A 72,089-nucleotide genomic window follows, 5' to 3' on the forward strand; every position below is an offset into this window, starting at 1 on the left:
GGTTCCGACACACAAAGTATATATACATAAACAGTTGAGAGAATCAATTCAGAAAAATGCTGTTTTCTACCTAGGTGTGATCGATTACTCTCCCCAAATGGCCCGTGTACACTAGCTGTGTGTGTATGATTGCTAAACAATCATTGTATTTATGAAGTTATTTCTGGAAAACAGTCAATCTGGTTTATTGGTGGTGGTCCTGGATGGCTTGTTTTCCATCAAAGAAACAAACTTAATTTCCTGCAATAGTTGCCTACTGCTCGGGCACATTTCTGTACTTAGATCTCCCTGATATTTTAATTAATGATTAAAAAAGCACATGGCCATGTCGGAATATACTTAATGGCACTTAACTGTACACCTAAAATGCTGAAATGTAAATTTATGTATATTTTGCCACCACCCCCGCAGCAAATCTTCCTATGGAATAGTTGACAAATTAATAGAAGTTTAGAGCTGGAAATTCTTCAGTACATATCTCAATGTCAACCCTACAGGTGTTGAGGTTGACTAGGAGAAATATGACATTCTAGCACCAGCCAATCTCTTTCTGGTCTTTTCTGTCTTGCAGATAACGATCTAGGGGTCAGGAGAAAAGTCTTCTCTATCTCTTGCCCACTGTAGTGCAGGAGTGTGTGTGTATGTGTGTGTGTGTGTGCGCACGCGCGCGCGCACACGCACTCTTGTGTGATTGGAGACCACTGAACCCCTAGCCACTCTCTTCATCTTGGGACCTCTCAAGAGAGAGCCGTTTAAAGGTTCTGTCACAGCACTTTAAAGGATCCTGGACAATTTGGCAGGACCTTAGGTGGCAACCAGCGGACTGAGGGCGCGGCTGGAGTGAAAAAGGTTTGGATCTCAATGACAGGAGATGAAAAGTTGCAAAAGCTCTGTCTAAGCGTCTACTCTGGATCAACTTTCCAGGGTGTACGTGACGAACAGCTAGCTCTTAGGACCTGTTCGCTGGGTGGTGCACCCACCTTCTGCCTCGCGCTTCTTTCCCATCCCCGCCCCAGCGTCCCTGTGCTCGCGGTGCCCGCACCTGTCCGGCGCGCCCTCGGCCTGTGAACTCGGCCAGTGAGGGGTGCTGCAGCAGCCGTGCGGCCCCCGCCGCCGCCACTGTTACTGTTGCTGCCGCCGCTGCCTCTGCCGCCTTCGTCGTCGCCGCCGCCGCCGCCGCCGCCGGGCCGGCCCTGCCTGGCACATGCGCAGTGGTGACGCCGGGCCGGCGCCTTCAGTCTCCTCCTTCGCCGCCTCCCGGTTCCGCAGTCACTTCCTGCAGCTGTTTCCCTGTGGGTCCGGCTGGACTGACTTTTGACAGTCAGCCTTCAGCTGCGGCGGGGGCTTGGCCGGGGCCGGCCGGGAAAGTTGCGCGGAGGGAGACAGAGTTGAGTCTGGCAGAGCCGAGCGCGAGGGGCAGACGGCGGCGGGCGCGCCGGGTGGACGCGGCGCCCAGACTCCTGGCGCGGCCGGAGGGTTCCGGTAAGTGAGGGCGATCGTGAGTCTCGGGGCATTTAGGACAAGCCCGGGATCGAAGGCGACTAGCGGTTCCTATCGGGTGCGGACTTTCCACCTGCCCTCCACGTGACAGGCTTGCGCTGCTTTTATTTATCTGTTTGTTTTTGAGCTTTTCACGTGTACCCTTCGGATCGTCTAGCGGGGCTGCTGCCTTGGCCCTCGCGTTCCCCCCGCCCGGTGGGAGACGGGGGATTCCATCTTTCGTGATGGCATCCTTGCGGGATCGAGGTGCGTGTGTGCCTGTGTGTGTGCGCGCGCTTGTGTGGATGCGGGCACATATTAGGAATGTAAGGTATATGTGGGCGATGCTGAAGTGTCTGTAGCTTAGACTCAGATGTGTAAACGATTCCCCTGGATAGGAACCGTCGTAGCTGAGAATGGAAAACATTCGCCAGTTCACCAAGGCCTTTTCTTCCTCAGATCCCTACGTTCTTTTCAGTCTTCCTTACAGGACATACCTTGCTTCAGCTGATTATTTTTCTATTTTTCTGTCTCTCATTCCTTCCCCATGCGTTCTGATGACCTCTGAATAATGCTCACCGTTTTCGCCTCGTTTCCAGAATTCCCAGTTACTGTACAGACTTCCCTAGTTCGCTGAGGTGTCAGTAACCTGTTCCTTTACCCTGTTGTCTTTCCTCTGTAGATTTCTCCAAATGAGAAAGTGGTTGTCTTTAATACTGTATGTGAAGAGTAGGCCCCAGTCCAATCGTGAAAACTATGCTATGGTCATCCGTTTTCTTTAAACAGGGTACACTATGAAGCTTTGACTTTCTTTATTATCTCCTCAAAACCCCTTACAAACCAGGACCTTAACCACCATAAAGTCGAATGGTTTTTAAGATCTGAGGAATATTTTATTTACATCAGCCATGGAGTTAGTTTCTTTTCATCTACTGCAGTAGTTGAATGGATCTGAGTCTCCTTTGCTTTGAGTATCTCTATTCCATCATCCATGCTTTCTCTAAAGGCTTGGTTTTATATCTTTTAGATTTATGCCAGTTTTTGTTTGCTAGCATAGTGAACGGATGTAGTTGTCATGCACAGAGCCTTTTTGGGAGTTATCATTTCGATTGTTGAATATTACAGGAAATAATTTTAGAATATCTAGCTATTTTTAAAAAATTATGAAGGTGAAATATGATAATGGGTATGTCTGTACTTGGTAAGCATTTTTTTTTTTTTTAGGAATGCAGGGGATTTTATCACTTCTGGAGGGGGTCTTTTGTACCTCTGGGCTTTGAGACTGTCCTTTGTTTTGATGGAAACCTGTAGGCAACATTGGGGGAGATGCGTGCTGGAATTTCCTCAAGTGGGAGTGAGCTTTCATAAAACAAGTCCAGACATGTCTAGGCAATTGGTAGTATTTGATTTTGTTTATATTGTTGATTTCCTTTATCCCAATATTTCAACACCCTCCTCCATTTTCCGTTCTGAACTGGCAGCTTGTCTGTGGCAGTTTGATAGCAGTATGTCTCTGTACAGGTGGTTTGTGTAGTCTTTTAATATTGTGAATTATTATAATTAGGTAGTTAAGTTTTTGAATCCGTGGTTTTTGTTTCCTTAGTTTTCCTTTCTAAAATGTCCATGCCTGTCTTTGCATGATTTAATTGAGAGGAATAATATGATTACAGAGAATCTTTTTAAAGGTCCTAAATCTGTATGGCTTTTCTTTATGTTCCCAGAGATATGGACAGCATACTTCTGATTAAGAATAAAAAATATTGTTCTTTTAAGTATTATGATGAATGAGAAGTACTGTTGAATATTATGACTACTTTTTGTACTTTGTCTTTAACTACATTATTTTCCCATTGCACTGATACCTCCGCTGCTCCCAGACCCTGAATTTAGTATAAAAGTTGTTACTTGATTGCAATTTCCATGTGTATACTTATTAAATGTAGTAAAAGAGACTTTTAACCTTTTAAAATTTTGGTAATGTATTATTTTGTAATTTTAGTAAATGTATTATTGTCAGAAAATGTACACATTTCTCTTGCGGATGGAAAATTTCAGTCATTTAAAATAGCCATATTTTATTCACCAAGGAAAGAGGTTTTAATAGTACTGAGAGAGTGGAAGGAATTGTATATTTTGGAATAGGGATTTTAATTTGAGTTAATTAGAATCGTGGAAACTCAGAACATGTACTGTGGTTCATTTTGAGATACTCAGGTCTAGAAAGCACCATCTGGGTGGGAGGCAGGAGAAATCATGTATAAAATCAAAGAGGTATTGGAACATATTGGATCTTTTCTGAGCAAAACAGAATAATCAGTTACTTAATAAGAAGGTAAAGGAAATTGCTGAAAGACTGAGGAACTAGAATTAAATGGGGGCTTCTGACAGTGTGAACCATTATCCCAGAGGACATTTACTTGATACATTGTTTTATGCAGGTAATTTATGGCTAAAGGGAGAGAAGATATTCTGATTTTATAGGGGACTCATGAATATAGTTTAAGGCCATCTGAGGTGGGGTCCTAAGCTCAATGGCCTACAGGGAGCAGTTAAGTAGCACAAATACAGATAGTATGCTAAGTGGGATGGAGATGGCCTGGAGAAGACAGAACTGGCTACTGGGGACAGTGCCTCCCCATCCTAACTAATTGTCCATGTAGGACCATGTGTCAGATGTAGGACCATGTGTCAGATGTAGGACCATGTGTCAGATCATCCTTTTATCAGGAGAAGCCATGAATCTCTTGATTTTAAAATGTTGGTGACTAGTTCAATTTAAAAAGTGAAAGCAAAACACAATAGTGTATGTTCCAAATAGCACATGTGAAGCTGCCTGCGGCCTCTGCTATGAAGAATCATTCATTGGTTTACCTATTTAAATATTACTGGTTGATGGGAAGGAACTCTTTTATTTATTTATTTTTTACACAGTAACTGAGTTATTCCTAGACTTCCTTGATATTTTAGCTAGTTCTAGAAGTGTTTAAGGGTTCTGAGACATGGAAGTCTCTATTTTGCTGCTTTTGATTCCTCTAGATGCAAAGACCCGTTTGGGTGAAAAAGGAGACATTTGCTGAGGTTCTTTGCCAGTGGTGTTTTTGTCTGTGCATAGTAATCATCGAGAGTAGTTAAGTGTCAGTGCGCCTGAGGGAAGGGGTCTGGACTAGGTGACCTTTGATGTCCATTTCAGCTGTGTGACTTTTAGATTTAATTAGCCATGGATGCAATGCTATTAATGTCCGTGGGCCAGAGGGACCGCAGTTGGAGCTGGGCCAAGCAAAATAAAGCAAAATGTATAAGGCTGTTCTCCGTGGAAGAGCATAGTGTCAGTGTGGATTAACAGATAGGGAGAGTCTGCTAGATAAAGCAAAAAGAAATCCCAAAGGTGGTTCAGAGAAGTGGAGGAAGGGGTCAGATGGTGTGGTCATTTACATGTTGTATTGCCGAGGTTGCATTGCTAAGTGGGCTTTTTTTTTTTTTTTTTTTTTTTTTTGCTGTTGATAAAGATTTGAAGATTTGAGTTCTCATCGCCCATCGGATTATGCCCAAGACTTTCCTACCCAATGATCCTCTTGCAACACGCTGGCCTTCCTCTGCCTAAGCGGCCCTCATCCTCTCCTCCTATGTCAGTGGCCGCCCGGTCTGCAGGAACTTTGCAGCTTCCACCACAGAAGCCTTTTGGGCAGGAGGCTTCCTTGCCTCTGGCCGGGGAAGTTGAGTTACCAAAGGGAGGGGAGCAAGACTCTGCCCTGGAGGAGCTATGTAAGCCCCTGTACTGCAAACTCTGCAATGTCACCTTGAACTCTGCGCAGCAAGCCCAGGCTCATTATCAGGTAAGGGGAGAAAAGAAGGCCAGGCATTTGGTGAGAGAACCTTTTAGGGCTTTGCCCATTTCAGAGTCTTTTCTCCAGATATGACCAGTTGTGCCTGGAATAATCACGATGGCTTAGAGAACGACTAGACATTAGTTTGTTTAATTACAAGCATAATGTTCCCTATATTTAAAAGAACACATTACTTTTCACAGAATGAGACGTTAACCTGTGTGGCTTTTGATATCTTGCTAGTCATTGCATGCTAAGGTATATCATCTATGCTTGTGTACAAACCTGTGATCCCAAGGTGAGTAGTTTTTGAGACATGATGTGCCAAACTCAATTCAGACTGTTTAGGAGAATTAGTCTAATGAATATTATCTTCCTGCTAATACAGTTTACATCAGTTCGAGGTAATCTATGAATGTTATGCTTATTCTCTTTGACCTCTGACTCTTCTTACATAACCTGTCACTGCTAAAGAAAACAGGTATTTTTCTGTGGCTGGAATAAAATGACATTGGAATATTGAACCTTACCCTTCATAGGAAACATGCTCTGAACTGATGATAGTTTCTGAGATTTAAAGCTCTCACCTCCATGTAGAGTATCTAGTGGAAAGCACAATTTTAAAGGAGTTATTACCTAAAACAAAGAGAAAGCTAACCTTTGTCTAGAAAGAGAGAGTGCAGTATTTCTTTTTATTCTAGATTGCTATCTGTATACAATTATATAATTTCCTTTTTTTGGAGAAAGGAGACCCGTGAAGCAATTGAGGCCAAATACCACTGAATGAAAGGATGTCTTCTGGGTCAGCACTGATTTGACTCCTTATTCTCTGCATGAATAGCCGCAATCATAAGACATGGTAGAGAGATGACTTAGACAGGCATTTCTTCTATCGCGACGCTCTGTCTGTAACGTAAAGTTGTTATTTACTCTAGGTGAAAATCTTTTTCTGTTTTGTTTGGATCCTAAAGACTGATGATTGTGTCGCTTTGTGATTATACCTCAGAAATATTTTGAGGGTGTATTGTTTTCCCTGGGATTGAGGGGAAGACATAATGTGTCGCTTCCCTGGAGTTGCCTTTGTTTGGGTTTGTTTTGCCCTCAGGTGTAGCGCATTGAGTTAATTATATCTCAGATCCTGGCATTTGTCCTCAGTGGTGCATAAAGGCATCTTCTGGTTTTATTTTTACATTTCCCCCCTCCTTCAGCCTCACTCTCATTCCCTCTGTGTATCACTCTCCAAACCATAGTGGTTTGATATGGGTCTTCCTTTGCCTATTTTGCCATTGGAGGGGAGTCTATTAGGATGCTGCTTCTCAAACCCAAGACACAGTGCTGGCTTTCCTCTTCATTTGTTCCTGTGACATATTCAGTGTGAAAGCCTAAGACTCGCTTTGAAAAAAATCAAGCTTGAGATCTAAAGTTTTGGTTTTTAGCTGTATAAAGCCCCTTGTAAGTCATTAACTTGAGAGAAAACCCACCTTTGTGCCCTTTAAAGAAGAGTTGTTTACTTTTATGAGGTAAAACTCTTGGGCAATATGTAATTTTAATATATGTGTATGGGTTATATCTGTATCTCCTGCCTTTTTTTTCCTCCTAATATCACTTTGTGTCTCCATAGACAGTGATGGATGCTTCTGGTTATGCATAGAGAGGATTCAGTTTGAGCAGGGTCATTGGATTATAAAGCTTAAACTAGATAAGAAACAGGATGTGCATTTGTTTTTTTTTTCCCTTTGATTCCGTGTTTTCATGCGTGTGTGTGTGTGTGTGTCTCAGTAATCAGATTTTTAAGTGGAAAAGTTGGAGGAGAAGGGCAGCCCGTCATAGTGGATAATGTAAGCAGCCAAAAGCTAGGGTAAAGATAAAGAAGAAGATAGTTGGTATTAAGAAAGTAGAACCTGATGGAAAATTAAAAGTTTCAGTTTTTTTTTTTCCTAAGAGTTTGTTTCTAAGAGCTTAGAAGCAAAGATTTGAATGAAGTCAATGTTATTCTTAAAGAGGGAGGGTTTTTTTTTTTTTAAGTTTTTATTTATTTATTTGACAGAGAGAAATCAGAAGTAGGCAGAGAGGCAGGCAGAGAGAGAGGGGGAAGCAGGCTTCCAGTGAGTGGAGAGCCCAATGTGGGGCTCCATCCCAGGACCCTGAGATCATGACCTGAGCCAAAGACAGAGGCTTAAACCACTGAGCCACCCAGGCACCCCTGTTTTTGTTTTTTTCTTTACAGAGAAACAGGCCAAAGGAGTTAGTATATGAAAATATGGAGCACTTTCATTAGGATAGTATAAAAAAATATTAACTCTAGATTTCAGCAAGAATGATATGGTCAAGATGACAGAGTGTGGATCAAAGAGTAGATCAGAATAATAAACAATTAGAGCATGAATATTACTTAGAGGTGGGGGAAACCACTATAGAGGGGAAACATAGAAATATCTACTTGAAAGATGCATCAAAGTCTCCGTACATGGTACAGAAATAGGCGGTGATTTAAAAAGGCTACTGAAGACAAGGGTAGGACCAGCGAGTAAGGCTTACCAAGAACCAGGATTAGGTAGATTGGCAATGATTCTAAGTAGACTAATACAACAAAGTGGTAGACGAGATGATGGAAAGTTTTATTTCTGAAAACCTGCTTTATCATTTTTAATATAGAGTGATACCAAGACTGCAAATTCACTATTTCAGTTATGTGTGAGATAAAAGGGGTCAGTGGTAGACTATTTATAAGCTGGATACACATTTGTGTAAAGTAATAAATCACTGTGATTACATTTCTCCAAACAGTTGAGTCGGTGCCATTGTTGAAATCGCAGTTTCAAATTGCCCATGTGTTGTAACCAACCTTCAGTCTGGTGTGAGTGGTGTTACACTAGAGTGTAACTGTATCATATTCCAGAAATCCAGGACATATAATGGAAGCTGCTTGATAAACACTTCCTTTAAGCTCACTCTGACATCCCACTGTTCCTGAGTTGGGGCTGCTTTAGCAATGAAGCATGTGTATCTGTGATCACCACAAATTTAGTTTTTTTTTTTTTTTAATATTTTATTTATTTGACAGAGAGAAATCACAACTAGGCAGAGAGGCAGGCAGAGAGAGAGAGAGGAGGAAGCAGGCTCCCCCAGAGCAGAGAGTCTGATGCGGGGCTCGATCCTAGGACCCTGGGATCATGACCTGAGCTGAAGGCAGAGGCTTTAACCCACTGAGCCACCCAGGCGCCCCCACAAATTTAGTTTTATTCCCAGGACTTGTCACCCAGTCAGTCTGCTTCACAATACCCTGCATTGTTGTTTTATTTTTAATGATATTGTATATTTTTACAGTCTCAAATTTATGGATTTAGTTATATCTTAAAAGCTTTGAAAGAAAAAAAAACATGACTTCATTTTATTAAAATCTGTCTGCAGGCTTCAGGTTACTTAGGGCAAGCCTGGCATGGAGTAACACAACACTGTGTTAAGAGCATACATGCCCAGAGGAAGAACTACTTTGGGTGTAAGGTTGTTAACAGAAATAAAACAAACAAACAAAAAAAGGATAAATTTTGCTAGGGCATCCACAGTGTAAAATAATGTCAACCCATGTATCTGCTAATTTGCATGTCTGTTTGAAAAATAACTACTCAGATACTCAAAGTGCATTTCTAAAGTTTGTCATAAATACAGGTTTCTGTTTGTAATATTTAGCAGCCGAATAGTAATGTGCCATGTTAATTAGATTAATTTGAAAGTGAGACAGAATGCAGGTTAAAAAAAAGTAGTTCTAGAGTTATGAGAATGCAGTTGATGTTATCCCAAAATTTAGAATACTGATTTTAGCACTTGTATTTTAACATTGGTCACTCAGGTTTGGATGGCATGATTAGCAACTCTAATCTCAGCTAATTTTATGTTTTCAAAATTCTCCCACCTGGTTGTTTTCCAAATGAACTTGCAATGGACTGAGAATAGTCAAATGCACTTCATTAGGGGACAGAAGTGTTCTTTGATACTGCTGAAAGTTGCGTCTCATCAGCTCTCTGCCTTCCCATCCCAGTACTGCTACCTCATTTCTTCTTCTAGAGTCCATATCTCTTCTTCTGACAGGCTGATTCCTCACCCTAGCTCTGGTTTTCATCACCTGTCATCACTTCTGTACCTCGATCAAATTAAAAACCTGCTCAAGTTTTTCTTTGTAAATAAAAATAGCAACAACAGCCTTTTCTTTGCTTTTAATCCTTCTGGTTGGCAACTTTTCTCCTCTCCTTCAAGTTCTGACAGGTATAATTGTCCTCTCCTGGTCTGCATGTCCCATCTGTTCCCTAGCCCACCCCCACATTCTGGTTTCATTCCAATATTCTACTGAAAGGGTCCTCTCCATGGTCACTTGTGACCTTACTGGGCAAATCTAGCTTTTTCTCACTTGACCTTTTGTAACATTTGCCACTGGTAGCAGTTCCTCAAAACATTTAATGAAATTTTAACTCAAAACAATGCCTGGGGAAAAAAGGGCATGTAATGAAAAGCAGTGATCACCTGTGCTCACTTCCGCCTCCATCCCCACCTTTTCTCCATTCTCTCTTCCACTTCTCATCTTGCCTTGGCTGTAGTTTTGCTTTGACACTGTTAAGGTTGATCGGATTTTTGTTTATTCAATAATAAATTAAGTTTACCATGCTCTATTTGTAGGTTGATTCTAATTGTTGGAAATTGACATTCAGCATTTGCATTGCTATAACTAGGGAAATAGTATTCTTTGAAGAGCTGTTTTCTTCTCTGTGTTTCCAAAGTCACGATCCCGTGCTACTCAAGAGGAATGGATGACCCTTTCTTGAGTGCCGCCAGTTACTCAAAATCATGTCCTTTTTGGTTTGTGTCATATGTGGGTTGTAACTTAGAAATAAACTTTTGTTTTTCTTGAGTTTCTGAAACTTTAAAAACAGGGAGAAGAATCTTATGCATTTGTAAAAAACAACTACTAGCTTCTTAATCATTCTTTTAACTGCTTACAATCCTTTTCATTAATCTTCATTAAACCCACTGATTTCCTGTTATATCTTGGACTAGTTTCATAACTGGATCTTGACTTCATTGTGTAGCTTATTGTATATCCTAGAGTTATTTGCTTTTCTTCTTTTTCCTTCTTTCTCTCCCATAATGTATCTTTATCATAACCCCATTTCCCTCTCCAAACTCTCATACTGCTTTATCCTAGATCCCCCTCATCTTCCTGTTCCATATGCAACTGATTGCTCCCTGGGCTTGCTACACAACTGTCAAATTTGGATTTTTCTTCATTGCCCTCTAGCTTGGGCTACAATTTTCTAAATATGCATGCTTTCTATTTTTCAATCTTGTTTTGTTGGAGTACATCTTCACATTATTTGAAGGAAGAAAGAATGAATATAAATGTATGTTATAATAGATCTCTGTCTTTAAAATTAAGTGAGAGAGTAATAAGACATAAATTTTTTTCTGAGCTCTTGTGTGTCTAAAAATGTGTGTATTATGGCTTCATAGGTAACCATTCATTTTCTGGTGGAAAGTTACTTTTCCTAAGAATGTGAAAGGCTGTACTAAATTGTGTGAACATGTGTATGTTCGGTTTTTTGTTTTTATTTATTTATTTATTTATTTATTTATTTATTTATTTTTAATCTAGTATTTCTGAAGAGAAATCTTACTCTGATTCTTATTCTTTTGTGGGTGACCTACTTTAATTTTGGACTTTTTTCCTCCTGGAAGCTCTTAGGCTCTCCTTTTGATCCTTGATATCTGAAATTTTACAATGATGGATGTGTTTAGTTGTGCATCTTTTTTTCATTTGTCTTGTTCAGCACTAGAAGTTCTTTTCGGTTTACATATTCCTGTTTCTCTTGAGCTCTGGGGAATTTTCTTTGATATTGTTTCCTTGATAATGTTCTTCTCTATCTCTTTTCCTGGTAATTCTATTAGCACTAGCCTGGACTAGCTGGATTGATTCTTTATATTGCTTATCTCTCCTTTCTTTTATCTTTACTTTATTCCTTCTTTTATACCATAAGAGGTATTCTTGAATTCTAAACCTATATTGAATTTTTAAAAATTTTGACATTTATTCCTTAATTTTAAAGGGTCTTTTGATCTCTCTCTTTTTTTTTTTTTAAGATTTTATTTATTTATTTGAGAGAAAGCATGAAAGGGGAGAAGGACAGAGGGAGAAGCAGACTCCCTGTGGAGCTGGGAGCCTGATGCGGGACTCGATCCCTGGACTCCAGGGTCATGACCTGAGCTGAAGGCAGTTGCTTAACCAACCGAGCCATCCAGGTGCCCAAGGGCCTTTTGATTTCTTATTGTTCCCTTTACTAAAATCTGTTTTATAGGCTATTAGTTAAGAACATGAAATCATAGACTTTGGGGTCAGTCTAGTCTTCAAATTGTAGTCTTATAACTTACTAGATGTGTATCACTGGAAGAAATATTTCCCAACTTCTCTGTGTCTCATGAAGAAGAATTTGTTGATGATACTAATGATACTGCATCTTAGTGTGTATAAGACATTTAGAACAGTTCCTGGTATCTGAGATGGTGTTTAATACTGTTGAGTTTTCTGAGGGTGCAGTGGAGCATGGTAGTATGGGCTCTGGAATGAGATTGTCCCCAACTCTGCCATTTACTCATGGCTTTGGGCAAGTTGTATTTTATTTTATTAACTTTTCTGTTTGACTAACATTTAACTTACAAACCAGTTCCAAAAGCAGTACAAAAAATTCCTGCATGTACCTCATCCAGATTCCCCAAATGTTAATATTTATGTAACTGTCCTACAATTATACAAATCAGAAAATTAACCCTGATGACAATAATATCTACTACCGACTACATTTCACCAATTATCTAATGCTGTCCTTTTTTTTCTGGTTCCAGGGTCTGATCCAGGATGAAATTTTGCATGTGGTTGTTTTATCTCCTTTAATTTAGACAGGTTTAGTTTTTCTTTGCTTTTTACAGTCTTGCAGTTTTTGAAGAGCTGTTTTGTAGAATATCCCAGTTTGAGTTTGATTGATGTTTTCTTATGATTGCATTCAGGTTATGTGGCTTTGGGGGCAAGAATATCACAGAAGTGATGTTGTGTCTTTCCCAGTGCATCATATTAGGAAAGATGTGAATATTTTGTATCACTGGTACTATTACTTTGGTCACTGTTTAAGATGGTATCTGCCAGGCTTCTTTGTAAAGTTACTGTTTTTCTTCTTGTGTTTAATAAGTATCATGTGGGGAGATACTTTGAGACTCTGAATATTTTATTTCTTATGGTGTTTTCATTCATTAATTTTAGCATTTGTTGATAATCCTTCCCTATAGCGATTATTACCATGGTGTTTGCCAAATGGTAGTTTTCTGTTTTAATTATTCTTTTTACATGTATTGGTTGGAATTTTATTTTAAAGAAGAAATTTCTGCTTTCTTAATTAATTAATTCATTCAGTCACCATGGATTATGGATTCTTATTTATTCTGGGATGTAATCTCTTACAATCATTATGTAGCCTGATGTTTATTTTTTCCAGATTTGACCAGTGTGTGCCCCTTCAGGTTGGTGGTTGTGTTCTTTTTACATGACCCTGTAATATTTGTTGTACTTCCTTAATTCCTGAATACGAAAGATTCCAGGATTTTCTTGTATTTTTCCCATGCCGGCTATTTCTTCAAGGAGCCAGGTTTCTTTTATTGGTAAATGGTATTTAGAAACTAAAATCTGAGTGCAGGGTGTGCTTTTCACTACTGGGATGTTATTGTTTCTAGATCTTCTCAGTGACAGAGCTAGTAATATTTACCTATGTATATACATTTATATTTATCTACATGTACATAATGTTGAAAACTGAATTCAGACTGATACTTCCAATTTCAGTACAACACAACAGTGTACATTCTAACCTTCCATCTTTTCTTAATTTTTCACTCCTTTCTTCGATGGGGAAAAACCTAGGCTTTCATTAACCACAAAACACACACACACACACACACACACACACACATACACACACACACACACACACACACACACTTTCTCTTTCTCAGTATATATAGTTTGGAGGTTGATAAGCTATATCCCTATGAAAAACAAACCTACTAACCAGGGGATAACATATGTGAATTGTTCTTTTTGTCTTTAGGATGATATATTGTCAAAATACTGTTTTACAAAGTTACTTAGGTTACAGAGTTGCTGTCTGCTAAGGTTCTTATTTTGTAAAGTTTTTCTTTCCTATTTTTCTTCTAATAAGTATCATGGAGAAGTTACTTAAAGAACATGTGAATAGTTTTTTTCCTCCCCTCCCCATTCAGTATGGTTATGTTATTCATTTTTCTATATAGTTAGATTTACTTGTTTATATTTAATTTTTGATCCTTCCCTATCCTTGTTGACTTTGATTCTTTTCCTAAGTTTATGAAATGTTAATATAATTATAAAAGAACAATATAAAAATGTATATGTAGAAAAGTGTCACACTCTACCATTGCTTGTAGTCCTCATACATTTTTATTTTTTACTTTTATTTTTTGAAAGAGAGAGAGAGTGAGTTAGTGGGAGTGGGAAAGAGTAGAGGGAGAGAGAATCTTAAGCAGGCTCTGTGTTCAGTTCAGAGCCTGATAAGAGGTTCGATCTCATGTCACGATCTCAGTGTCAGATAGTTAATGACTGAGCCACCCAGGGATCCCTTTATACATTTTTAAATAATTTTACCAGTCTGTTCAGTTATTTAATGTGTTATTATCTGGGTTTGTCAGTTTTTAATGATATCCCAGCTAAATTGTGTATTGCAGAATCAATGAACTTATTCTACCTTCTTCTTCCTTTTTCTGTCTCTCTCTCTTTTTTTAAAAGATTTTTATTTATTTATTTGACAGAGAGAGATCACAAGTAGGCAGAGAAGTAGGGGAGGTGGGGGGGTGAGGGGAGGCAGGCCACCCGCTGAGCAGAGAGCCTGATGCAGGGCTTGATCCCAGGACCCTGAGATCATGACCTGAGCCAAAGGCAAGAGGATTAACCCACTAAGCTACCCAGGCACCCCTTTTTCTGTCTCTTTTTTGTTGCATTATTTCCATTGTGTCATAATGTGTAATATTTGAACATTAATCTTTCACCCTCCTCTCCACCTTTAATTCAGTCTTTGATCTACAATCATATCCATGAAAATACTCACCATCAGGCTTTTCGCTGAAGTTTTCACAGTCATTTCTTGGTTGAACGAAGCTCCAAAAGATTCCTCAAGCAGGACTTAGGAGTATAGAATTCGTAGGGTTATGCATTTTTAAAATGCTTTTCTATAGTCTTGACTCTTGATACAGGGATAGTTGCCTGTACATCAAGCCTTAGTTCACACTTTTGTTAAGTTTAAGAAAAAATACTTCTCAACTACTGTCTTGTTTTACATATTATGAATGACGTTCTAATTCTGACACATTTGTAAGTTGTTTAATCCTTTTGCCTGGAGAGCTTGAAATGTCATACCTTTTAAAAGATATTTACTTTAGATCTGATTGTTTTAGATTGATTTTCCCAGATACTTGGTGTACCTTTTCAGTATGTGGATTCAGGTCTTTACTTACCTTTGGACAGTTTTCTTGGATTACAGTTTCAAATATTAGTTCTGTTTTCTTGTTTTGTTTTGGTCTTCAGGGAATCTGGTTTAACATAAAGTATTTCTTCTTTATCTGTTTCCCATTTCCATCGCTTCCTCTCTGACCCTTTAAAATTTTCCTTCATATTGTTTTATTTTTGTGAGGGTGAGCGATTGCTCACTGGGATTTGATGTTTTTCCCTTTTTTACTTATGGTTATTTTGAAGTCTGGGTGTTCTGTAGCTTCTGATTCTGTGGAGAGCATGACTTCTCTGTATTTTGTTTGTTTTTCTTACTATTCTGTATTGTTTGTAGAGGGCAGATGGGGACACACAAATCCAGGCACCTGTTGCTAAGATAGCTGGAAACTCTTGGGCAAGTTTTGAACTATCCGAGTTTAGTTTCCTCATATGTAAATTGGGGATAATAACTCCTACATGAAAGAGATTTCATGAATATTTATTTAGAACACTGCCTGTCATATAAGTGCTCAAAAATTGTTAGTTGCCATTATTATCGTATGTTATAGATGTAATATTGGCTTGAAAACTGTGAATACTGCCTTGGAAATAAAATACTTGATACTCTCTAAAGTTGACTCTTCCTGCAGTAATGTGTACCTGACCTTCTGCCTTTTCAGGGACATGCTTTAGTGTCTGCACCATCTGTTCTTCTGTCATGCAGATGAGCCTAAGTAAAACCCATCGTTAAGACCAATCTTCCATTGACCATTTTCCCCTTCTAACTCTCAACTCTCTCTCTCTGCTTCTTGTCATAGAACTCTTCTGAATAGTTGCCTGTACTGGTTCTTTCTACTTTTTCACATCTCCCATTGTCTCCACAAGCCACTCTGAGTGACATTTTAACCCCTAATAATCTACTGAAATGGTTCTAACAAAGTTACTCCTGACCTCTCATTTTTAAATCCCAGCATTACTTCTCTGTCCTGATGTTACTAACCCCTCAGTAGCATTTGACCTGGTGAACACTCCTTTTTTTTGTTACTTTTAAATTATTATAAAATACTTCAGACAAAAAAGTACAAAGTAATATAATGAACATGTATATTGCCATCTAGCTGAAAGAGTGAAAACTATCCATTCAGCTGAAGCCCCCAAGCATTTCTTCCCAATTGTATCCTCTCCAGTACTCCCAGATGTAGCTACTATACTGAATTGATATTTATTGTTCCATTACTTCTTTTGTACTTTTGCTACATATGTGTTTTCTTACATACTATGTAGTGGTTTTCATGTTTTTAACTCCCATATTAAAAAAAATTATTCTCGCATATCTTCTTTTGCAACTTGTTCTTTTCATTCAGCATTTTGTTAGGAGAATCATTCATGTTGCCATGCATGGCCCTGGAATGTTTATTTTCACTACTGTATAGTGTTCCCTTATATGAATAGACTATAATTTATTCATTATCCTATAGATGGACACTTCAGTTATTTTTTTTTTTTAAGATTTATTTGTTTATTTTTAGAGACAGTGTTGGAGCAGAGGGAGAGCCAGAGGGAGAGGGAGAAAGAGAGAGAGGGAAGCAGACTCCCTACAGAGCATGGAGCCCGATGCAAGGCTTGATCCCATGACCCTGAGATCATGATCTGAGCTGAAATCAAGGGTTGGACTCCTATGTGTACAATGAATATTATGTAGCCATTAGAAAGGATGAATACCCAATTTTTGTATCAACATGGACAGGGCTGGAGATTATGCTGAGTGAAGTAAGTCAAGCAGAGAAAGTCAGTTATCATACATGTTCACTTGCTTGTGGAGCATAAGGAATAATGTGGAGGACATTAGGAAAAGGAAAGGAAAAGTGAATTGGGGTAAACCAGAGGGGGAGACGAAGCATGAGATACTGTGGACTATGAGAAACAAACAGGATTTTGGAGATGAGGGGGGTGGGGGGGATGGGTGAGCCTGGTGGTGGGTATTAAGGAGGGCCCATATTGCATGGAGCACTGAGTGTGGTGCATAAACAATGAATCTTGGAACACTGAAAAAAATAAAAAAAAGAAAGTGTAAACAAAGGCTTTTCTTTATCTTTAATGTAAACTGCCTATGAAACAAAGATTGTGTTTTTATCAGATCTTTGATTACTTAAGGAACTGAGTCTTTGCTATTAAAAGAGCCAAGTGTTTTACCACCATGCAACTTTTTGTATATGTTAAATTTCATGGGAAGCATTGTGAAATAAGAAATGATGCTAAATTTCCTTTAGAGTATATTTGTATGAAATTCCTAAACCTGATGTGCCCTGGTATCATGGTGTCAGTCATTTGAAAATGTCTCTCAAGGAAATAACCAAATTCTCTTGTCAATTGCTGAAATAAAGTCTCATCAGATCCTAAGAAAAACCCCCCAAAAACCAAAAAACAGCTCACCTACTGTGGAAATTTTTTTTCCTTATAACGTTCCTGCTTTTCCTTATAGTTTTACCAATGAAGTGTATATATTAAATACTTCCAGGGCGCCTGGGTGGCTCAGTTGGTTGAGTGACTGCCTTTGGCTCAGGTCATGATCCTGGATTTCCAGGTTCGAGTCCCGCATTGGGCTCCCAGCTCCTTGGGGAGTCTGCTTCTCCCTCTCACCTTCTCCTCTTTCATGCTCTCTCTCACTCATTCTCTCTCAAATAAATAAATCTGAAAAAATTTTTTCCTAAATACTTGCAGGTCATTTTGCCAGTGTTTTTATAACCTTATGTAAAATAAATGACCAGTAAGTTCAAAAAAAAAAAAAAAAAGAGTTGGACTCCTAACTGACTGAGATGCCCCGACACTTCAATTATTTTTCCTTTTCATTATAACTAACTAATAGTCCTCCTACGAACATTCTTACAGATATCTCCTTGTATGTGAGTTTCTGTTTGGTGATGCCTAGAAGTATAGTTTCTGGGTCATAATATATCTAACTAGATTCTTCTTTTTTTAAAATATTTTATTTATTTATTTGACACAGAGAGATCACAATTAGGCAGAGAGACAGGCAGACAGAGAGAGAGAGAGGAGGAAGCAGGCTCCCTGCTGAGCAGAGAGCCTGCTGTGGGACTCAATCCCAGGACCCTGAGACCATGACCCTAGCCGAAGGCAGAGGCCCAACTCACTGAGCCACCCAGGTGCCCCTAGATTGTTCTTTGGAAATACCTTATTCTAGGCTTCCATAATACTCCCCACTTATCTGGTTTTCACGTTGATAGACCAAACATTCTCAGTCTCATTTTCTGGATCTTCATTCTCTATATTATATTATCCTAGGGCTTTGTCCTTAGTTGTCTTCTCTCTACCCAGCTCCAGCTTTGATTTACTCTGATTTATCCCCCATGCTAATCCCAGGTTGATTTTTATCAAATGAAATCCAATCATATAACTACTTTGCTTAAAGTCCTTCAGAGGCTCCTGTCTGCCTAGAAAGTCCAAGATCTGTTTCACCATTAAGCTCCCTAAATATCTCAACTCCTACTCTTCTGCAAAGGATCCAGAAGGTCATCTCTCCTTGTGGCTTCTTAACATTACATGCTGGGCTTTTGATCATAGTATTTTTTCTGTTCACAGTTTTCTTTCCCCATACTCCTTACCTGCCTGGTAAACTTTTGCTCATTTTAAAAGATAACTTGATTTTCTCCTTTTCAGGGAAGCCTTCTCTGACACATTTAAGCAGAAGTAAGACATTCCTTCTTTCTGTTCTCTTGGCAGTTTATTCATTATCTCTTTTATAATACTTGATTCATTTATTCAACAAATCTTACTGTATGCTAGAAACTATTCTAGACATCAGGAATAGAAGAGTAAACAAGACAGGTCCTTATTTTTAGGAGTCTATATTCCAGAGAGTACAGAAGAGAAACAAAGAAGTAAATAGACAATATCATTTTGATTGTTCTAAGTGACAGTAGGATAAACCTGACTGTGTGATGGAGAGCATGTTGTGCAGAGGGTGGGAGGATGGCGGGACACTTCAGATTCAGAGAGATGCCATTTGAGTTAAGATCTGAAAGGAAGAAAGGAGCCAGCCAAGCAGAGATCTGTGAGAAGAACCTTCTAGGCAAAAGGAACAGCAAGTACAAATGACCTGGAGCTAGAATGAGTTTTATTTCTCATAGTTCTGGAGGCCTAAAGTCTGAGATCAGAGCAATGGCATGGTTCCAATGAGATCCTCTTCCACACTGTAGACAGCCAACTTCTCCTTGGATCCTCACATGCCAGAATGAGAGAGAGGGAGCTTTTGGGCTTCTTTTTACAAGGGCACTGATTACCCTCATGACCTAATCACCTCCCAAAGGCCCCACCTCCACATACCATCACATTGGGGTTAGATGTCCACATATGAATTTTGGTGGGACATAGTCATTCAGTCCATAACAGAGGTGAAGACGAGACAGGGGAAAATAATGTAGATGGAGAAGAGGGCCAAGGCTGGAGCTTTGGATGTTGCAGCATTGAGAGAATAAGTGGTGGGTAAGGAGGGCATCCTAGGAGACAACAGAAAGGAGTATTCATGGTGTTGTGCTGGCCAGATTTAGAACATGGTGAATCCACGGATGTACCCCTGGATTTGACTCCCTGGAGGTCGCCATGACCACAGCAAGAGCACCTGTAGGACATTCCAGTGGTCAGAAGGTAGAACTCATCTCCTTACTTTAATTAACTGCTTACATATCTGTCTTCTCCTCTTGAGCGTGTGCTAGCCCTTTTTATTTCTAGGACGTAGCATATAGTGGATGGTGAAAGACTGCCTACAGGTTTGAAGTGCAGTCTGAAGAATAACACATTGTTTCACCCTCATTTGGAATGCTTTCAGACCACTGGCCCTTCCCTCAAATTTCCGTCAGTTCAAGGAATATAATAATGTGAATAACTGCTTAAACAAAACATGCTGGAGAGGTGAATGCATCTTAACAGTGGTTCACATTGCCTCCTGAAGTCATCCTGAAGTAGTCAGAGGGTCTTGCTTTGGATTCAGAGGGCCTGTTGAAGCTCTGGCTCCATTACCTAGCCCAGCTGAAAGAAGGTGCCAGCGCAAGCCCTCCACACTCTGGATCGCAGCTCCTCAGCTGTCATATGTGGATAATATTAACAAATTCCTCTTACAGGAATTTTGTCAGCAGCAAATGAGCTAATGTACACGAGAGCCCTTTGCAAGTAAAAAGATACTCTGTAAGTGCTATTTTTGTAAAAAAAGAATTGGATTATCCATTTCATTACTGACTTATAAAATAGATTAGATCACAGTGTAATAAAATTTGTATTTAGGCAGTGGCATATGAATGACAAGTTGGGGGAGGAAGTAGATCACTGGAAAATGTGATACTTCTCCAGAAATATATAGGAAATTAATTTCTTTGGGGTTTGTTCTCTTATCTTTTCCAGATAAGTCTTTCACTTCTGTTAGAACTGAAGTGTAGACTCTTTTGCTTTAAGATCTAGTGGGCTCTTTGCCCTGGTGTTGCATGTATCTGCAAGAATAAAATGTAGTTAATATTGCTTGGGTTTTTTTATTTTTTCCCATTTTTTCTATTATTATTATTTTTTAAATGAATACCTGAACTCTAGTTGACACATTTTTTCTTGGTGACTACTCATTTCACTTTGGTTCTAGGGTAAAAATCATGGTAAGAAACTCCGAAATTACTATGCAGCCAACAGCTGTCCTCCTCCTGCCAGAATGAGCAATGTGGTGGAACCTGTGGCTACTCCAGCTGTTCCCGTCCCTCCGCAGGTGAGACACATATGTCAGGGTGGGAGTTGTCCTCTGCACACATGCTCATGGATGATGTTTGTCATCCAGAGGCCTGTCAAGGTACAGTTGGGCAAATACTCCTGGAAGGTTCTACTTGGCACTTTTAACTCCTCGAACTGTAGTGCAGTGTTTAAAGCATGCCAACATCCATGACCTTGAGATTTCTCATTGGCTTTGGTTGTGATGCATGAAATGAAGAAAGAAATATTGTTGCATATGCCTTTCTCTTGGCATGTCTTAGAATTCTGGGGTAAATGACCCTGAGTGTCTAGGCTCTGACCTGAACGAAAAGGGAGGTTTTCAATATTTATTTCTTTATTGTAGTTAATCCCATTTACTTCATAATTTGCCTTTCAGCAAGGTCAGTTTTTGGATATTGCCCCTTTCTTCACACTATGGAGAGAGCCTGTATAAACTTTTTCTGGACTTTAATATAATGACACACACTTGAGATTCACGTTCCTTTCACTGGTAGATAAAGCAGATGTTTTAGGCAAGATAATGCTGTACTTTAATAGCCTCTGAAATATGGATTGTATTCCTTAATCTGTTTTTGTCCATAGAACAATACATGGTCATAAATAATAATAACTCTAATCAAGTATTTACTATGCCAGGCACTCTGCTAAGCACTTTTCTTATATTACTTCGTTCAGGGCTGGGACTAGGGTGAGGTGAGGGATGCACTTGACTGAGGCAGAAGTTTGAGAGGGAGCCAAAACAGTAATGAAAATAAATATTTTAATGTACTACTTTAAAACTCCAAATTAATCCAAAAAAATCAGTGGTAAACAAAATGTCAGAAACTTAAAGCTGGTTAAGTATTACTGATTTTCCTTTTGCCTCAGGCTGCAGTATAGCTTGGCATGGCACTGTGATTGGTCCTGTCTTTATTTAAAATTTTGATATTTTGTTTATGATGATTTCTTATATTAGGTTTGATTTGTATAAATGTTCCATTAACATATTATTTTATCTTGATTATTGAGTTTTTTGATGCACCCTTAAATTTCATGCCCATGGAAAATGCTTGCCTTGCCTTAATCTATGCTTCCAAGTACTTCAGAGGTATTGACTTGACTACTCCGAGTATAATTCATGGGCTAGCAGCATTTGTCTCACCTGGAAGTTTATTAGAAACTCAGAGAAGCCAAGTAACTTGTCCATGGTGTTATGTGTTTTGTGAAGTGGTGGAACAAGAATTTCTTTCGACCTTGGACCTCTGCTCCTAACCGCCATGGTGTAATTTTACCTTCCCAAATGTCAGTTTTCCAGTCTTTAAAACATGGATGGCAATACCAGCTGTTCCTCCATCCTCACAAATTTGTGGGGTAAATGAGAGAGGATAAAAACAGAATCAAAGAAGAGAGAAATACCCAGACAGATCTTCAGGCTGAGAAGTTTTCAGGGCCCTGATTCTTGTTCTGGACAGAACAGCTGCTCCTAGCTTGGGACAGTTTTCAGCTTGCTCCCCTCCCTGAGGGAACCTCCAGAGCCTTCTTTCCTAGCATAGCCCTTTGTGATTTTTGGAGACTGCTCTTCTGTTCCCCAGAAAATCTTCCCATCCTGGTGAAACTGTGCAGTTTCCTTCAGCTGGTCCCGATAGGATATGCTTCCAGACTCTTTATTATATATTTTATTCTCCTCTAGCCCAAATCTAGTTTGTCTTTTTTTGTTTACCCAACGGTATTTATTGAGTACATACTATCTTCCAGGCACTGTGTTAGGTTTCTCTGAACTCATTTTTCAGCCTGAATACGGTTGCCTGTATCTGCTGGTTATTTTTCCCTACTTATATTATATCCATAGCTAATTTGTAGACTTCGTGGGGGACAGAGGCTCATTTGTAAACATACGTCTGCTTATCCCTTCTGCATTAGGTAGCAAGCTCTATAAACAGTAGACTTTCATTAAATGCTCGTTGATGGATTCTGGAAGGACTTTACCTTTCTGGTAATGTGATTTTAGGGTTTTCCTATACTGCCCTGAATCTTCTATGCTTCTTTTAAAAAATTTCTCCATGGAGATAGCAACAAGCCATTGGTACAAAGGTGATTGTAATATAAAACCATGATTATCTCCCAGCCTTTTTTCTTTGTTGTTGTTGTTTTTCTGGAATGAATTACATCCTCTCCTTATAAAGCTGAGTGCTTGTGGTCATACCATAATCTTTGGTTATCTTTCAACTCTTAGGAACTTTGAGGGGAAGGAGGGCAGAAGCTCCACATTTTTTTAAAACTTTGTCTCTTGTGTCTTTGATGTCAGATGGGCTCCTTTAAGCCTGGAGGCAGAGTGATCCTGGCCACGGAGAATGATTACTGTAAGCTTTGTGATGCCTCCTTTAGTTCTCCGGCTGTGGCTCAGGCTCACTATCAAGGGAAGAATCATGCCAAGAGGCTGCGGCTGGCGGAAGCTCAGAGTAACTCATTCTCGTAGGTATTGCCATTTTCTCTCAGGCCAAAGTGTTGTGTAAGACTGTCTTTAGAGAAAAAGAGTTGAAAGGGATCCTTGTTTAGAAATCTCACACTTTTCAAATTTCTTTTCTCCAGGGAGTCCTCAGAGGTTGGTCAGCGGCGGACCCGGAAAGAAGGGAATGAGTATAAGATGATGCCGAATAGGAGGAATATGTATACAGTACAGAATAATTCAGGTACCTTGGCTACATTCTGGTAGTGGTCTTCATTATTTTTATTTCCTTTAATGATAATAGCCCTGAGATGGGAGAGGGGGAGGGTGGTTATGGACATTGGGGAGGGTATGTGCTATGGTGAGTGCTGTGAAGTGTGTAAACCTGGCGATTCACAGACCTGTACCCCTGGGGATAAAAATACATTATATGTTTATAAAAAATAAGAAATAAATGACAATAGCCCTGAGAATATGGCGTTAGCTAATTGTTCCATTTGTCTAGTGGCTTTTCAATCTGGTGTTTATTTCAGGTCTTTATTTATTTATTTTCTGTGTAGTTTATTATTTATTTTGATTTTAGATTATAGTTTATGTTTTAAGGCCTTTTTTCCCTCCAAGACTTTATTTTTACTTATTTATTTGACAGACAGAGATCACAAGTAGGCAGAGAGGCAGGTGCAGAGAGAGAGAGAGAGAGAAAGAGAAAGAGAGGGAGGAAGGGAAGCAGGCTCCCTGCTGAGCAGAGATGCGGGGCTGGATCCTAGGACCCCTGAGATCATGACCTGAGCCGAAGGCAGACGCTTTAACCCACTGAACCACCCAGGTGCCCCTGTTTTAAGATCTTTGATCATAGTCCCTTTACACTGCTTCTGGTGTTTGCCAGCTGAGAAATGTAAAATACGTTATAAAAATGGGCGACTTGGTTTAAAGTTGTGTCCTGTTAAATCTCCATTTGTTGGGGAAAATAAAAAAGATTGAGCAATGGCTTTAAACTTGGGGGAGTTTTTACAAAATACACATCCCTGTACCATGACTTAGAGATTTTTAGTCAGTAAATTTGGAGTGGGACCCAGACATATGTGTGTTTTAGAAATGCTTCCTCAGTGATTCTCATATACACCTTCAGTTCAGAACTGCTGCATTATAGGAATGTTTTCTGCATTTTCTGATTATCTCCAGGAGGGAGAGTTGGACTGAATAGTCCTTTATCCTCCCCCTGTCACAGCTTCCAATGCACACATACACCAGGAGAGGTAACTCATGGGAACAGTAGGTCAAATGAAAAACAAAAACGTTCATTGGAAAGGCAAGATAAACATAGAAAAAGGGACATAGAGAAAGCATAATGTAATACGATTAATAAAAGTTGAAACATACATCAGTGATTATAGTAAGTATAAATTTAGTGAAGTCCCAGTTAAAAGACAAAGATTTTAAGATTGGATTAAAAAATTCATCTGAGAGTCACCTGGGTGGCTTAGTTGATTAAGCATCTGCCTTAGGCTCAGATCATGATCCCAGGGTTCATGGGATGGAGTCCCACATTAGGCTCATTGCTCAGCAGGGAGTCTGCTACTCCCTCTGTCTCTGCCCCCCACTGCTTATGCTCTCTCTTTCTCTGTCAAATAAATAAATAAAATCTTTAAGAAAAAAAAGTTCAGCTGAGGTGTAATGAGCACTGGGTGTTACATAAGACTGATGATTCACTGAACTCTACCTCTGAAACTAATAATACTCTATGTGTTAATTGAATTTAAACTAAAAAAATTTAAGAAAGAAAATAAGAAAAAATAAAAAAATAAAGAGAAAATAAATAAAATAAAAATTCAGCTGAACTGAAGGAAGCTGAGATAACTGCATTAATATTAGGTAAAATAAACCTTTGGACAGAGGGCAGTTTGGACTGTTTTCTGGGCAGAGTACAATTAAATGAGGGATAAATAACAAAAAATATATTTAAAAAACCCTACAAAATTTCCATTTGTTTGGAAATTTTTGAAACACTTCTAAATAACTCTGGATCAAAGAAGAAATCATACTGGAAATTAAAAATTCTTTTAAAAAAAGATTTTATATATTCGAGAGTGATCGAGAGAGAGCATTGTGCATGAGCAGTGGGAGAGGGGCAGAGAGAGATGAAGAGGCGGACTCCCTGCTGAGCAGGAAGCGTGAGGCTCTGTGGGACTTGATCTGGAGTCTCTGGGATCTTGACTTGAGCCTGAGCTGAAGGCAGATTCTTACTCTTAACCAACTGAGCACCCAGGTACCTGGAAATTTAAAAAATTCTTAAAATCAAACAGTAATAAAAATATATTAAATTTTGTAGGATAGGATGAAAGTAATATTTTGAGAAAAGTCTTAAATATTTATTATAGTAGAAAAGAAAGCAGAAAACCAATAAGCAACGGTCCAACTTAAGAATTCAGTTATATAACTGGGTATTTACCCAAAGAAAACAAAAACACTGTTTTGAAAAGATATATGCACTCCTGTGTTCATTTCAATGTTATTTACAATAGCCAAGATATGGAAGCAACCCAAGTATCCCTTGATAGATGAATGTCGTGTGTGCGTACGTGTACACACACACACAGACACAGACACATACAGACACACACAGACACACACACACACACACACACACTATGGGATATTATTCAGTCATAAAAATGAATGAGATCTTGCTATATGCAACAACATGGATAGACCTAGAGGGTATTGTGCTAAGTGAATACAGAGAACCCTAGGTGAGGGGCAGGTGGCTTTGGCAAAATAGTGAAGGGGAATGGGAGATACAGGCTTCCAGTTATGGAGTGAATAAGTCAGGGGATAAAAGATACAGCATAGGGAATATAGTTGTGGAACTATAACAGTGTTGCATGGTGACAGCTGGACTACACTTGTGGTGAGCATAGCGTAATGTATAGAGTTGTGCAGTCCCTATGTCATACACTGGAAACTAATGTAACAGTGTGTATCAACTATGCTTCAATAAAAACAAACAATACCCCCCCAAACCTAAAATACATTAGTTATAATTTGATTTGCCTATAAATATGTCACATTGAATATTTTGAATGCTGAAGGAGAATTTATTCAGGTAATTATAGATTAGCTTTTTTTTCGCAATAGGCCAGTAAATTCAGTTTAACATAGTTAAAAAAAAGAAGTCAGTCATGTAAAAAGAAAAAAAATTACCTATAATTCCTCCAACATTTTTGTATATGTTAATATGTCATTCCCATCTCTCTCTATATTCTTTGAAATAGAAATGTGATATTTTGTGATATTCTTGTTTCACTTAATAGCATATTATAATCACGTTTTCATGTAACCAAAGAAAATCAAAGAGTTTTTATTACTTACAGTGAGTGCATGGTTTTCTGTTGCATTCATTACCATAATTTTTCAAATCATCTATTTTTTCTCCTTTTCCCACATCCTCCCATAAAAACTTGTATGCACACTGATGAAATAATGTCCTTGTTGATAAATCTCCATACAAAAATTCTCAGTGTTTTCTTAGGATAATTCTTAGAAGTAGAATTTTTAGATTAAAAAGTTAGTATAATTATAAAACTTTTCATATAATGTTTGGAAGTTAAACAATTTTTAAAATTTTATTTACTTTTTAGAGACATTGTCATTTGGAGCTGGGGTTTGGCTCTATAGTAACCTTCCTGACAGTCGTTGGAATCATTTCACTTCTTAGATTGAACGTGTATAAAATTGTAATTAAAAAAAATCAATTAATTTTGCATTCATTTAAAGCTGAATTTGAGCTTTATAATTTGAGCTTGGCATGACATATTATAGTGATAATCAGACTGTCATCATTTATGTAGTGAATATTTTGAAGTGAATCCATTTTTATCTCTTGCTTTAGCAGGTCCTTACTTCAATCCCCGCTCTCGGCAGAGAATTCCACGTGATCTGGCCATGTGTGTTACTCCAAGTGGCCAGTTTTACTGCTCCATGTGTAATGTTGGGGCTGGTGAGGAGATGGAGTTCCGGCAGCATTTAGAGAGCAAGCAACATAAAAGCAAGGTGTCTGAACAGCGGTACAGAAATGAGATGGAGAATCTGGGATATGTATAGTGGTTGTTGTATTCAGATAGAGCAGCTTTTCCTGCCTGTTGTTTGCCTTCTGTCAACATGCCCTGCTTTTGTGGTCCTTTTGATCTGAGTATATTCCTCTGCTTAATGTTAATACGTGTAACCTGCAGTGGTACCATGAGCTATCGAGACTGGGGAAGGAAAAGAATGTGCTTCTTAGGTCATGATGCATTTTCAGGTTAGTTGTGTTGAGCTACTTTAGAGCATGTGACCTACCTACCCCATGAGAAATAACTTTTTATCTTGACCAAGTTCTGGTCAACTAGTAGCCTGATCACTTAGAGCTTTAACTATTTAAAAATTTCACCTTCTTTTGCAGTTTTAGTTTTACGTACTGTTAAGTAAAGAATTTTATTGAGTTCTTACTTCAGATAATGGTAAAAACAGGTAAGCAGAGATTCTGGTTTCCAAAGAAACCACCTCAACACAATGCCTTGCCAGTAGGATATATGAATATAAACCGGATTAGGGTCTTTCCCAGGACATGTTTTCCCCTTGTCTTCCCATTATTGATTGAATATAGATTTTCTTGGATTTATACACTTCCAGTGTGCTTGTATACTTCCCAACTGTGAAATTTCATTTCTACTTGTGGATTTTACACATTTAAATGCCATCTTCTTCCTTCCCCCCCCTTCCCCCACCCCACCCCAGTTGAATTAGCTTGTTTAATGAGCTCATTTTCATGCCCCAGCTATTCTGTGGGCTTTCCAAGCCCCCTGTCCAATATTCAATGCGTTTAAGATAGATACACTATTTTTTTAAAAAATATTTTTCAGATGGTTTTGAGAAATGTAAAGATATGTTTGATTTTTCAATTTAGAGTTATTCACTGATAATAACCTACTTGTATGACAATCTCGATTGTTAAGTTCAGATCTCTTGATAGTTGTTTTGGGAGACTTCTTCGATAAACTGATCCTTATGGTTTACTTATGTTCTTTCCTGTCTTACCAGTTGGTTGGCTACCCTGAAAAATACTACCTTATTATTTTATAGATAGGATTAAAAAAAAAAAGTTAACCAAATTTTAGTTTCATAATATCCAGTAGTAAAATACATGAGCTTTGGTTCTTTGTAATTCAGCTTCCTTAAAGGTTGTGGAAATACATTATGGATTACTTTGGTATCTGATCATTTTAGCAGTATTATTATTTGGTTTTGATTTTTAAAATAAGAAGCTCTAGTGTATGGCTAGATAAACTAATGGAGTATTCTATGAACTTTAATTAGTTGTATTTTATCTACTTACTGTATTTACATGGATAAGACTGGTGCTCATCCATACTTTTTTTTGAAAGGCCACATTCACCAGGAAGTTTATAATGAGCAATATCTTTGCACTATGGTCAATTCACATTTGATTGCTTTAATTAGTAATTAAAATAAAACTCCTATTTTTCCTTGAGAATTCTATAGGCAAAGAGATGGGGAGAAGGAAATTACAATCATCATTCCTTGCCTTTAATCCTTATGAACAATTTTTGAGCAATCTAGATCCGTATGTAAAATTCAGTTTTGGGATAACCACTGGTACAATTATCAACTTGTTCTTCTGTTGAAGTGGTGGTTTTTTGAAAAATAGAATTGTTTAGTACATTTTTTCCCTCCCAGAAACAGGAGAATGAAATAACATTATTGAGATTCTATCTAGACTTGTGACTCTGAGTATAATAATCCTTTTATACAATTGATTAGTTTAGGCCAATTTAGAACTTATTTTATTGGTCAGTAGGTTACTCATTTTGCTGCTAAGTATAATTTTTGGGTAGAATTTAATATTACAGTGCTGGCCACTTAGTTCTTTAATTATTTAAAAACCTTATTTTCCTCCCTTTCTCTGTATGTCTGTGTACATATAGACATACATACATATATGTATGTGTATATAAGTACATATATACACACATACATATATATTTATGTGATACCATAGAGAAGATTTCATTGGATCCTTATTTCGGGTAATAGTAGAAGATCGTGGATAAGAATTTACAGCTTGTAAAAGTGGCATTTATCCACTTTCAGTTTTTCCTTTGCAAATAAAATTGAAGGATTTTCCCCACTCTCCCCACTTAATAATTTCATTACATATATACAAAAAGCAGTGGACTTAAAGGCCTTGATGTCTTTCCTGGCCTTGCATATTCAGGTTTCCAGTCTCCCAGTGCCCTTAATGGATGTTATGAATGCATAAATGCATTTTCTTTAAAGAAAAAAGTTAGATTTATAGTGTTATTTCTTACTTGCTCTATTTCTTTGCACTAAAGAAGAGCTATGTGTTTGTTTTATATGACACTTTAGATACCATATTGCCTACAATAACTCGGTTTGCTCCTTAATTTCCAAACTGTAGGAAGTTGATAACTTCCATGATCATTTATAGAGGTTACCTACACATCCAAAAAAAAGGAAAATCACAGATCTCTATGACAGTGGATTGTTTTGAGGTTGTTACCTTGCAACATTCTCCTGTGCTCCATAGGTGAAGCGAAGGTGACAGAGGTTGTCAAAAGGAAATACCTAAATAAATATATCTCTGCATGGTACAGTTTCTCATCGTGATGCATTCCTATTAGACAGTGTTTTTTCCCTGTCGAAGAAGGCCGTTGTTACTACCACAGTCAGTGATACGTGATCTCTGTTGGTTTCCTTTTGTGAAGTCCAGTCCTGCTTTGTAATGTGCTCTAGAATCTGCACCCTGTCCTGCCCAAGAGTCATGTTAGTATCTTTGTATATGCTGTGTACAAGGACGGACAGAGGCCTAAACAGCGGAAAATCTTTAGTTGAGTCAGTAGATTTCAGTAATCATCTGCAAGAAGAACTCATAGCATCAAAGTCTCTTTGTGAGTATCTTTCTGTAAGTTGTCATTCGAAGTCAATGTTAGAAGATAACAGAAACTCTTCTTAAGATATCGAGGGCAAGAAGTTGTAAAGGAAAAATTCAATGTTCCAATTAAAAGATTGGACTGTCTATGCCTTTGAAGTGTTTTTTTTTTTTTTTTTTTTTTTCAAAAAGTTAAGCTACAAAACAAAGTGTGCCATGTAAATCCTTTTGGCTCCACACTGAACAGAAAATACTTTGTTGGTCTTGTCTTTGTATATCATGTACTACAACCTGTAAATATGTGCATGTTTTTTATTAAATTTGTCTGCTTGTCTCTTATTGCACTGAATTCTGCAAGACGAATATTTTATACCATTCATTTAGAAAAAGTTCCTTCTCCAACTCTTCTTCATTATTTCCCCTCCTAATGAGTTGGTAAACTTAGAAAACCATTTAGGATTTTTTGAAACTCTGAGATTGAATGAAGAATCATGGCTACCTGAGACCATCCTTATGTTCCTCTGACTTAACACAGCTGAAGGGAAGCATGAGATCTTCCTTCCACCTTATTTTACAGAATTGATATGCCTGTTTTAGCTGCTTGTCTACACTTCAATGAGGGGAATGGGAAAATACCTGTTTCATGTTTATAAATAAACTTGAAACATATATTTGCTTAAATCTTCCTCTGTAGATAGATTTTAAGGATTAGCAGTGGGATTTATGATTCCTTCACTCCTGAATTGGGTAGGACCCTGCAATGACAGTTTGAGGACTGTCCAGTGACCTGTGTAATACAAGTCTTGCTTGTCAGGGGAGACATGTAACTTTTGGGCATGGTATCCCCTACAGAGGGGCCTATGGATGGTGTATTTGGAACTCGTTTTGTTTCGTTAATATTGGAATGTAGACTGAAAGTACTCTCTAAAGAACTTGGTGAGGCATATATAAGACAATAGAATTTCTTTAGAAATAGAAATATTTTGTCAATAGAGACACAAGTTTAATGTAGGCTTTTGAGCAAACGCTTAAATATTCCACCTTAACAACTATTTTTTTTTTTTTTTTAACCAGCCAAATTACTATTCAGGAGTTTCACACATAATAGTGTTTTGTTGTTGCTTTTGTTTTTGGGGGGGGTTTCTTTGTACACCTCTATCATCATAGTTACTAGCAGTCTTTCTGAATGGACAAATAGCTGTGTAAATAGTTTCTCATATGACGTTTCTACTGATAGGTGTTTGACTTTTTCTTCCCAGTGTGAATGGGAGGGTCATTTGTAAACTCCCTTTCTGGGTAGCTACCAAAAAATAAATACTGGCTTATGGTCCCATGTGACCCTGTCTCCATTAAGCCCAGAATATGAGTGCCTTTAGCAAGTTTTAGCATTTCACAGAGAGAAGAGATGATAGAATTATTGCCGTTAATCACAATTCATAAAACAGAAGCTTGGAATAGCGAAGGTCTGTGTGAATTCTGCATTCTGCATTTTATTTATTTATTTATTTTTGGCTTAATGAGATTTCAATTTGATACTGAGTAAAACTGTTAACACTGTTGATAAGGAACCACACACCTTGAAAATAAATCCAGTTGTCCCAGGCTGATAGTAGTCATAGATTATTCTTCACCTTGATATATGTTGCATTTATATTTAATGAATAGTAGTGTGGTGGATTGGGAAGGGCTTGATTTACACTGATGTTTGGAAAAGCTTTATTCCAGTGGTCTTTTCAAAACTTGTCTATTCTGTAGAGAGAAGAGAATTACTTGCAAATGAGGTGTGTGAAGAAGAGACTGTCTTGTTTGCAATCCTTACCAATTGTGTTAGTTCATCTCTGTGTTAAAGAAAGGATCTTCAGAAATTGGGTTTGAGGCCTTAAGCAAAAATTCTCCCTTTAGTTAATTACAATTCTAAATTGCCTGACTCTTTAAAACACACTGCTAAATTAACTTTATTGTAGAAATAGTAAAATTTTCCTCAATATTTTATTATGAAAAATTTTAAACATACATTGAAGTTAAAAAAATTTTACAGTATATCCACCAGTAAATTATACCATTAACACTTTATTAGGCTTGAATTACCATCTGTCTGTCTGTCCCTCCATCCAGCCATCCATGGAGTTTTAAAAAATATATATATTTCAGTATAAATTTCAGACCATATTCTCCCTTAAACACTTCAGCATACGTGTCGTTAACTAGAGTTTATTATCTGTTTGAATATTGCTATCTTTTCAAAAGCAGTGTATGAAGTTGATAACTGGAACCAAATAACATACATTGTTTTCTCTGTGGACTTTAGCCTTCTGGTTTCTGTTTTTATATGTGCTTAGAGTGGAGGAAAACCATTCCTTTCCAACCTCAAGATCTCTGGTGTTGGTCATTTTAAATGCTTAGTTGTCACACCTTTTAAAGTTCCGTAAGAATTTTTTCTTTATCCCTCTTCTATAATGTATTTTTGCTGAACTATGCAGCCTCTTTAAAATAACTGTAAATTACAGATTGGGGTTTATTAAATCACCTTATACCTCATTTCATTCTATTGCTGCTTTTCTCCATGAAACCACATCTCTGTCATTACTTTCACCTGCTCTACCAGAACATAGAGAGGTGGAGAGAGTCAAACCCATAGATGATTAGCTGTTTTAGACAACTCGAGAAGAACAGATTTCACAGTTGCAAAAGTCAAAACCATTAACTTACCTAAAGCCTTTGAATTCCTTGAGTGTTGTCATTGCCCATGCTTCCTCTAGCCATAATTAGCAGGATCAAAAATGATTGTACTGTACAATGAGTTGTTGAAATTGTGAGCCTTAGTAACCATCTTTAGCTTTACTCTAGTGCTGTTTAGAAAAAAAAATTTTTTTTGACATATGCCTTTATTTTTATGCCAATTTTTTGTGGGCAAAATCTGAAGAATTTAAGTGACTTGCTCCAGGTCTTGAAGATTCCAGGGATAAGTCAGAATTGAAACTTCACTGTACCTGATTCATATTCTTGTGCTTGTGTGATAAGCATCATGGCTTCCAAGATAACTGAACATGCCTTTGGGGACCTTAAAATGAAAGTATGTATTTTCTACTAACTAAACTTTTGTTTTTAGGCATTTCATGATTCTTTGAATTTAAGGATTTTTTTTCATGGTCATGCTCCTCATTAATCCAATGTAATTGCTAGAAACCTCACTTCACTGTTAATACCAACTAATAATGCACGTTTTATCAGATTTCTTTTTGCATTTAAATAACCTTCATGATTACTCTTTTTCTAGTTAAGTGCTTAAGTGACCCCCTCACTAGTGAAAATAAATGTTCTATATCACTGATTCAATGTATATTCTCTACATGATATATTTTTTTAAGGAAAAGTAACCCCTTATGTCAGGATGAGTGGTATCCTAGGGCAAAGCACATAAAGTTTATTTCTACTCTGCAAATCTGGCATTTACGGGAACAAAACTCTTTTAGAGTGGCTGGTCATTGTTTTGCCTTCTTTTGGTACTTGAGCACCTTTCTGTGGTTTTGTAAATCAGTGTGTCATTTTGTAAGAATTCATGTTGATTCTGTGTTAATTGGTGTTCACCTTGTGGTATCCTCGGCTGACTGTAATAATTTAATTTAGGTATGGTGTGTCTGCTTTGAGATGCCTTACTAGAGCATGTCAGATTCTGTTCTGAAGCATTCCATGTATCTGCTAGGGCAATGAGTTGCCTCTCTTGGATGTATGCTCTAGATCCAGAAGCAAAACTGATTTTGCTTTCACTGTTAAGGTTGCATTTTAGTGTAGTTACTGTTTTAAATTAGAGAATAAAATCACTTAAAAAAAAAACAAACCAAGGGAGACTCTAGAACCCTTCATTTAATGGCATGGCAAATTTTCAAAACCGCTTTTGCTATTTCACTAGAAAAATATCTAGTAAAGGATATAGCTAAAAACCGCCAGCCAGAACTGTATGAAATTGGGGTTGTTTCCTAAAATCTTTTCTAAATGTCATACAGGGGTTTAACATCTGTGTGTATTTTTGAGGCTGTCAGTCACCCACTTTGGAAATCTGTTTGCATTCTGGGGCGATATAATGGCAAAAGTGTCATGGGATTAAAACCAATCAACTGTGAATTGTGAGATTGAAATTGCTTTTTTTGGTTTTATTTTCTTCAGCATATTGAAAATAGAAACCCAAAAGTTATTTAAAATTTACAATGCTTATGTTGATGGCTCATTTTGGCTGTGTATCCTCACTTATGTACTGATTTCTGATAAAAGCTTGACATTATTGTAACAGGTATTTTGTGTTCAATTTAATAAAACAGTTTCTGAGTCTTGTCTGCACATTGTTTGGTTCTGAGTTGGAGATCCTGGGGGAAAAAGATACACTGTCTGCAATGATATGTTATTTTCAGTGCCCACGGTCAGGTGCTCTAGGTTCACTGTTTGTTCATCAGTCTGCACATGATCTGCCATGGACTTCTTGAATTTGTGCAGGGTATTGTCAACTCCTGGGCTTGCAGTAGACTTGACCAAACTGCTCACACTACTTCTTCCCTACATCACTGGAGTTAGCCTGAGACTGGAGCAGTTTCTCTATTTTATGGATACATTAAAATTTATCTTCCTTTCAAATTCTGAGAAACTTTGGGTTTAGCAGGACCATAATCACTGCTTCTGAAAATAAACACATATGAAAAGGCATCTACCCATTCATCTTTTTGGTGTTTCACATATAAAAATACTCTTATAATTAGCTTATATGTACAATATATTACTGGGTTATGGTCATTTAAGAACTCTGGTTTACTCAGTGCCATGTGCTTTTGAATGTAAATGCTCATTTTAAAAAGTAGATTATAGGCCTGGAAGGTGCTGTTTTGGTTTGTTTAATCAGGGTGCAAGACACATACACTTACTGTCGTGGAAAAAATTCTTGTCTGCCCAAAAAAGGTTTCTGAATGAAGTGAGTAGATCACATTGAACCCGTCTGTGTGTTGTAAAAATATCAAGGCAGCACATTTTATTAAATCATCTTTAAGATGTTTTTAGCTTGAAAGAAAGCTATGATAATGGGTATCAAAAAATAGAATCATAAACCACTAAGCTTTTCAGCTTTTCTTTCTTCAGGCATTTCTGAAGCTTATTTGTTGGAAATCTATTCAAGATCAATTGCTGGGTGTTGCCCTTTAAAACTACCTGTTTGTGAAGGACTAGCAATGAAATTTCCCAGTCTGTTATAAATTAATATAAGATTGTAGAAAGATTAGATACTTTTGTGATGAGTTTTAAGATATTTACCATCTGAGTTGAGACTGAACCCACCAAGTTTTATACCTTCTTATGGGATATTCATGAACTGTTGAAATTTGGGAACTTACAAAAAGATGAAGACAGGCAGCAATTGTGCACTTTCAAAGAATTATTTAGTAGGGATGTGATTATGAATCTTGCCCCCACCCCCCATCACCTAAAAATGCACTCCCTGGTGTAGAGGCATATGTGTACCTATGTGTCAGAGGAAGAGAGATGAAGATAGATGGACAGAGAGAGAAACGTGTAAGGATGAAGTGTGTGGAAGTATGTTGTATGTGTGTTGTAATGAAGTATGTCCGAAGGAACAGATGTATGTTTGCCACTGGACGAAATCGGCTTCATTGTAGGAGTCTGTAACATCCGCTTGGCACTTTGGATGTATGTAATTAGAGCTTCAAATATGCTTTGGCTGAAGGCCATCCCTCCAGACAGGAACAAGATGTCTTTATACTAGCTTTAATTTTTAATCTTTGCTAATGCCAGAGGCTCTTCTCCCTGTTTTTCAGAAATCGCTTACTGGGTTATGGACTTTGACCAAAGGTATCTAGTGCCACCATGTGGACTCCTTAAGTCTTACAGTTAGCAATTCGAATGTGGTTGGTACCATACCTCGGAAGCAGGATCCTTGGCTAAAAACCACCTAGTGGAGGAGAGGAGTTTTTAATCCATAAAGCAAGGGCAGAAATCCTGTCTTTAGGATAACAAGGAGTGTATTCTTTTACACCTTTGGCTGCTAAAGTAGGCCGAATGGGAAAAGCGATGGATTGAGAATCAGAATACATACATATACATATACATATACATATACATATACATATACATATACATATACATATACTTATATGTGTGTATGCGTATGATTTTTTGTGATTTTAAAAAATGTCTATTGGGGCGCCTGGGTGGCTCAGTGGATTAAAGCCTCTGCCTTCGCCTCAAGTCATGATCTCAGGGTCCTGGGATCAAGCCCCGCATCGGGCTCTCTGCTCAGCGGGGAGCCTGCTTCCCTTCCTCTCTCTCGGCCTGCCTCTCTGTCTGCTTGTGATCTCTGTCTGTCAAATAAAAATCTTTTAAAAAAAAATGTCTATTTAGCTTTAAAAGAATCCATTATCCCTGCACTTTGGGGTACGTGAACAGCAAACATGGAAACTAAATAGGAATAATTGTCAATGAAAACCTCAAATTGGAAGCAAAGGACTAGAAAAATCTCTTATCAAAGGAAATTCTTAAAAATAAAAATTATGTAAAAATGGCAAATATTACCATATATGTGAAAATGATGCTGACAATATAAAAACTAAACGACAAAATGCAAAATAGAAAAAGTTTTCCCAAACATAATTCCTTTTGGGGAAATCATGTTTTTGGCTTCAATAAGTTGGCAATAGAGAAGTAGACATATTTTTAAGTCTTTTGTTAAATATTTTGAACATTTACAGAAAGTGTGCACTAGGATAACAGGCCAGTTCTGTCAACTGTGTGCTCCTGAGCATGCCACTTAACTGTTCAGTTATTCCGAATTGTGGTGTTAAGTGTGCTTTCCAGTTATTTCTTTTCACCCTTCTCAGCAGTATGGATGACTTAGAGAATTGTTCTTCTTTAAAAACTGGTTGAGTTTTTTTGAATAGTTAGGTCCTGAGATCACCTCTGACCTCATGCTCCCATGTTTTCCTCCCCAGAAGTGTTGGCAGTTACCAGTTTCTTAGGTATTTTCCAGAGATACTCTGTGCAGTATGAAGGATGGCATTGCATATACTAATACTTCTGGTGACCAGTGTGCCTGGGCAAATACTCCATATCAGCACATGGGAACCTTATTTTTGACTATATCGTATTCCCCCATATGATTTCCAAAATATCTTTTACGGGTCCTTCTTTGATTGGTCTTCCTTGATTTCTTTTTTTAAACTGAAAGCTTTAAAAAATTGTGGTGAAATGTACACAATATAAAATTTATCATTTTAACCATTTTCAAGTCTCAGTTCAGTGGCATGAAGTACATTCACATTGCTGGGCACCGTCACCACCAACCATTTCCAAGCCTTTTTTCACCTTCTCACACTGAAACCCCATAACCCACTAAACAATAGCACTCATTTCTCCCTCTCTCCAGCCCCATGGTAACCACCATTCTACTGTCTGTATGAGTTTACTACTCCAGGTTCTTCATATAAGTGGGAGTGTACAGTATTTGTCATCTTGTGACTGGTTTATTTTATTTAGCATAATACCTCCAAGGTTCATATGGTAGCATATGTGAAAATTTTCTTCCTTTTAAGGCTGAGTAATATTCAAGTGTATGTACATAACCACATTTTGTTTATTCATTCATCTCTCAATGCACATTTGGGCTATCTCACCTTTTGCTATTGTGAATAATGTTGCTTTGAATACAGGTATACATAAATTAAAAACTTTTTAAAAGTTAGAAATTATTTCAAAGATGCAAAGTATAGAAGATAATGAAACAGACATACAGGTGCTCACCGCCAAGCTCCCCAGCACCGTCAGATCCTAGCATTTTGCTATATGCTGTTATTTTTAGAAGAAATAAAACATGGTTTCAGCTGAAACCCACTGTGTACCTCTCCCCACATCTTTTTTTTTTAGTGCAGATTAATAGTATTTTTTGAAAAAATATTTTATTTATTTATTTGACAGAGAGAGAGATCATAAGTAGGCAGAGAGGCAGGCAGAGAGAGGAGGAAGCAGGCTCCCTGCTGAGCAGAGAGCCTGATTCAGGGCTGGATCCCAGGACTCTGAGATCATGACCTGAGCCGAAGGCAGAGGCTTTAACCCACTGAGCCATGCAGGCAGCCCCCACTTCTAATCTTCCTCCCTCCCCAGATAAACCACAGTCTTGAATCTGGTTTTATTATTTTCATGTGTAATATTAATACCAAATGTATCCAAACAATACATAGTGTTGTTTATGCTTTCATAACTAATGTAAATGACATCATAATGTGCAAATGCCTTTATACTTTTCTCTCAACATTTTGAGATTTATCTATGAGGATACATGTAGTCATAATTTATCCATTTTAAATGCTGTAGAGTGTTCATTTGTCTGCATATACCACAATTCATCCTCCTGTTGATGTACATTTTAGGTGGCTTTCAGTATTTCCTTACTACAAGCACTACTGCCGTCAGTGTTTTTTACATATCTCCTTAGGAATCTTGTGAAAGGCTCTAGAAACCAGATCTTAGCTATATCACCTTGGAACTCTTTGGAAAGACACCATCCCAGGCCCCACGCCAGACCTACTGGACTACACCTTATCTTGAGTAAGGACTTCCTTTATGAAAAGTCCTTTATGAAAGCCTAAATCTTTTAGGCATATTGAAGTTTGAGCAGTTGCTCTCAAACGTAGTAGCACACTGGAATCATCTGGGAAGTTAAAAAAAAAAAAAGGCAGCAAAAACAACCTTATGCCTGGGTCATATCCCCAGAAATTCTGACTTAATTGCTCTAGGGTGTGCCCAGGTCTCCAGGGATTTTTTAAAATTAATTTATTTTTTATTTTTTTAATAAACCTATAATGTATTTTTATCCCTAGGGGTATAAGTCTGTGAATCGCCAGGTTTACACACTTCACAGCACTCACCATAGCACATACTCTCCCCAATGTCCATAACCCTACTCCCACTCTCCCAACAGCCCCTCCCCCCAGCAACCCTCAGTTTGTTTTGTGAGATTAAGAGTCACTTATGGTTTGTCTCCCTCCCAATCCCATCTTGTTTCATTTATTCTTCTCCTATCCCCCTAACCCCCCATGTTGCATCTCCACGTCCTCATATCAGGGAGATCATATGATAGTTGTCTTTCTTCGATTGACTTATTTCACTAAGCATGATACGCTCTAGTTCCATCCACGTCGTCGCAAATGGCAAGATTTCATTTCTTTTGATGGCTGCATAGTATTCCATTGTGTATATATACCACCTCTTCTTTATCCATTCATCTGTTGATGGGCATCTAGGTTCTTTCCATAGTTTGGCTATTGTAGACATTGCTGCTATAAACATTTGGGTGCACGTGCCCCTTTGGATCACTACGTTTGTATCTTTAGGGTAAATACCCAGTAGTGCAATTGCTGGGTCATAGGGTAGTTCTATTTTCAACATTTTGAGGAACCTCCATGCTGTTTTCCAGAGTGGTTGCACCAGCTTGCATTCCCACCAACAGTGGTGGAGTGTTCCCCTTTCTCCGCATCCTCGCCAGCATCTGTCATTTCCTGACTTGTTAATTTTAGCCATTCTGACTGGTGTGAGGTGGTATCTCATTGTGGTTTTGATTTGTATTTCCCTGATGCTGAGTGATGTGGAGCACTTTTTCATGTGTCTGTTGGCCATCTGGATGTCTTGTTTGCAGAAATATCTGTTCATTTCTTCTGCCCATTTCTTGATTGGATTATTCATTCTTTGGGTGTTCAGTTTGCTAAGTTCCTTATAGATTTTGGACACTAGCCCTTTATCTGATATGTCGTTTGCAAATATCTTCTCCTATTTTGTCAGTTGTCTTTTCGTTTTGTTAACTATTTCCTTTGCTGTACAAAAGCTTTTCATCTTGATGAAATCCCAATGGTTCATTTTTGCCCTTGCTTCCCTTGCCTTTGCTGATGTTCCTAGGAAGATGTTGCTGCGGCTGAGGTCAAAGAGGTTGCTGCCTGTGTTCTCCTCAAGGATTTGGATGGATTCCTTTCTCACATTGAGGTTCTTCATCCATTTTCAGTCTATTTTCGTGTGTGGTGTAAGGAAATGGTCCAATTTCATTTTTCTGCATGTGGCTGTCCAATTTTCCCAGCACCATTTATTGAAGAGGCTGTCTTTTTTCCATTGGACATTCTTTCCTGCTTTATCAAAGATTAGTTGATCATAGAGTTGAGGGTCTATTTCTGGGCTCTCTATTCTGTTCCATTGATCTATGTGTCTGTTTTTGTGCCAGTACCATGCTGTCTTGATGATGACAGCTTTGTAATAGAGCTTGAAGTCCAGAATTGTGATGCCACCAACTTTGGCTTTCTTTTTTTTTTTTTTAAGATTTTTTATTTATTTATTTGACAGAGAGAGAGATCACAAGTAGGCAGAGAGGCAGGCAGAGAGAGGAGGAAGCAGGCTCCCTGCGGAGCAGAGAGCCCGATGTGGGGCTTGATCCCAGGACCCTGAGATCATGACCTGATTGGCTTTCTTTTTCAATATTCCTTTGGCTATTCGAGGTCTTTTCTGGTTCCATATAAATTTTAGGATTATTTGTTCCATTTCTTTGAAAAACTGGATGGGATTTTGATAGGGATTGCATTAAATGTGTAGATTGCTTTGGGTAGCATAGACATTTTCACAATATTTATTCTTCCAATCCAGGAGCATGGAACATTTTTCAAGTTCTGTGTCTTCCTCAATTTCTTTCATGAGTACTTTATAATTTTCTGCATATAGATTCTTAGCTTCTTTGGTTAGGTTTATTCCTAGGTATCTTATAGTTTTGGGTGCAATTGTAAATGGGATTGACTCCTTAATTTCTCTTTTTTCTCTCTTGTTGTTGGTGTAGAGAAATGCAACTGATTTCTGTGCATTGATTTTTTTTTTGATATCATAAAATGTCATTGTTTATTTTTTATTTTTTTTTAAGTTTTTTTTAAAAATTTTTTTAATTCGTTTATTTGTTTATTTACAGCATAACAGTGTTCATTGTTTTGGCATCACACCCAGTGCTCCATGCAGTACGTGCCCTCCCTATTACCCACCACCTGCTTCCTCAACCTCCCACACCCCCCCCCCGCCCCTTCAAAACCCTCTGGTTGTTTTTCAGAGTCCATAGTCTCTCATGGTTCATCTCCCCTTCCAGTTTCCCTCAACTCCCTCTCCTCTCCATCTCCCCATGTCCTCCATGTTATTTGTTATGCTCCACAAATAAGTGAGACCATATGATACTTGACTCTCTCTGCTTGACTTATTTTGCTCAGCATAATTTCTTCCAGTCCCGTCCATGTTGCTACAAAAGTTGGGTATTCATCCTTTCTGATGGAGGCATAATACTCCATTGTGTATATGGACCACATCTTCCTTATCCATTCATCCGTTGAAGGGCATCTTGGTTCTTTCCACAGTTTGGCGACCGTAGCCATTGCTGCAATAAACATTGGGGTACAGATGTGTGCATTGATTTTATATCCTGACACTTTACTGAATTCCTGTACAAGTTCTAGCAGTTTTGGAGTGGAGTCTTTTGGGTTTCCACATATAGTATCATATCATCTGCGAAGAGTGATAATTTGACTTCTTCTTTGCCAATTTGGATGCTTTAATTTCCTTTTGTTGTCTAATTGCTGAGGCTAGGACTTCTAGTACTATGTTGAATAGCAGTGGTGATAATGGACATCCCTCCATGTTCCTGACCTTAGCGGAAAAGCTTTCAGTTTTTCTCCATTGAGAATGATATTTGTGGTGGGTTTTTCATAGATGGCTTTGATAATATTGAGGTATGTGCCCTCTATCCCTACACTTTGAAGGGTTTTGATCAGGAAGGGATGCTGCACTTTGTCAAATGCTTTTTCAGCATCTATCGAGAGTATCATATGGTTCTTGTTCTTTCTTTTATTAATGTGTTGTATCACATTGATTGATTTGCGGATGTTGAACCAATCTTGCAGCCCTGGAATAAATCCCACTTGGTCGTGGTGAATAATCCTTTTAATGTACTGTTGAATCCTTTTGGCTAGTATTTTGGTGATAATTTTTGCCTCTGTGTTCATCAAGGATATTGGTCTGTAGTTCTCTTTTTTGATGGGATCCTTGTCTGGTTTTGGGATCAAGGTGATGCTTGCCTCATAAACTGAGTTTGGAAGTTTTCCTTCCATTTCTATTTTTTGGAGCAGTTTCAGGAGAATAGGAATTAGTTCTCCTTTAAATGTCTGGTAGAATTCCCCTGGGAAGCCATCTGGCCCGGGGCTTTTTTTTGTTGGGAGATTTTTGATGACTGTTTCAATCTCCTTACTGGTTATGGGTCTGTTCAGGTTTTCTATTTCTTCCTGGTTCAGTTGTGGTAGTTTATATGTCTCTAGGAATGCATCCATATCTTCCAGATTGTCAAATTTGTTGGCGTAGAGTTGCTCATAGTATGTTCTTATAATTGTCTGTATTTCTTTGGTGTTAGTTGTGATCTCTCCTCTTTCATTCATGATTTTATTCATTTGGGTCCTTTTTCTTTTCTTTTTGATAAGTGTGGCCAGGGGTTTATCAATCTTATTAAGTCTTTCAAAGAACCAGCTCCTAGTTTCGTTGATTTGTTCTATTGTTTTTTTGGTTTCTATTTCATTGATTTCTTCTCTGATCTTTATGGTTTCTCTTCTCCTGCTGGGTTTAGGCTCTCTTTCTTGTTCTTTCTCCAGCTCCTTTAGGTGTAGCGTTAGGTTGTGTACTTGAGACCTTTCTTGTTTCTTGAGAAAGGCTTGTACCACTATATATTTTCCTCTCAGGACTGCCTTTGCTGTGTCCCACAGATTTTGAACCATTGTGTTTTCATTATCATTTATTTCCATGAATTTTCTCAATTGTTCTTTAATTTCCTGGTTGACCCATTCATTCTTTAGAAGGATGCTGTTTAGTCTCCATGTATTTGGGATCTTTCCAAATTTCCTCTTGTGATTGAGTTTTAGCTTCAGAGCATTGTGGTCTGAAAATATGCAGGGAATGCTCCCAATCTTTTGATACTGGTTGAGACCTGATTTAGGACCCAGGATGTGATCTATTCTGGAGAATATTCCATGTGCACTAGAGAAGAATGTGTATTCTGTTGCTTTGGTATGGAATGTTCTGAATATATCTGTGATGTCCATCTGGTCCAGTGTGTCCTTTAAGGCCTTTATTTCCTTGTTGATCTTTTGCTTGGATGATCTGTCCATTTCAGTGAAGGGAGTGTTAAATTCCCCTACTATTATTGTATTATTATTGATGTGTTTCTTTGATTTTGTTATTAATTGGTTTATATAGTTGGCTGCTCCCACATTAGGGGCATAGATATTTAAAATTGTTAGATCTTCTTGTTGGACAGACCCTTTGGGTAGGATATAGTGTCCTTCCTCATCTCATTATAGTCTTTGGCTTAAAATCTAATCGATCTGATATAAGGATTGCCACCCCAGCTTTCTTCTGATGTCCATTAGCGTGGTAAATTGTTTTCCACTCCCACACTTTAAATCTGGAGGTGTCTTCGGGTCTAAAATGAGTTTCTTGTAGACAACATATAGATGGGTTTTGTTTTTTTATCCATTCTGATACCCTGTGTCTTTTGATTCTTGGCTGCATGTTTTTCTCATTTAGTGTTCTGAATATATCATGTCAGCTCTTTCTGGCCTGCCAGGTCTCTGTGGATAAGTCTGCTGCCAATCTAATATTTTTACCATTGTATGTTAAGACTTCTTTTCCCGGGCTGCTTTCAGGATTTTCTCTTTGTCACTAAGACTTGTAAATTTTACTATTAGGTGACGGTGTGTGGACCTATTCTTGTTGACTTTGAAGGGGGTTCTCTGCACCTCCTGGATTTTGATGCTTGTTCCCTTTGGCATATTAGGGAAATTCTCTCCAATAATTCTCTCCAATAGACCTTCTGCTCCCCTCTCTCTTTCTTCTTCTTCTGGAATCCCAATTATTCTAATGTTGTCTTGTCTTATGGTGTCACTTATCTCTCGAATTCTCCCCTTGTGGTCCAGTAGCTGTTTGTCCTACTTTTGCTCAGCTTCTTTATTCTCTGTCATTTGGTCTTCTATATCACTAATTCTTTCTTCTGCCTCATTTATCCTAGCAGTGAGAGCCTCCATTTTTGATTGCACCTCATTAATAGCTTTTTTGATTTCAACTTGGTTAGATTTTAGTTCTTTTATTTCTCCAGAGAGGGTTTCTCTAATATCTTCCATGCCTTTTTCGAGCCTGGTTAGAATCTTGAGAATCATCATTCTGAAGTCTAGATCTGACATAGTACCAATGTCTGTATTGATTAGGTCCCTAGCCTTCCGTAGTGCTTCTTGTTCTTTTTTTTTTTTTTTTTTTTTTGTGGTGAATTTTTCCGCCTTGTCATTTTGTCCAGATAAGAGTATATGAAGGAGCAAGTAAAATACTAAGAGGGTGACAGAGACCCCAGGAAAATGTGCTTTAACCAAATCAGAAGAGATCTCAAATCATGGCGGGGGGGCGGGGGGAGAAAGGGGATAAAAAGAGGTTGAGGAAAAAAAAATAAAAAAAGGAAAACAAATAAAGAAAAAATATAAAAAAGAAAGAAAAAATATATATAGATAAACTAGTTAAAAAACATTAAAAAAGAAAGGGGTAAAAGTTAAAAAAATTTAGCAGAAGAAGAAAAAAAATTGAAAAAAAAATTAAATTAACCGCAAGACTAAAGAATCATGGGGAGAAAGCCATGAGTTCCGTGCTTTGCTTTCTCTTCCTCTGGAATTCCACTGTTGTCCTTGGTACTGAACCTGCTTTTCTTGGTAGGTGAACTTGGTCCTGGCTGGATTTCTTGTTGATCTTCTGGGGGAGGGGCCTGTTGTAGTGATTCTCAAGTGTCTTTGCCCGAGGCAGTATTGCACCACCCTTACCAGGTGCTGGCTAAGTAATCCGCTCAGGTTCGCTTTCGGGAGCTTTTGTTCCCTGAATGCTTTCTGTAAAGTTCTGGAGGATGGGAATGAAAGTGGTGGCCTCCCAGTCTCCGGCCCAGAGGAACTGAGAGCCCAGGGCCCCACTCCTCAGTGTGCCCCCAGAGAGCAGCACCCAATCACTCCCGTATCCCTGGCCTCCGGCTGCTCTCCGAGCTCGCCCAGCCTGGGACCAGTTCAAGGTAACCCTGCCTGAGAGCTCACTCAGAGAGAGCTGAGAGCTCAAGACAGAGCTCGGCTCTGTCTCTGTAGCTGGCTTCCCCGTTCTAATACTTGCAAGCTCTGCGACACTCCGACACCCCTGATTCTTCTGTGACTGCGGGACCTGGGGCCACGCTGACCCCGCGTGGGCTTCACCCCGGTTTAGTCTCTGGAGCAGTGTCCCTCAGTGGAACAGACTTTTAAAAGTCCTGATTTTGTGCTCTGTTGCTCCGCCGCTTGCTGGGAGCTGGCCCCTCCCACCGTGGTCTATCTTGCCATCGGTTTGGATTCACTTCTCTGCCAGTCCTACCTTTCAGAAAGTGGTTGATTTTCTGTTTCTAGAGTTGCTGTTCTTCTTCTCTTCAATCTCCCGTTGGATTTGTAGGTGTTTGCAATGTTTAGATAAGCTGTTGAGCTGATCTCCTGCTACCTGATGTAGTCTCAGGCTGCTACTGCTCTGCCATCTTGACTCCTTCTCTCCAGGGATTTTAAAAAACTCCTTAGATGATTCTAATATGTAGCCACGATTTAGAATGACTACTTGGACTAGTACAACTGTGACTGCATTTTATGTGTCACTTGGCTTTTGCTGGGATGCCACTCCAGAAAGGAGAGTTTTACCCATAATGGACAATGACTGGCACGTAGAGACCATAATGAAACGTCTAATCCAGGAAAGAATCAAAACACTTGAGCAAATGCTTCATCCTATTTTAAGTACTTTTTAAGTATTTTAATTTGTTTTTAATCGAGTTTAATTTACTTAACAAATACTTGGAAGGTACTAACTATGTATCAGATAATCTCCTGGAAAGCACTTTATTATTACTAATCTTATTATGTGTTGAAAAATTTCCTTTCTACTTAAGAAAACCTTGAAATTTTGCATGGGATAGCGCAGTTTATCAGAACGTCCAAAGATCTGTTAGGAAGGAGGAAGAACATGGCGCAGGATGGTGAACTCCTCTGCTTTGTGCCCTGAGTGGCCCTGCAGCACCCGGGACTTGACCTCCAGCCTGGGATACCTGTGGAGGGAAGCCGCCCTCCACTCACCAGAAAGGGCATGGTCAGGGAGAGCACAGAGCTACGGCCTCCCGAAGGAAGAGAACTTAGCCCTTTGTCGTGTTGTTGTGTGAGCTTTTCTCCCCAACAGTATGTCATTGTAGTTCAAGCTGGGAAAATTCCTGGGGAGACTTGGGGCTAATTATTCATTTATTCCATCACTCTGCATTTTTGTGAATAAGTTTTACAATCGAGCTCTCAAGTCACTACTATATTTCAAAGTATATTTATATGACCTGAAGGAACTTTCTCAGAGATAGGAAATTCTCTTTTGCAAAGAGATATTCAATCACATAAGGAGACATACATACATTTTTGCTGTCTAATATTCAACACTTTTGTAAAGGGGAAATACTCCTTAAACTCCCCATTTTCCCGATCCCACTTTTTCCTTCCTAGCGGTAATTGGTATTATTAGCATAATGCTTATCCTTCCAAACCATTTTCTGTGTATTTCTAAATATGTTATTTTACACTTTATGAAGAAGAATTTCTATGTCCTCTACTTTTAATATTTATTTTAGTGCATCTTATTCAACTTTATACAGTAATAATGCTGGCCAAGATGGACAGAAATCCAAATTATTATGTTAAGTTGCCAAATGATGTTATGGCAAGATTTTATTTGGAAATATGACCCTTCTTCACATGTTTGGCTTTTGTTCTTTGGACCATCAGCCCATAAATCCCAAAGTGGCAACCACCTGCAATAGGGCAGTTAGAAGGGAGCATACAGATCTGTCCTGAAATATGGCACAAGCCCCAGTTTTCCTGGTAGTGACTTTGCAAAGTCCTTGAGCCCAGAGATGAAATCCTGTTTCGCCTGCCAGCTACCAAGCTGTAAAATGGTGATCACATGCAAAGAGATATGAAACTGCTGCTTCCCTTTCTTTGTCCGCTAAGAGGGACTTGGCAGGAGGGTATGTTGATGGAATTCTCAGCAGCATCAGGCAACAGCTGTTCTGGCAGTGCCCATTTGCAGAACACAATGACTATTTCCTATCACCCTGCTGGAAACACAAACCCATTGGCTGGGTGCTATCCTGTCAGCAAGCAGAGAGAATTCCTATGGAACTAAATTCATCAATCCTCCTGCAGAGGAGGAAGAAGGGAGCAGAGAAGAACAGTCTCATGCCCAGGACATAAAAATTCCCCAGGCTGCTGGTGAAGTGAGCCTCTGGCCCTAGAGAATAGGGAGTTTGGAAGCAAAAATAGAGGCATATCTCTCATCCTCAGGAAAGGCTGTTGCCCTACAGTTTTGTCCACCCAAAACAGGACATATCTTTTTAAAAAACTGATTAACATATAATGTATTATTTGCCACAGGGGTACAGGACTGTGAGTTATCAGTCGTACACACTTCACAGCACTCACCATAGCACACACCCTCCTCAATGTCCATAATCCAACTACCCTATCCCTTCCTCCCACACTCCCAGCAACCCTCAGTTTGTTTCCTGAGATTAAGAGTCTCTTATGGTTTGTCTCCCTCCCAATCCCATCTTATTTCATTTCCCTCCCCTCATCCTCCACAAGCCCCCGCCCTGCCTCTCAAATTTCTGATATCAGAGAGATCATATGATAATCATCTTTCTCTCATTAAATTATTTTACTTAACATAATCCCTTCTAGTTCCATCCATGTCTTTGCAAATGGCAAGATTTCATTTTTTTTTTTTGATGACAGGATAGTAATCCTATATATATATATAGGATTTTATATATATATATATATATATAGTATTGTATTGTATATATATTGTATATATATTGTATATATATTGTATTGTATTGTATTGTATATATATATATTGGATATATATATATATATATATATATATATATATATATATATACCACATCCTTTTTTATCCATTCATCTGTTGATGGACATCTAGGTTCTTGCCATAGTTTGACTATTGTGGACATTGCTGCTATAAACATTTGGGTACACGTGCCCCTTCAGATCACTACATTTGTATCTTTAGGGTAAATACCCAGTAGTGTCATTGCTGGGTCCTACATAGCGTAGCTCTATTTTCAACTTTTTGAGGAACCTCCATACTGTTTTCCAGAGTGGCTGCACCAGCTTGCATTCCCACCAACAGTGTAGGAGCTTTCCCCTTTCTCTGCATCCACACCAACATCTGTCATTTCTTGACTTGTTAATTTTAGCCATTCTGACTGGAGTGAGGTGGTATTTCACTGTGGTTTTGATTTGTATTTCCCTGATGCTGAATGATATTGAACACTTTTTCATGCATCTGTTGGCCATTTGGATGTTTTCTTTGCAGAAATGTCTGTTCATGTCTTCTGCCCATATCTTGATTGGATTATATTCTTTGGGTGTTGAGTCTGATAAGCTCCTTATAGATTTTGGATACTAGCCCTATATCTGATATGTCATTTGCAAATATCTTCTCCCATTCTGTCAGTTGTCTTTTGGTTTTGTTGACAGTTTCCTTTGCTGTGCAAAAGCTTTTGATCTATCCCAGTAGTTCATTTTTGCCCTTGCTTCCCTTGCCTTTGGTGATGTTTCTAGGAAGAAGTTGCTGCCGCTGAAGTCGAAGAGGTTGTTGCCTGTGTTCTCCTCAAGGATTTGATGGATTCCTGTCTCACATTGAGGTATTTCATCCATTTTGAATCTATTTTTGTGTGTGGTGAAAGGAAACAGTCCAGTTTCATTCTTCTGCATGTGAAGTCCAACTTTCCCAATGCTGTTTGTTGAAGAGACTGTCTTTTTTCCATTAGACATTCTTTCCTGTTTTGTTGAAGATTAGTTGACCATAGAGTTAAGGGTCAATTTCTGGGTTTTCTTTTCTGTTCCATTGATCTATGTGTCTGTATTTGTGCCAGTATGATTAGTCTTGTTGAGTACAGCTTTGTAATAGATATTGAAGTCTGGAATTGTGATGCCACCAACTTTGGTTTTCTTTTTCAACATTCCTCTGAACATTCAGTGTCTTTTCTGGTTCCATAAAAATTTTAGGATTATTTGTTCCATTTCCTTGAAAAACATTGATGGTATTTTGATAGGGATTGCTTTAAATGTGTAGATTGCTTTAGGTAGCATAGATGTTTTCACAATATTTGTTCTTCCAATCCGTGAGCATGGTATGTTTCTCCATTTCTTGTTGTCTTCCTCCATTTCATCTGCTCTGATCTTTATTATTTCTCTTCTTCTGCTGGATTTAGACTTTCTTTGCTGTTCTTTTTCCAGCTCTTGAGAATTGGTTGGCATTGTGCAGCCATTTGGGCCACAATCTTGCCTTCTAGTTAGAGCACTTTCTCTCTAGGTGCCTGTGGTGGCCCTCTGGGAACTCGGGCCGGGGACAGGGGCCTCTCATCAGGGCCCCAGCTGAGGGGAGCTTTCCCAGGGACAGAGTTGAGGAAGGGGCTCAGGCTGAGTGCCAGACTCTGTGTCGGTGGCCTGATGGGGTGGCAAAGGTGTGGGTGACTATGGGGAGGCATGCAGGTTTCTCCTGCCCTGAGGGTTTTGCGCAGCTCCAGATGGCACAGATTCCTCCTGGGTGGCAGATGGAGTCCTAGCACGTGGCTCTGGTTCCCCAATGTAGAGGGCTTGGGGACCAGGACTCTTGGGACGCAAGCCTGGAAACACAACCCGGTGTTCATGGTAGGGCCTTGGGGCATGGCAGGCCCAATCTGCCAGTGCTGAGGCAGGATCCCCAGGGTCTGACTTGAGGACAGGGGTCATACTGTGGATCCGGCTATGGGCTGGTGTTTGGGGGGCGGCCTCAGGGAGGCATGCAGGTTTCTCCCGGTCTGAGGGTTCTGCGCAGCTCCAAACGACAGTTTCCACCTCGGTGGCAGGTGGACTCCTGGGCTGTGGCTCCAGGGTCTCCAATCTGGAGGGCTTGGGGGACAGGCCCCTGGGGACTGAAGCCTGAAAACCAAGCTAGCAGTAGGGTTAGGGCCCAGGGGCAAGGCAGGCCTGATCTGCCACCCTGAGACTGGCACTGCTGGAGGCTGTTTAGAGGGAGGGTGTGGCCCTGCGTGTGCCTGGCTTTAAGAGTACTTTCTCACAGGGTTTGGGCCGCCACCACTCGGAACTTTAGGCCAGGCACAGGCAGTTCTCCTGAGGGCCTGTGCAGCTGGAAGGGAGTTCACCGGGGGTTTCTGGCCTATTCTCACAAGGCTTCTGCCCAAATTGACATCAAATTGGGCAGAAAGCTCGTGAGAATTGGCCGGCATTGTGTGGCCATTCAGGCCACACTCATGCCCGCTATTTAGAGCACTTTCTCGCTAGGTGAGTATGGCGGCCATCCGGGCTGGGGACATACAGCTCCCTTGAGGACCCCAGATGTGGGGAACTTTCTGGGTGCAGAATTGAGGGAGGAGCTCAGGCTGTGCACCAGACTCCATGTTGGTGACCTGGTGGGGAGGCGAAGGTGGGGGTGGCCTCAGATGGCATGCATGTTTCTTCTGCCCTGGGGGTTTTTCCCAGCTCTAAACGGCACGGTGTCCTCCTTGGTGGTAAGTGGAGCCCTAGGTGTGACTCTGGGGTCCCCAATCTGGAGGGCTTGGGGGCCAGGCCTCTTGGGACGCAAGCCTGGAAATGCAACCCAGTGTTCATGATAGGGCCTTAGGGCATGGCAGGCCTGATCTGCCGGCATTGAGGCTGGATCCCGGGGGTCTGAGGCTGGATCACAGGGGTCATGCTGTGCCTCCGGCCCCAGTTTGGTGGCCGGGGGCTAAAGAAATGGTGGGTGGCCTCTAGGAGGCATGCAGGTTTCTCCCAGACTGAAGGTTCTGCACAGCTCCAAACAGGACAGTTTCCATCTGGGTGGCAGGCAGACTCCTGGGATGTGGCTCTGGGTCCCCATTCTGGAGGGCTTGGCTGACAGGCCCCTGGGGACGGAAGCCTGAAAACCTAAGCTACGTTTTAGGTTAGGTCCGAGGGTCATGACAGGCCCCTTCTGCCAGTGGTGAGACCGGCACCCCAGGGGGCTGTTTAGAGGGAGGGTTTGGCCCTGCGTGTGCCTGGCTTTAAGAGTACTTTCTGGCAGGTTTCAGGCTGCCACCACTTGGAACCTTAGGCCACACACAGGCAGCTCTCCTGAAGACTGTGCAGCCAGAGGGGAATTCGCTGGGGGTTTCTGGCCAATTCTCACGAGTTTCTGCCAAAATGGATATCGATTTGGGCAGAGAACTCATGAGAATTGGCCGGCGTTTTGCAGCCATTCGGGTCACACTCGCACCTGCTAGTTAGAGCGCTTTCTTGCTAGGTGCGTGTGGCGGTCATCCGGGAACTTGGGCCAGGGACGTGTGGCTCCCGTAGAACCCCAGCTGAGGAGAGCTTTCTGGGGCCAGAGGTGAGGGAGGGGCTCAGGCTAAGCACCAGGCTCCATGTCAGTGGCCTGTTGGTGCAGCGAAGGTGGGGCTTGCCTCAGGGGGGCATGCAGGTTTCTCCCACTCCAAGGGTTTTATACAGCTCCAAAGGGCACAGTTTCCTCCTGGGTGGCAGCGGAGTCCTAGAGTATGGCTCTGGGGTCACCAATCTGGAAGGTGTAGGAGCCAGGCCTCTTGGGATGAAAGCCTGGAATCACAACCCAGTGTTTGTGTTAGGGCTTTGGGCATGGCAGGACTGATCTGGGGGCCCTGAGGCTGGATTCTAGGGATCTGAGTTGAGGACAGTGGTCACTCCCTGTGTCTGGTTCTGGTTTTGTGGCTTGTGGGGGCCACCAAATTTGGGGGGTGGCCTCAGGGAGGCATGCAGGTTTCTCCCGGTCTGAGGGTTCTGCACAGTTCCAAATGGCACAGTTTCCATCTGGGTGGCAGGCAGACTCCTGGGTGCGGCTCTCGGTCCCCATTCTGGAGAGCTTGGGGGACAGGCCCCTGGGGACGGAAGCCTGAAAACCTAAGCTTGGGTTTGGGTTAGGGCCCAGGGCATGGCTGGCCCGATCTGCTGGTGCTGAGACTGACACCCCAGAGGGCTGATTAGAGAGGAGAGGTTTGGTCACGTGTGGGCCTGGCTTTTAGAATGCTATCTCAAAGGGTTTGGGCCACCACCACTTGGGACCTTGAGCCACGGCCCAGGGGGCTCCTATAAGGGCCCACCCAACTGGAAGGGAGTTCGCTGGGGGTTTCCGGCCAATTCTCATGAGCTTCCTGCCCAAATTGAAGTCAATTTGGGCAGGAAGCTCATGAGAATTGGCCAGTGTTGTGCGGCCGTTTGGGCCACACTCGCGCCCGCTATTTAGAGTGCTTTCTCAGAAGGTGCTTGTGGCGGCCATCTGGGATCTCGGGCCAGGGACACGTGGCTCCTGTGAAGGCCCCAGCTGAGGGGAGCTTTCCCAAGGGCAGTGTTGAGGGAGGGGCTCAGGCTGAGTGCCCAACTCCATGTCGGTGGCCTGGTGTGGTGGCGAACATGGGGGGGCCTTGGGGTGGTACACAGATTTCTCTTGCCCTGAGTGGTTTGCACAGCTCCAAAGGGTACGGTTTCTTCCTGGGTGGCAGACAGAGTCCTAGGGCATGGCTCCTGGGTCCCCAATCTGGAGGACTTCGGGGCCAGGCCTCTTGAGATGCAAGCCTGGAAACACAAACCAGTGTTTGTAATAGCGCCTTGGGGCATGGCAGGCCCGATCTGCCATTGCTGAGGCAGGATTCCCGGGGGTCTGAGTTGAGGACAGAGGTCATGCGGTGCATCACCAATCTCTGGGTTGGTGAACAGGGGGTGCCGCCGTATTTGGGGGGGTGGCCTCAGGGAGGCATGTAGGTTTCTCCTGGACTAAGGGTTCTGCGTATCTCTGAATGGCACAGTTTCCATCTGGGTGGCAGGCAGACTCCTGGGCTGTGGCTCCGGGGTCCCCAATCTGGAGGGCTTGGGGGACAGGCCCCTGGGGACGGAATCCTGTAAACCCAAGCTAGGGTTCAGGTTAGGGCCCAGAGGCATTGAAGGCCTGATCTACCAGCCTTGAGACTTGCACTCCTGGAGGCTGATTAGAGGGAGGGTTTGGCCATGCATGCGCCTGAGAGCTGTTTCTCACAGGTTTTGGGCCATGACCATTCTGACTTTGGGCCAGGCCCAGTCTGCTCCCTTGAAGGCCTGCTCAGCCAAAGGGAGTTCTCTGGGCGCTTCCGGCCAATTCTCACAAGCTTTCTTCCCAAATCAACATTGATTTGGGCAGAAAGGTCCTGAGAATTGGCCAGCATTGTGTGGTGATCCGGGCAACCCTCACAGCTTCATTTAGAGCGCTTTCTCGCTTTCTCCCTAGGTGCACGTGGCGGCCATCCAGGAACTCAGGCTGGGGACACTTGGCTCCGGTGAGGTCTTCAGCTGAGGGGAGCTTTCCAGGGGCAGAGTTGAAGGAGGGCTGAGGCTGAGTGTCAGGTTCCTTGTCATTGGCCTAGTGGGGCAGCGAATGCAGGGATGGCCTTGTGGGTACATGCAGGTTTCTCCCGCTCTGAGGGTTTTGTGTAGGCTCCAAAAGGCATGGTTTTCTCCTGGGTGGAAGGTGGAGTCCTAGTGTGTGGCTTCCGGGTCCCCAACCTGGAGGGCTTGGAGGCCAGGCTTCTTGGGATGCAATCCTGGAAACGCAACCCAGCATTTGTGTTAGGGTTTTTGGGCATGACAGGCCCAATTGCCGGCGCTAAGGTGGGATCCCTGAGGGTCTGAGTTGAGGACAGGGGTCCCGTGGTGCGTCCAGCTCTGGGGTTGTGGCCAGGGGTGGCCGCCGAATTTGGGGGTGGCCTCAGGGAGGCATGCAGTTTTCTCCTGGACTGAGGCTTCTGTGCAGCTCCAAATGGCAGTTTCCTTCTGGGTGGCAGGCAGACTCCTGGGGTGTGGCTCTGGTGTCCCCAATATGGAAGGCTTGGGGGAACAGGCTGGGGATGGAAGCCTGAAAACCCAACCTAGGATTTGGGTTAGGGTCTAAGGTCACGGTTTCCTCCTGGATGGCAGGCTGTGTCATGGGCTGTGATTCAGGGGGGTCCCTCATCTGGAGGCTTGGGGGCCAGGTCTCTGGGACTGGAAGTCTGAAAACCCAATGAAGAATAGGATTAGGGCCTCTGGGCTTGGCACATAGGCGGCTTCCTCTGCGGGCTGAGTGTAGGACGGGTGCCAGGCAGCACTTCACCCTTTGGGTTTGTGGCCATGGTGTCTGCCGAATGTGGTTTGGACCTCAGGGATATGCAGGTTTCTCCCTATCTGAGGGGTCAGCTCAGCTCTAAACGGAACAGGTTCCATCTCGGTGGTAGGCTGACTCTTGGGTTATGGCTCTGGGTTCCCCAACCTGGAAGGCTTGAGGAATAGGCCCCAGGGACTGAAGCCTGAAAACTCAACCTAGGTTTACAGTTAGGGCCTAGGGGTTTGGCAGGACCAATCTACGAGCGTTGAGGCGGGCAGCTGAGGGGTTGAGTACAGGGAGTGGTTTGCTGCCTGTGCACCTGGATTTTAGAGCACTTTCTCGCAGGGTTCAGGCTGCAACCACATGCCACCATGAGCCAGGCCAAGGCGGCTCTCCGGATGGCCCACACCGCTGGAAGCGACTTCTCCTGGAGTTTCTGGCCAATTCTCACGGGATTTCTGCCTAAATCGGTATTGATTTTGGCAGAAAGCTCATGAGAATTGGCCGGTATTGTGAGATGATATGGGCCGCGCTTCAGCCCGCTGTCTAGAGTGATTTCTCACTAGGTGCGTGTAGCGACCATCTGGGACACGGGCCGGGCCCACGTGGCTTCCCTGAGGTTCCCCGCTCAGGGAGCTTTCCAGGGGCAGAGTTGAAGGAGTGCTTCAGGCTGAGTGTCAGGGTCTGTGTTTGTGGCTCAATGGGGCGCTGATGGTGGGGGTGCCCTCAGGGTTGCATGCAGGATTCTCCCATTCTGAGGGTTTTGTTTAGCTCCAAATGGCACTCTTTCCTCCTGGATGGCAGTCAGAGTCCTGGGATGTGGCTCACAGGTCTCTCATCTGGAGAGTTTGGGGAACAGGTTTCTGGGGACAGAAGCCTGAAATCCCTACCTAGGGATTAGTGTTAGGGCCTAGGGGCGTGGCAGACCCCATTTGCTGGCCCTAAGGTGGGATCCCTGGGAGATTGAGTTGAAGACGACAGTCAGGTGGTGCGTCAGGATCCGGGTTGGTGGCCACAGGGGCCGCTGAAGTTGGCGTTGGCCTCAGGGAGGCATGCAGCTTTCTCCTCGTCTGAGGTTTCAGCCCAGCTCCAAATGGCATGGTTTCCATCTGGGTGACCTGTGGACTCTTGGGGTGTGGCTCCAGGGTCACCAACCTGGAGGGCTTGGGGAATAGTCCCCTGGGGACAGAAGCTTGAACACCCAACCTAGGATTATGGTTAGGGCCTATGGGAATGGCAGTTCTGATTTGCCAGCGCTGAGGCGGGCAGGCTAGGGGGCTGAGTAGAGGGAGGTTTTGGCTGCTTGTTTGCCTTGCTTTTAGAATGCTTTCCTGCAGGGTTCAGGCTGCGAATACTCGTGACCATGGCCCAAGCCCAGGCGGCTTCCCTGAATTCTTGCACTGCTGGAAGCCAGTTCGCCTAGGGTTTCCAGCCAAGTCTCACGATATCGATTTGGGCAGAAAGTTTGTGAGAACTTGCCAGTGTTGTGTGGCAATTTGTGCTGTGCTCGTGCCCCCTCTTTGGAGTGCTTTCTTGCTAGGTGAGTGTTGCAACCCATCCGGGAACATGGGACAAGCCCATGTGGCTTCACTGAGGGTCCCCATTGAGAGGAGCTTTCTTGAAGGCAGAGTTGAGCGAGGGGGTGAGGCTGAGTGTCAGGCTCTGTGTTTGTGAACCTGTGTGGCGCTGAAGGTGGGGGTGGCCTCAGGAGGGCATGTGGGATTCTCCCACTCTGAGGGTTTTGTGCAGCTCCAAAGGGCACGGTTTCCTCCTAGATCATAGGCGGAGTTCTGGGGCGTGGCTCAGGAGACCCTCATCTGGAGGGCTTGAGGGCCAGGTCTCTGAGGACAGAAGCCTGAATACCCAACCTAGTATTAGGGTTAGGGCCTAGGGGCATGGCAGGCCTGATGTGCCAGTGCTGAGCTGGGATTGACAGTGGACTGAGTTGAGGACGGGCATCAGGTGGTGTATCAGATTGTGGGTTTGTGGCCATTGGGCTGCTGAAGGTGGGGTTGGGCTCAGGGAGGCATGCAGGTTTCTCCTGGTCTGTGGTTCAGCCCAGCTCCAAATGGCACAGTTTCCATATGGGTGGCAGGTGGACTCTTGGAGTGTGGGGACGGAAGTCTCCAAAACCCAACCTAGGGTTAGGGTTAGGGCCAGGGCCTATGGGAATGGCAGTTCTGATCTGCCAGTTCTAAGGCACACAGTCTAGGGGGCAGAGTAGAGGGAGGTATTGGCCACGCATTCCGCTGACTTTCAGGTTGCTTTCTCACAGGGTTCGTGTCACGACCACTTGCAACCATGAGCCAGGCCTGGGTTGATTCTCTGAAGGCCCAGACTGCCAGAAGCCAGTTCACCCGGGGTTTATGGCCAATTCTCATGACCTGTCTGCCCAAATCGATATTGATTTTGGCAGAAAGCTCGTGAAATTGGCCGGTGTTGTGTGGTGATTTGGACTGCACTTGCATCCATTCTCTAGGGTGCTTTCTAACTAGTTCCTGTTGCGACCATCCTGGAACGTGGGCAGGGACCACCCAGCTCCACTGAGGGCCCCTGTTGAGGGGAGCTTTCCAGAGCAGAGTTGAGGGAGGGGGTCAGGCTGAGTGTCAGTCTCTGTGTTTGTGGTCCAGAGGGGTGCCAAATGTGGGGGTGGCCTGAGGGGAGTATGCAGGAATGTCCTGCTCTGAACATTTTGCTCAGCTCCAAAGGGCATGGTTTCCTCTGGGGTGGCAGGCAGAGTCCTGCGGTGTAGCTCAGTGGTCCCTCATCTGGAGGGCTTGGGGGCCAGATCTCTGAGGACTGAAACCTGAAAACCCAACCTAGGGTTAGGATTAGGGCCTAGGGGCATGGCCCTAGATTGGGCAGGCCCGATCTGCCAGCACTGAGGCAGGATCTCCAAGGGGCTGAGTGGAGCACAGTGTTCGGGTGGCCCTGAAGGCCTTGTGAAGGTGAGGGGGCCTTAGGGAGGCATACAGGTTTCTACTGGTCTGAGGGTTGAGTCCAGTTCCAAATGGCACAGTTTCCATCTGGGTGGTAGGCTGACTCTTGTGGTGTGGCTCCAGTATGGAGGGCTGTGGGAATAGGCCCCTGGGGATGAAAGCCTAAAAACCCAACCTAGGTTAGAGTTAGGGCCTAGAGGCATGGCAGAACCGATCTGCCAGCGCTGAGGTATGCAACCCAGGGGACTGAGTAGTGGGAGGGTTGACCATGTGTGCACCTGGCTTTTAGAGCGCTATCTTGCAAGATTTGGGCCACAACCATTTGTGATCATGGGCAAGGCCCAGGCGGCTCTCCCAATGGCCCATGTCACTGTTAGCAATTTCACTTTCACTGTTAGTGATTTCAACAGGTAGTGTTATAATTTTTGCTTCAACCTTCAAACATAATTTAGAAAATGGAAGAGCTGAAGGAGTCTATCATATTTACCTATATTTTTGGTTATTGTGTTTTTTTTCTCCCGATGTTCCAACATTCTAATTTTTATCTTTTCATTTTTGTTTCAAGAACTTCCTTTCATTGTTCATTTAAGTTAGGTCTGCTGGTGACACATTCTCTTAGCTTTCTTTCACCTGGGAATGATCTGATTTTCTTTTCCTTCCTATAGGTAATCTTTGCTGGGTATAAGATTTGGGGTTGACAGTTTTTTCTTTCAGCATTTGCAAAGTGTTATGTAATTTCCCCTGGTCTCTAAGGTTTCTGATGAAAAATACACTGTCATTCAAAGTGTTCGCTCCAATATATAACATGCATTTTTTCTCTTACTGCTTTCAAAAGTTTGTTTGTTTGTTTGTTTGTTTGTGTTTTAGAACTTTGACATGATGTGTCTTGGTGTGGATTTCTTTGGGTTTTCCTCTTTAGGATTTTAACGTTTCTTGACTCAGTAGGTTTGTCTTTTGCCAAATTTGGGAAGTTTACAGCCTTAAGTCCTTTTGCAGCCCATCTTCTTTCTCCTCTTTTTTACAATTCTGATGATATAAATATTTCAGTTCTTTTTATAGACCCACATGTCCCTGAGGCTATGTTCATTTCTTAAAAAAGATATTTAATTTTGGTTGTTCAGATTTGATAATTTCTATTGCTATTTTTTCTATTTCATGGATTCTTTCTTCTGTCACTTTTGTTCTCCAGGGCAGTGGTGAAGATCCTACCTCATCTGTAGGACTCCTCTGACACTTTGATACCTCCAGTGGGGAAGTAGGGAAAGTCCAGTCTCCCATAGGAGCTCTCCTGAAACTGCAGGAGGGGAGGCTCTTTACTGGCTTAGGAGATGAAATTCAAGGTTCTTATTTGACCTTCTTGGATACAACTTTGGCAGGGGTATTAGGGGTCTGGTGAGGGTGGAAGCCAGGGCTTCCTACTCAGCCTTTGTTGACATAAGTAGGGTGGGGACCACCTTGTTTTTCTGTGGTGTTGGATGGAGTAGAGCAATGATGGTCTAAATGTTTTCTATCTTGCTTGGTTCCCCCTTTCCTAGTCTTTTGGAAAACATCAGACTTTTAAAAAAAATTTGCATTTGTTGGTGTTTACTTGGCACCTGGTTTGTTAGCTGCAAGCCTGAGATAAACGGAAAATACTGAGAACTCATGACAATATTATTCCTTGGGTCTTGGGATCCCTAGCCATTCTGCTTTCTTTTCTCCATCTTTCTGATTATTTTTATGGTTGTTTTTCATAAAACATTCAGAGCTTTTAGTTATACTGAGCAGGAGGAATAGGGAAAATTACACCTACTCCATCTTCCAAGAAGGAGAAGTTCAGAGCTTTGCAAATACATCTTCACAATAAAAAAGTGAGCTATGAACTATAGCTTTTACTTCTACTTAACATTTTATTATAGAGATTCTCTTTGGGCTATAATGCCTGAAAAATGCCACTTTTAATTGTTGTATAATATAACACTGGTTAGATGGGTCTCAAATTATTTAACTAATCTCTTATTTTTAAAAATATGTAGGCTGTTTTCAATTTTTTATTCATTTAGGTAACACTAAGTAAACATATTTTTTTTCATAATAAGTGCTTGATTTTCTAACTATATTCTTAGTATATACTTCTGGAAGGTGAGTTGCTAGAAGAGAGGGTATGAAACATTAAAAGGTCCTCGATACACATTTGTTTCCAGATCAGTTGTACTGATTTGACTTCTAAGAGCAGTATTCCCCTAAGAGAGAATGCCTGACTTATTATACTCTGAAATTAAATACTATCAGTTAAAAACTTTGCTGATTTAAAGGGGGAAAAAAGATGATTTTAAATAGGATTTCTTTGATTAATAGTGAGGTTGAACATCACTACAATGCTAATTCAATAACTTTACCCCAAACATGGGCATATAATACATCACTGTATTTAGGAGATTTAAAGCTTGATAAATTATCATGATACAATCTTATGGTGTCATAATATATCATGATAATGTATCATGATGTAATATTACACAAATCTATATATATGATAAAATTACATAAAACCATACACACACACAAACACATACAAATGAGTACATATAAAACAAGTGAAATAATACACTTGTTGTGATGAGTATGGGATAATGTATGGAAGTGTTGAATCACTATATTGTATGCCTGAAACTTATATTACATGTATGTTAACTAATTGGAATTTGAATAAAAACTTGAAAAAAAAAACTGGGTTTGTTTGTTTGTTCTCTTATTTATTTAAAGATTTTATTTAATTTTTGAGAGAGAGAACATGGGAAAGGGGCAAGGCAGATGGAGAGGGAGAAGCAGGCTCCACACTACTCAGGAAGTCAAACTTGGGGTTTGATCCCAAGACCTCAGGATCATGAACTGAGCTGAAGACAGATGCTTAACCAACTGAGCCACCCAGGCACCCCCTCCCCCCAAGTTCAAGCATTTTTAAAATGAAAGAAAAAACCCAGGTGAAATCTGAGTTAGATCTGTGGCTTGTACCAATGTTAATTTCTTAATATTGATATTATACTATAGTTGTATAAATTGTAATCATTGGAGGAAACTGTTTGATGGATACATGGGACCTCTCTGAACTATTTTATGAGTGTTGATAATTAGTATCTTCTGTCTTATTTCTATAAACATTATTCTTTTGGAGTGTCTAAACAAGACTTGCTCTTGAACTCGTTTCTTCCAAAGTTTGTTTGCTTAGATCAGAGATCAACACACCCGAATCTGATATGGACACTTGTCCTTGCTCATGGGGAGGCCTCACTCCTATTGGGCATATCAGATATCTGGCCCAGACAGTGCTTCCTACCTTGTTCCTAACTCACACTTGAACTTGGAGTTTCTACTTTCCAGTTCACTCTTCTGCTGGGTAGGACACTATATCTCTTGCCATTTGAACTTAGCCAAAAATATTCTGTTCTGTCCTTTATTTTTCCCAGAAGAGGATCTTGTAATTTTCAACAGAACTTGTGACATTGGAGGGTTATGAAGCATATTGGTCTCTGGTCAAAAGTAAGAACAGGCATATAAAATGATTAGCTTTTAAAATAGTAAATAGCTTTCTAATACTATAATAATAGTAAAGAAAAATTTCTAGAAGAAAGAGATTAGTATGTAAAAATATTCCTAGGCTGTCAGGATTTTCCCCTGTCTGGCAGGACCAGAATTAGGACGTGAAAGCTTGCTTTTGAATTATGTCTGCTCTCATCATAATATACATCCAAATGCAACTTTCATCATTCTGGTTTGGGTCATACATAAATCATACTCAGTTAACTATCAAAGCTAATGTGCCTTGCAGTTATCTTCTCAAGGACAGAATTGACAAAATATTTTATCCCAAAGAGGTGAGGTTTAGGAAATAGACATGTGTGTTGAGATCAGAGAAGGTAAGGATCTCATTGGACCCTGAATTATTAGGAGGGAGTTTGAAGTACCATGTCCAGTTTGTGTTATCTTTCTTTAATGTGGCAAGGATATACTAGTGCACTGTCTCAAGGGTAGCCTTAGGCTACCTGCATCAGGAAGGGAAATCTACACATTCTAGGTGAGGGCCTATCCCAGATGTCCCAACTGTATCAGAATGTGGCAGGAGATTGGGACACTGGTAGTCCTCATCTTTAATAAGCATTTCAGGTATTATTAAGCACACTGAAATTTGATGTCAAAACATAGCCTCTAGGGTTTTTGAGAGATCTAGAAACCATGCCATCTGAGTTTTAAAGGGAACTGTAATTGGTTTGGAGAAAAGCAGGCTTATAGAGGGACTGGTAACTATCTTTATTTTTAGTTTTCAAGACCTGTCATGGACACTTACTCTCATTATTGCAGAAGTCATATGTTCAGTAGATGTGAGTTATATGGTGGCAGATTTCAGTCCAATGTAAAAACAAAAAAAATTTAAATTAGCATTTAAAAAGGTAAGACTTCCTTGTTAGTAATCTTCTGGACACTGGAAATTTTCAGTCAGGGTATGGGATGTGTTGAATAGAATCAGTATCTACATCTCTAAAACATTTTCTAAGAATCTGTGATCCCATGTCGCTTAGTTGGTTCTTTTGCCGTCAGGATATAGGTCCCCCAAATCTACAGAACTTATATCATCCCTTGTTAAACCTTGGAAAACTAGTGTGTTAACTACTTTCTGTTCTGAGGTACTTTTTATTTTTATTTATTTATTTTAAAAATAAACATATAATGTATTATTAGCCCCAGGGGTACAGGTCTATGAATCGCCAGCTTTACACACTTCACAGCACTCACCATAGCACATACCCTCCCCAGGGTCCATAACCCCAACACCCTCTCCCTACCCCCATCCCCCAGCAACCCTCAGTTTGTTTTGTGACATTAAGAGTTCCTATAGTTTGTCTCCCTCCTGATCCCATCTTGTTTCATTTATTCTTTTCCTTCCCCCAAACCCCCCACCTTGCATCTCCACTTCCTCATATCAGGGAGATCAAATGATAGTTGTCATTCTCTGATTGACTTATTTCACTAAGCATAATACCCTCTAGTTCCATCCATGTTGTCACAAATGGCAAGATTTCATTTCTTTTGATGGCTGCATAGTATTCCATTGTATGTATATACCACATCTTCTTTATCCATTCATCTGTTGATGGATATCTAGGTTCTTTCCATAGTTTGGCTATTGTAGACATTGCTGCTATAAACATTCTGGTGCACGTGCCCCTTTGGATCACTACGTTTTTATCCTTAGGGTAAATACCCAGTAGTGCAATTGCTGGGTCATAGGGTAGTTCTATTTTCAACATTTTGAGGAACCTCCATACTATTTTTCCAGAGTGGTTGCACCAACTTGCATTCCCACCAACAGTGTAAGAGGGTTCCCCTTTCTCTGCATCCTCGCCAGCATCTGTCATTTCCTGACTTGTTGATTTTAGCCATTCTGACTGGAGTGAGGTGATATCTCATTGTGGTTTTGATTTGTATTTCCCTGATGCCAAGTGATGTGGAGCACTTTTTCATGTGTCTGTTGGCCATCTGGATGTCTTGTTTGCAGAAATGTCTGTTCATGTCCTCTGCCCATTTCTTTCTTTTTTTTTTTTTTTTAAGTTTTTATTTATTTATTTGACAGAGATCACAAGGAGGCAGAGAGGCAGGCAGAGAGAGGAGAAAGCAGGCTCCCTGCTGAGCAGAGAGCCCGATGCGGGGCTTGATCCCAGGAACCTGATATCATGACCTGAGCTGAAGGCAGAGGCTTAAACCACTGAGCCACACAGGTGCGGATTATTTGTTCTTTGGGTGTTGAGTTTGATAAGCTCTTTATAGATTTTTGGTACTAGCCCTTTATCTGATATGTCATTTGCAAATATCTTCTCCCATTCTGTCAGTTGTCTTTTGGTTTTGTTAGCTGTTTGCTTTGCTGTGCAAAAGCTTTTGATCTTGATGAAATCCCAGTAGTTCATTTTTGCCCTTGCTTCCCTTGCCTTTGGTGATGTTCCTAGGAAGAAGTTGCTGTGGCCGAGGTCGGAGAGGTTGTTGCCAGTGTTCTCCTCAAGGATTTGGATGGATTCCTTTCTCACATTGAGGTCCTTTATCCGTTTTGAGTCTATTTTCATGTGTGGTGTGAGGAAATGGTCTAGTTTCATTTTTCTGCATGTGGCTGTCCAATTTTCCCAGCACCATTTATTGAAGAGGCTGTCTTTTTTCCATGGACATTCTTTCCTGCTTTGTTGAAGATTTGTTGACCATAGAGTTGAGGGTCTATTTTTGGGCTCTCTATTCTGTTCCATTGATCTATGTGTCTGTTTTTGTGCCAGTACCATACTGTCTTGATGAGTACAGCTTTGTAATAGAGCCTGAAGTCTGGAATTGTGATGCCACCAACTTTGTTTTTCTTTTTCAATATTCCTCTGGCTATTCAAGGTCTTTTCTGGTTCCATATAAATTTTAGGATTATTTGTTCCATTTCTTTGAAAAAAATGGATGGTATTTTGATAGGGATTGCATTAAATGTGTGGTTTGCTTTGGGTAGCATAGACATTTTCACAATATTTATTCTTCCAATCCAGGAGCATGGAACATTTTTCCATTTCTTTGTGTCTTTCTCAATTTCTTTCAAGAATACTTTATATAGTTTTCTGAGTACAGATTCTTTGTCTCTTTGGTTAGGTTTTTCCTAGGTATCTTATGGTTTTGGGTCCAATTGTAAATGGGATCACCTCCTTAATTTCTCTTTCTTCTGTCTTGTTGGTGTAAAGAATGCAACTGATTTCTGTGCATTGATTTTATATCCTGACACTTTACTGAATGCCTGTACAAGTTCTAGCAGATTTGAAGTGGAGTCTTTTGGGTTTCCACATATAGTATCATATCATCTGCAAAGAGTGATAGTTTGACTTCTTCTTTACCAATTTGGATGGCTTTAATTTCTTTTTGTTGTCTGATTTCTGAGGCTAGGACTTCTAGTACTATGTTGAATAGCAGTGGTGATAATGGACATCCCTGCTGTGTTCCTGACCTTAACAGAAAAGCTTTTAGTTTTTCTCCATTGAGAATAATATTTGTGGTGGGTTTTTCATAGATGGCTTTGATAATATTGAGGTATGTGCCCTCTATCCCTACACTTTGAAGAGTTTTGATCAGGAAGGGATGCTGTACTTTGTCAAATGCTTTTTCAGCATCTATTGAGAGTATCATATGGTTCTTGTTCTTTCTTTTATTAATGTATTGTATCACATTCATTGTCTTGTGGATGTTGAACCAACCTTGCAGCCCTGGAATAAATCCCACTTGGTCATAGTGAATAATCCTTTTAATGTACTGTTGGATCCTATGTCTAGTATTTTGGTGAGAATTTTCGCATCTGTGTTCATCAAGGATATTGGTCTGTAATTCTCTTTTTTGATAGGATCCTTGTCTGGTTTTGAGATCAAGGTAATGCTGGCCTCATAAAATGAGTTTGGAAGTTTTCCTTCCATTTCTATTTTTTTGGAACAGTTTCAGGGAATAGGAATTAATTCTTATTTAAATGTTTGGTAGAATTTCCCTGGGAAGCTGTCTGGCCATGGGCTCTTTTTTGTTGGGAGATTTTTGATGACTGTTTCAATCTCCTTACTGGTTATGGGTCTGTTCAGGTTTTCTATTTCTTCCTGGTTCAGTTGTGGTAGTTTATATGTCTCTAGGAATGCATCCATATCTTCCAGATTGTCAAATTTGCTGGCATGGGGTTGCTCATAATATATTCTTATAATTGTTTGTATTTCTTGGTGTTGGTTGTGATCTCTCCTCTTTCATTCATGATTTTATTTATTTGGGTCCTTTCTCTTTTCTTTTTGATAAGTCTGGCCAGGGGTTTATCAATCTTATTAATTCTTTCAAAGAACCAGCTCCTAGTTTCATTGATTTGTTGTATTGTTTTTGGTTTCTATTTCATTGATTTCTGCTCTGATCTTCATTATTTCCCTTCTCCTGTGGGTTTAGGCTTTCTTTCTTGTTCTTTCTCCAGCTCCTTTAGATGTAGGGTTAGGTTGTGTATTTAACACCTTTCTTGTTTCTTGAGAAAGGCTTGTATCACTATGTATTTTCCTCTCAGACTGCCTTTTCTGTGTCCCACAGATTTTGAACTGTTGTGTTTTCACTATCATTTGTTTCCATGAATTTTTTCAATTCTCCTTTATTTCCTGGTTGACTCATTCTTTGGAGGGATTCTATTTAGTCTTCATGTATTTGGGATCTTTCCAAATTTCCTCTTGTGATTGAGTCCTAGCTTCAGAGCATTGTGGTTTGAAAATATGTGGGGAATGGTCCCAATCTTTTGATACTGGTTGAGACCTGATTTAGGACCCAGGATGTGATCTATTTTGGAGAATGTTCCATGTGCACTAGAGAAGAATGTGTATTCTGTTGCTTTGGTATGGAATGTTCTGAATATATCTGTGATATCCATCTGGTCCAGTGTGTCCTTTAAGGCCTTTATTTCCTTGTTGATCTTTTGCTTGGATGATCTGTCCTTTTCAGTGAGGGGAATGTTAAAGTCCTCTACTATTATTGTATTGTTGTTGATGTGTTTCTTTGATTTTGTTATTAATTGGTTTATACAGTTGGCTGCTCCCATGTTAGGGGCATAGATATTTAAAATTGTTAGATCTTCTTGTTGGACAGACCCTTTGAGTATGATATAGTGTCCTTCTTCATCTCTTATTATATTCTTTGGCTTTAATCTAATTGATCTCGTATAAGGATTACCACCCCAGCTTCCTTTTGATGTCCATTAGCGTGGTAAATTTTTTCCTACCCCCTTATTTTAAATCTAGAGGTGTCTTTGGGTCTTAAATGAGTTTCTTGTAGACAGCGTATTGATAGGTTTTGTTTTTTAATCCATTCTGTTACCCTGTGTCTTTTGATTGTGGCATTTAGCCCATTTACATTCAGGGTAACTATTGAGAGATATGAATTTAGTGTCATTGTATTGCCTGTAAGGTGACTGCTACTGTATATTGTCTCTATTCCTTTATGATCTACTCCTTTTAGGGTCTCTCTTTGCTTAGAGGACCCCTTTCAATATTTCCTGTAGAGCTGGTTTGGTGTTTACAAATTCTTTTAGTTTTTGTTTATTCTGGAAGCTTTTTATCTCTCCTTCTATTTTCAATGATAGCCTAGCTAGATATAGTCTTCTTGGCTGCATGTTTTTTCATTTAGGGCTCTGAGCATATCATGCCAGTTCTTTCTGGCCTGCCAGGTCTCTGTGGATAAGTCTGCTGCCAATCTAATATTTTTACCATTGTATGTTACAGACTTCTTGTCCTGGGCTGCTTTCAGGATTTTCTCTTTGTAGAGAAAATTTTACTATTTGTAAATTTTACTATTAGATGCCGGGGTGTGGACTTATTCTTATTGATTTTGAGTGGGGGGAGGGTTCTTAGCACCTCCTGGATTTTGATGCTTGTTCCCTTTCCCATATCAGGGAAATTCTTTACAATAATTCTCTCCAATATACCTTCTGCTCCCCTCTCTCTTTCTTCGTCTTCCAGAATCCCAATTATTCTAATGTTGTTTCATCTTATGGTGTCACTTTTTTCTCGAATTCCCCCCCATGGTCCAGTAGTAGTTTGTCTCTCTTGCTCAGCTTCTTTATTCTCTGTCATTTGGTCTTCTTTGTCACTAATTCTCTGTCATGCCTCATTTATCCTAGCAGTAAGAGCCTCCATTTTTGATTGCACCTCATTAATAGCTTTTTTGATTTCAACTTGATTAGATTTTAGTTCTTTTATTTCTTCAGACTGGGTTTCTCTAATATCTTCCGTGCCTTTTTCAAGCCTGGCTCCTTGAGAATCATCATTCTGAACTCTAGATCTGACTTATTACCAATGTCCATTTTGATTTGGTCCCCAGTCTTTGGTACTGCCTCTTGTTCTTTTTTTTTTTTTTTTAAAGATTTTATTTATTTATTTGACAGAGAGAGATCATAAGTAGGCAGAAAGGCAGGCAGAGAGAGTGAGAGGGAAGCAGGCTCCCTGCTGAGCAGAGAGCCTGATGTGGGACTCGATCCCAGGACCCTGAGATCATGACCTGAGCCGAAGGCAGTGGCTTAAACCACTGAGCCACCCAGGCGCCCTCTTGTTCTTTTTTTTGTGGTGAGTTTTTCTGCCTGTCATTTTGTCCAGATAAGAATATATGAAGGAGCGAATAAAATAATAAAAAGGTGGCAAAGACCCCAGGAAAATGTGCTTTAACCAAATCAGAAGAGACCCCAAACCATGGGGAGGGGGGAGAAAGAGGGTAAAAAGAAATTCAGAGAAAAAAATTAAAAAAAGAAAACAAATAAAGAAAAATATAAACAAGAAAAAAATATATATTAGACTGGTGACTAGAACAGGATCACTCACTTAATTTTGGGAGTATTTTGGTCTCTTAGAAGAAACTACCTCCCCAAATTTTAAAGAATGAAAAACATATATAAGGGTAAACCCAATGAAGGGATGGAATATGACTATTAAGATGAAATTTTTTTTTTTAATTTTTAAAAAAGGAGATGGTAATTGGTTGGAAGAATAAAGAAAAAGAAAGTGGAGAGAATTTGCTCAGTCTGGAGAGTAGAACAAAGCCCTGTGCAAGATCTAGGGTGTATTTTGCTCTATTAGAAGAAGTTGTACCCCAAATTTTTTTAGAAGAAAAAACCCTATGTGTATACAAAAAATAAATTAGATACAATGAAGGATAAAATATGACTATAATAATGAAGGTTCAAAAAAGATTTTTTTTTTAAATGAAAGGTGTTGTTAAGATAAACTAGTTAAAAAATTTTAAAAAAAGGAAAGGGTATAAGTTAAAAAAAGTTTTGCATAAGAAAAAAATAAAATTAAAAAAATTAATTAATTTTGCAAGACTAAAGAATCATGGGGAGAAAGCCATGAATTCCATGCTTTTCTTTCTCCTCCTCTGGAATTCCGTTGTTCTCCTTGGTAAGTAAACTTGGTCTTGGCTGGATTCCTCGTTGATCTTCTGGGGGAGGGGCCTGTTGTAGTGACTCTCAAGTGTCTTTGCCTGAGGCAGAATTGCACTGCCCTTACCAGGGGCGGGGCTAAGTAATCCACTCCCATTCACTTTGGAGAGCTTTTGTTCCCTGAATGCTTTCCATAGAGGTCCAGAGGATGGGAATGAAAATGGCCTCCCTATCTCTGGCCCAGAGGAGCTGGGAGCTCAGGCTCCACTCCTCAGAGCGCCCTCGGAGAAAAGCGCTCAATCACTCCCTTCTCCCTGGCCTCTGGCTGTGCTCTGAGCTCACCCAGGCATGACCAAGCATCTCTGTCTCTGGCACAGAGCCCTGCCTGGAGTCTCCAAACCCCGCAGATCCCTGAGCTCTTCCAGGGGAGTCTCCCTGGGTCTTGTGGGGACCCCACTCACAGAGCAGTGGCCTGTGCCACGAATCACGGTTCAAGGTAACCCCGAGTTGAGAGCTCACTCCTCGGCTCTCTAGCCAGCTTCCCCGCTCTAATACCTCTGACCTCTGCGACACTCAGACAACCCCAATCCTTCTGTGGCCCTGCGGGACCTGGGGCCATGCTGTCCCCGCGCGGGCTTCACCCCTGTTTAGCCTCTGGAGCGATGTCCCTCAGTAGAGCAGACTTTTAAAAATCCTGATTTTGTGCTCTCTTGCTCCACTGCTTACCGGGAGCTGGCCCCTCCCCCCGTGGTCTATCTTCCCATCACTTTGGATTCACTTCTCTGCCGGTCCTACCTTTCAGAAAGTGGTCAATTTTCTGTTTCTAGAATCACTGCTCTTCTCTTCGATCTCCTGTTGGGTTTGTAGGTGTTTGGAATGGTTTGATAAGCTATCTAGCTGATCTCCTACCTGATGTCATCTCAGCCTGCTACTTCTCTGCCATCTTGACTCCTCCCCCTTGAGGTATTTTTTTTAGATGAGACTTATCGCTCTTGATATGTTGTGCCTCTTTCTAGACCCCATAGGTACATCTAAATAAAAGTTTCTAGGCCCCACAGTGGTATTGATGGCTTCCATTATCTTTCTGCTTCTAAAATAGCAGCACCGCTTGGTAGGAAAGTGTCGCTGACAATGAATCCTCATGTCTCTTATCCATTTTGTAATTATAACCCCTTTCATTCCTCTACTTTACTTCTTAAAAAATTTCTCGTTATTTCTGACTACTCTTTCACTTTTCTGAGATGATTTTGTATTTGTTGCTTTGAGTAAGTGTCTGAATTCAGGGCCCTGGGATTACTTTTGGATCCTGAGTGGCTACTGTGAATTTAGGGACTCTCTTATCCATTCCATCTATGTCTGTGAAGCTTACTATCTGCAAGTTCAGGGTTAGAACAGTGTGTATGCTCTCATACACTGTGTGTGTGTGTGTGTGTGTGTGTGTGTGTGTGTGTGTGTGTGTACTGATTGACAACTATAGGCCCCATGATCCTCATCTTGCTAGGTGTCCTAGAAGATGGGGAGAAGGGTATGATGAGAGATGGATGTTATGCTTTCCATGTTAATACTATTACTATTTATCAAAGGGCCAATTATAGGAGAAGGCAGAGTCTATATGTAGCCAGCATTTTCAGAAAGGAAAGAGAAGGGAAATAATTCCAAGTAAAGAGAATATGCATGTTCCTTGATAGAGGAATCTTTTCCCTGGCATGTGACATGTTGTGGCTTTGTGTAGAAATGCCTAAATATCCCTTCTTTTGTCAACAATTCTGATACCACATGTGTGGGTTTTCCACACCAAGAAATTCTCCAGTTCTCTGTCAACACCATCTGGATGTCCTACACTTTAATTCAACCCTGATACTAATGACCAGACTTAAGAGAACTCACAGTCCCATAAATCTGCCCCCAACTTAACATGACAATTGCAAGTAGTGGGTCCCCAGGTAACCCACACTTTGATATGACTTGATTACAAATCAGGGGTTCCCATGATCCTCTCCCCAGATTTAGTAATTTATTATAAGGGCTCACAGGACTCAGGAAAACACTTTACTTACTATTACCAGTTTATTATAAAGGATATTATAAATGTTACAAATGTACAGCTTAATGAAGAGGTACATAAGGTGAGATCCAGAAAAGTCCTGAGTGCAGGAGCTTCTATCCCAATGGAGTTTGGGGTGTGCTACTTTCCTGACACATGAATACATTCACCAACCTGGAAGGTTTTTATGAAGGTTTCATTATGTAGGCACAAATGATTAAATCATTGGCCATTGACAATTAACTGAATTTCCAGCCCTTCTCTCCTCCTTAAAGGAGGAATGTGGCTGAAAATTCCAACCTTCTAATCACATGTTTGGTTCCTCTGGCAACTGTCATCCAAAGCTACCCAGCAGTCAGCACTTTAGCACAAACTCAGGTAGGGTTGGAAGGGGCTTATTTTGAATAACAAGACACTTCTCTCACTCTTATCCCTCAGTAAATTACTAAGGTTTTTGGAGTTCTGTGTGAGAAACTGGGCATGAGAATAAAATATAAATTTGTTGTTTAACAGTTTCATATATTCTTGTGTTATTTAAATTTTCCCTTTCTTAAAAATAGGTAACTAATCACAATGACTTCACCTTAGGAGAAGGTGATTAACTAATGAGGTTAAACTTATTTGAAGTTCTTAGAGAAGATTGCTTTGGAAGAGAAAGCCTTATGAGTGTTAAAAGTGTTAATTATCCTTTTTGTAACGGTTACTTTTTTTCTAAATAATTATAAACAAACTCTGAGATTTTCATCCTCCTTGAAAAAAATTAAATATCATGGCTATGTCTTCTGTATAGAGCTGCCAATTCTGGAGTTCTTGTTGAAGCTGGGAGTCACTCGCTGCAAGTCCCCTGGTCTTTACCTCTAACATTATAGAGCCCTTCACATTCCAGCAAACCTGTTTACAGACATTGTGTCCCTGAACCCTGTAGCAACCCTAGTGAAGAAAGCTGAGGCTCAGATGGCTGGGGCTTTGAGGTTTGCCGCAATGTGATTCTGCTGTTGAGTGAGCTGAACACCCTGGTCCAGACTTACTTTATGCTTTTGCATCCTTCTTCCTCCATACCTTCCTGTAGAGGGGACACTGTGTGCTGCACATCATTGCCTTCCTCACTCCCAACTCTTCCTCCCGATCAATGGTAGATGAGTCTGTGCCATAGAGAGCTCTTCTCAACTCAACAACAGCATCCTAAGATTCTGTGTAATTATTTTCAAAAGGGCCTCAAATGATGAGTTTTGAGTCTTCTTTCTTCTCCCTATGCCCTGTTCTCTATTTCCTGGAGGGTGAAGAGTGAAGAGGGTGAAAATGAAAAATGATAAAAATCTCATTGATTCATTCATTTTCCAGTTGTATTCAGAGAGTGTCAGGGATATGGTAGATGGTCAATATAGAGGTGAGGAATAAATGAATGCATAACAACACTTGACATCCATACTGGAAGGCGGTGTGTGTAAATGCAGTGGTGTGAGTTCTGAACCCATATTAATTGGATCTGAATCTCAGAGTTTCCACGTAGTAGCTGGGAGACCTTGGGCAAGCGACTTAATCTCTCTGCCTCAGTTATCTGTAACCTAGGGATAAAACTATCTTTATAAAGTTGTGAGGATTAAATGAGTTAATACATAATAAGTGCAAAGAATAGTAGCAAAGTGCATTTCCATATATATCTCATTTTATCCTAAAAGCCACCTGATGATCTAACCAAAACAGGTAATTCTGACTCTTACAGTGGAGGGATCTCAAGTTCTCAGAACTGGTAAATAGTAGAGAGGTGTCTAAAATTCAGCTGTAATCCCAAAGTTTAATCTTCTAGATCAGAGTTGTTTGTTCAGAAGTTTTGAAGATGATGAAAAGAAAAAAAAAAAGGCAATTAGCTTGGACTTCAGTCAAGTGTA

The 72,089-nt window shown here is 40.5% G+C and overlaps 1 protein-coding gene across 2 annotated transcripts; it reads left to right on the forward strand.

The window, feature by feature from the left end:
- Positions 1–1,266: 1,266 nt before the first annotated feature.
- On the forward strand, positions 1,267–34,325 carry ZMAT3 (zinc finger matrin-type 3). 2 transcript variants are annotated; one of them, XM_046002611.1, is made up of 6 exons: positions 1,267–1,482; positions 4,986–5,312; positions 20,498–20,617; positions 22,904–23,070; positions 23,188–23,288; positions 26,934–34,325. In XM_046002611.1, the coding sequence occupies exons 2-6, from the start codon at positions 5,043–5,045 to the stop codon at positions 27,143–27,145; spliced, it is 870 nt and encodes a 289-aa protein (XP_045858567.1). In that variant the 5' UTR covers positions 1,267–1,482; positions 4,986–5,042; the 3' UTR covers positions 27,146–34,325. The 2 variants fall into 2 exon arrangements, with proteins under 2 accessions (XP_045858567.1, XP_045858568.1); XM_046002612.1 differs by having other exon boundaries at positions 26,937–34,325.
- Positions 34,326–72,089: the final 37,764 nt, after the last annotated feature.

The sequence above is a fragment of the Meles meles genome, chromosome 4 (genome assembly GCF_922984935.1).
Source record: "Meles meles chromosome 4, mMelMel3.1 paternal haplotype, whole genome shotgun sequence".
Lineage (NCBI taxonomy): Eukaryota > Metazoa > Chordata > Mammalia > Carnivora > Mustelidae > Meles > Meles meles.

Coding starts and splice junctions, on each gene's coding strand:
- ZMAT3 (XM_046002611.1), top strand. CDS start 5,043: ATGATCCTCTTGCAACACGCTGGCCTTCCTCTGCCTAAGCGGCCCTCA. Junction 23,071..23,187: donor GCTCAGAGTAACTCATTCTC/GTAGGTATTGCC, acceptor TCTTTTCTCCAG/GGAGTCCTCAGAGGTTGGTC. Junction 23,289..26,933: donor TACAGTACAGAATAATTCAG/GTACCTTGGCTA, acceptor CTCTTGCTTTAG/CAGGTCCTTACTTCAATCCC.